Source organism: Macaca mulatta, chromosome 16 (assembly GCF_049350105.2).
Source record: "Macaca mulatta isolate MMU2019108-1 chromosome 16, T2T-MMU8v2.0, whole genome shotgun sequence".
Taxonomy (NCBI): Eukaryota; Metazoa; Chordata; class Mammalia; order Primates; family Cercopithecidae; genus Macaca; species Macaca mulatta.
Window position 1 is genome coordinate 59998769 of NC_133421.1, and position 69546 is coordinate 60068314.

The 69546-nt window shown below is 53.1% G+C and overlaps 2 protein-coding genes, 1 non-coding gene and 1 pseudogene across 3 annotated transcripts; 2 read left to right on the plus strand and 2 right to left on the minus strand.

Annotated features, from left to right (window-relative positions):
• Positions 1-11481: 11481 nt before the first annotated feature.
• DLX3 (distal-less homeobox 3) lies at positions 11482-16750 on the plus strand. The gene is made up of 3 exons (XM_001095325.3): positions 11482-12032; positions 13116-13306; positions 14881-16750. Exons 1-3 carry the CDS (start codon positions 11708-11710, stop codon positions 15226-15228), a joined length of 864 nt encoding a protein of 287 aa, XP_001095325.1. The 5' UTR covers positions 11482-11707; the 3' UTR covers positions 15229-16750.
• Positions 16751-32167: 15417 nt separating this feature from the next.
• DLX4 (distal-less homeobox 4) lies at positions 32168-37968 on the minus strand. Its single transcript, XM_028835787.2, has 3 exons — positions 37407-37968; positions 33845-34041; positions 32168-33416 (listed from the first exon to the last, which is right to left on the minus strand). The coding sequence occupies exons 1-3, from the start codon at positions 37687-37689 to the stop codon at positions 33174-33176; spliced, it is 723 nt and encodes a 240-aa protein (XP_028691620.2). The 5' UTR covers positions 37690-37968; the 3' UTR covers positions 32168-33173.
• Positions 37969-41043: 3075 nt separating this feature from the next.
• Positions 41044-41147, plus strand: LOC114673263 (U6 spliceosomal RNA). Its single transcript, XR_003723990.1, has one exon. It is a non-coding gene; the product is annotated as a U6 spliceosomal RNA (small nuclear RNA).
• Positions 41148-66134: 24987 nt separating this feature from the next.
• LOC703829 (mRNA turnover protein 4 homolog pseudogene) lies at positions 66135-66842 on the minus strand (annotated as a pseudogene).
• Between the last annotated feature and the right edge of the window lie 2704 nt (positions 66843-69546).

The following is a 69546-nucleotide window of genomic DNA, read 5'->3' on the forward strand; positions in this document are numbered from 1 at the left end:
TTCTGCTAATATGATGAATTATATTGATTGATGTTCAAATGTAAAATCAATCTTTTTTTTGAGACGGACTCTTGCTCTTGTTACCCAGTGCAATGGCACGATCTTGGCTCACTGCAGCTTCCACCTCCCAGGTTCAAGAAATCCTGCTACCTCAGCCACCCGAGTAGCTGTGATTATAGGCGCCCATCACCACGCCTGGCTAATTTTTTTGTATTTTTAGTAGAGATGGGGTTTACCATGCTGGTCAGGCTGGTCTCGAACTTCTGACCACAGGTGATCCACCTGCCTTGGCCTCCCAAAGTGCTGGGATTATAGGTATGAGCCACCACGCCCGGCCAAAATCAATCTTACATTCCTGGGAATGTAATGGTAATGGTGTGCCATCTTTTTTCTATATTGCTGCATTACTTTTTGTATATTTCTGGATTCAATTTGCTAATGTTTTGCTAATTATTTATTTATTTGTTATTTTTATTGTTTTTAATTTTTAGAGATAGGGTCTTGCTATGTTGCCTAAGCTGGATTTGAACTCCCAGGCTCAAAGGATCGTCCCACCACAGGCTCCTGGGTAGCTGGGACTATAGGCATGCCACCATACCTGGCTATTGCTAAGGACTTTGCATCTGTGTTCATGAAGACGTTGGTTTGGAGCTTTCATTTCTTGTAATGTATTTGTCTGGTTTTGGTATCAAGGTCATGCTTGCATTAAATTAGCTGGAAAGGTTTCAGCCTCTTCTATTTTCCAAAACAGCAGATAAATTTGGAACCACTTCTTTGAATGTTTGATAAAATTCACCAGTGGAGCCACTTATGCCTAGATTTTCCTTTATGGGAAAGTTTTAAATTACAAATTTAATGTGAGACATAGAGTTATTTAGGTTTTCTATTTCTTCTTGTTTTGTTTGTTTGTTTGTTTGTTTGTTTTTAGATGTAGTTTAACTCTTAATGCCCAGGCTGGAGTGTAATGGCATGATCTCGGCTCACTGCAACCTCTGCCTTCCAGGTTCAAGCGATTCTCCTGCCTCAGCCTCCTGAGTAGCTGGGATTACAGGCATGCGCCACCACGCCTGGCTAATTTTTTTGTATTTTTTTAGTTGAGACGGGGTTTCACTATGTTGGTCAGGCTCGTTTCGAACTCCTGACCTTGTGATCTGCCCGCCTTGGCCTCCCAAAGTGCTGGGATTACAGGCATGAGCCACTGCGCCCGGCCTCTTCTTGTGTTCTTTATATGTCCCCAGGGCCTGGCCTCATAGACATTCAATAAACATCAGCTGAGTGAACCGCAGGCACTGCGGGAGTTCCCTGGGGTTGGGGTCTCTCCACCCCAAGATAGGGGCCAGGAGGGCTACCAAGTCTGTTCAGCGTGAAGCCTTAGCCTCAGCCCTCTCCCCCAACCCTGGCCAGCCCAGCCCACTAGCGCTCCAATTATATTTTAAAGAGAATCTAAAATAAGAAAATATGTCTTTTATTTGCCCGCACATTTATTATTTCTGGTACTCATCTTTGTGTAGATGCCAGTTTCTTTTTTAGTATAATTTTCCTTCTGCCTGAAAAACTTTCAGCATTTCTTGTAGTGCAAGTCTGATGGTTATTAATTACATCATCTTTATTTCTCCTTCATTTTTGAGAATTGTTTTTATTTTTACTTTCAGCACTTTATTATTATTATTATTATTATTATTATTATTATTATTTTGAGATGGATGTTCACTCTTGTCACCCAGGCTGGAGTGCAGTGGCGTGATCTCAGCTCACTGCAACCTCTGCCTCCTAGGTTCAAGCCTCAGCCTCCCAAGTAGGTTGGATTACAGGTGCCCGCCACCACACCTGTCTAATTTTTGTATTTATAGTAGAGACGGGGTTTCACCACGTTGGCCAGGCTGATCTCGAACTCCTGACCTCAGATGACCTGCCCTCCTTGGCCTCTTAAAGTGCCGGGATTAGAGGCCTGAGCCACTGGGCCTGGCCAGAAATTTGCATATTGAGGGCAGGCACAGTGGTACATGCCTGTAATTTCAGTGCTTTTGGAGGTCAAGGTGGGAGGATCCCTTGAGGCCAGGAGTTTGAGACCAGCCTAAAAGATACCTTCTCTCTCTAAAAAAAAAATTTTTTAAGAAGTATATGGCAATCTTGTTGAACTCTCTTATGAATTCTAATCTGTTGTTGATTATATTGGGTTTTCTTGGAAGATTATTATATTTATCTACAAATAATGATGGTTTTATCTCTTCCCTTTTAAATTATACACTTATGTTTTTATTTATCTTGTAGTTTTGCCTATCTATGAGTTCTAATACTGTTAAATGGCAGCTGAGATAGTGATACTTTTCTCTTCCTCAATCTTAAAGAGCCCACATGTAAAATTTCCCCATTAAGCTTAGTGTTTCTGTGGGGGTTTGGTAAGTGCTTCTACCATTTCACCAAATTCCCTCCATTCCTACTTTGCTAGTCTCAAAAATTAGTTAATTAAGTCTCAATGTACAGATATTTAACTTTACCAAGTGCCTTTTAAAAAGCCAAAGGGGGCTGGGCCCAGTGGTTCACCTCTATAATACTGGCACTTCGGGAGGCCAAGGCAGAAAGATTGCTTGAGGACAGGAGCACAAGACCAGCCTGGGCAACATAGCAGGACCCTGTCTCTACACACACACACACACACACACACACACGCGCGCGCGCGCACACAAATTAGCCGGGTGTGGTGGTGCGTGCCTGTAGTCCCAGCTACTCAGGAGGCTGAGGTGGGAAGATTACTTGAGCCTGGAAGGTTCGAGCAGCAGTGAGCTATGATTACACCACTGTACTCCAGCCTGGGTGACACAGTGAGACCCTGTCCCATAAATAAACAGCTAAAATAAATTTACTGAAAGGATTTCCATGATGCATGCATTCAGTGTGTGGCTGGTGAAACAGGCTTGGGAATAAGCAGGAGGCAGGACAGCCTGGGTGCATGATGTCATGGCTCATGGAAAGTCCCATCAAGACACCACTACTGAACGAGTAGGTTCCATCTTTCTGAAATCTCTTTGCCTCGGTTTTTTAAAAGTTAAGAGACTATTTTTTAGAACAGTTTTAGGTTCACAGATAAATTGAACAGATAGTACAGTTTCCATCTACCCTCCTGCTTCACCCGACACAGTATCTCTTATTATTAACATCCTACATTAGTGTGATACATTTGTTACAACTGATGACTCAATACTGATACATAATTATTATTAATTAAGGCTCAACATGGTGGCTCAGGCTGGTAATTCCAGCACTTTGGGAGGCTAAGGCAGGTGGATCTCTTGAGGCTAGGAGTTTGAGACCAGCCTGGCCAATATGGTGAAACCCCATCTCTACCAAAAATACAAAAATTAGACAGGCATGGTGGTGCATGACTGCAATCCCAGCTACTTGGGAGGCTGAGGCAGAAGAATCGCTTGAGCTCGGGAGGTGGAGGTTGCAGTGAGCCGAGATCCCACTACTGCACTCCAGCGTGGGCTCCGTCTCAGGAAAAAAAAAAAAGGCTCTTTTTTCTTTGTCAAAGATCAATTCACTGTATTTGTGTAGGTCTACTTCTGGACTCCCGATTCTATTCCATTGATCTATTTCACTATTCTTTCACCAATACCACATTGCCTTTTTTTATTATTTTAATTTGTTAGAGATGGGGTTTCACCCTGTTGCCCAGACTGGTCTTGAACTCCTGAGCTCCCATTCTGGCCTCCCAAAGTGCTAGGATTCCAAGCGTGAGCCACTGCGCCTGGCCCAACATTGTGTCAGGCAGTGTCAGTCCTCAGACTTTGTTTTTCTTCTTCTTCAGTATTGTGTTGGCTATTTTGGGTCTTTTGCCTTTACCTATACATTTTAGAATCCATCTGTCAATATCCACAAAAGAACTTTCTGATATTTTGGTTGGGATTGCATTGAATGGATTGATCAACTTGGAAAGGACCGACATTTTAACAATCTTCCTCTACATGAATCCATGAGTCTCTCTCCATTTATTTAGATTTTTATTTGTCTCATCAGAGTTTTATGTACTCATATAGATCTTGTACATATTTTGTTAATCCTCCTCCCTTAGCCTCCTGAGTAGCTAAAACTACAGGTGTATGCCACCACACCTAGCTAATTTTTTTTACTTTTCGCAGAGATGGGGTCTCACTATGTTGACCAGGCTGGTCTCGAACTTCTGGGCTCAAGCAATTCTCTTGCCTCTGCCTCCCAAAGTGCTGAGATTACAAGCTTTGAGCCACCGCACCTTGCCAGAATTTTCTAAATAGATATCATGTTATATGTGAACAAAGGCAGTCTATTTCTTCCCTCCCTATCTCTCTCTCTCTCTCTCCCTCTGTGTGTGTGTGTGTGTGCATGCACACACATTTTTTTTTTCTTTTGAGACAGGATCTCACTCTGTCACCCAGGCTGGAGTGCAGTGGTGTGATCATGGCTCACTGTAGTCTCAAACTCCTGGGCGCAAGCCTCAAACTCCTGGGCACAAGCCATCCTTCCACCTCAGCCTCCTGAGTAGCTGGGGACTGCCCCTGTCTAATCTTTTTGATTTCCTTTTTTGTAGAGATGGGGTCTCACTGTGTTGCTCAGGCTGGTCTCCAAGTCCTGGGCTCAAGCAATCCTCCCACTTCAGCCTCCCAAAGTGCTGGGATTACAGGTATGAGCCACCACAGCCAGCTAATTTTTGTATTTTTATTTTTGTAAAGATGCAGTTCTGCCATGTTCTTGGCCTCCCAAGAACAATTCTTTTTACTCTGAGATGTTTCAAATGTATAGAAAAGTACAGAGGGTAGTATAAAAACCACCCACATGGCCAGTGCCCAGCTCCGTCAAATTACCTTCCGACTGCTAAACCTGCAAGCTGAATGCCTGCCCCATAGAGGTTAAGAGTCAGACTGCCTGGGCTCAAATCCTAAATCCACTTACTTAGCTTCCTGTGCCTCAGTTCCCTCCTCTGTCAAAAGACGGACATGAGAGTGCCCACCTCATAGAGTCGGGAGCAGTGAATGAACTCTTATATGTAGATGGCTTCGAGCAGTGCCTGGCACACAGTGAGTACTCAATGAAAGCCAGCTCTTATCAGTTCATCTTCTCTCTTGACTCAACGGAATAGATAATAATCTGCTATAAGGCCAACCCCTTTGGAGGAGTTCCAGATCCTTCGCCTCCCATCTATTCAGGGATGGCACTTGTGATTAACCCTTCTCTACTGGAGGCGACAACTGGCATCTAAACAGGCTGCTCCCATTTCAAACACTCACACACACCTTCCCAATATGCCAAATACCCTCTAGCTACTGCCCTCTGCCTCCCTCCTCCTTTCACAGCCATCAGGACAGAGTGGCTGTTGCGTGTTCTCTTCATTGCCGCCCATCCCACTGGCCCCTCAGCCAGCTGTGAACCACTTCCAGCTCCCCACTCCCCTTACCCGCTCTTCTGATATCATCAACCTCCTCCTTGAGACATTGCACAGCGGGTGCGTCTCAGTCCTCACCCTGCCCTGACTACAAATCCACAGCAAGATTTGACCTTGCTGACTGCTCTCTCCTCCTTGAACCCTCCCCCAGTTCTCCCCACACCCAACTCAGGGTACACTCTCTCTGCACTGCTTCCCACCTCCCTCTGACCCCTCTCTCACAGTTGCTGCCTGGACCTTTGCCCCATGTTCCCTCCTTCCTTTCCTGGACCATCTCACCCATGCCAATGGCTCCACTTATCGCAAGAAGCTGAGTACTCACAATTTACATCTCCAATCCCTGCTTCTTTACTGATTTTTCCGATCTATGTTGCTGACTATGGCTAGGACTGCTCTTCCTAGATGTCTCAAAGACACTCAAACTCAGCATGATCACAATTAAGCTGGTGGCACAACCACTTTGGAGAACTGCTTGGCAGCCTCTTCTAAAGCCAAACATGTGCCCACCTGGCGGCACACAATTCCACCCGCAGATACCCAACAACAGCATAGACGCAGGCACTGAAAGACATGTACAGGAATGCTCATAGCAGCACCGCTCATGATAATCCCAAACTGGAAACTACCCAAATGCCCATCAACAGTAGAACAGAAAAATAAATAATGATATATTCATATGAGAAAATATCTGCATTACAGCAATGAAAATGAACAATCTATAAATATAGCCAACGACATGTATAAATCTCACAATATAATGCTGAGCAAAAGAAGCCAAACAGAAAAGAATACAGCCCTCCCTTGTCCATGGGAGATTGGTTCTAAGACCTTCCTCGGATACCAAAATCTGTGGATGCTCAAGTCCCTGATATAAAATGGAGTAGTATTTGCAGATAACCTACGCACATCTTCCCACATACTTTAAATTATCTCTAGATTATTTATAATACCAAATAATATGTAACTATTATTATATAAGTAATTGTTATGCTATATTATTTAGGGAATAATGACAAGAAAAAAAATAGTCTATATGTGTCCAAGCACAGATGCAATTATTTTGCTGAATAATTTCGATCCAAGGTAGGGTGAATCCATGGATGCAGAACCCATGGATACGGAAGAGGGCTGACTGTATATGCTATACATTTCCATTTATACAAAAGTAAAAAACATGCAAACCTGATCTGTGGTGCTAGGAGCGGAGACAGTGTTTACTCTCAGGGAGTAGGAACTGGAAGGGAGGGTGAGGGGGCTTCTGAGGTTTGGATATTGTTTCCTAACCTGCTGCTCAGCCTGGGTGCTGGTTGCACAGCTATGTTTGATTCATACAAACCCTTTAATTAGGACTTGTGCACTTTTCTGCAGATATGTTAGACTCCAGTGGAAAAAAAACCTGACACATTCTTTTCCCCATCAAGCATCTCCTCTTTCTGGTGTTCTCTTTATTTCAGAGAACGGCCCCAACTTTCCACCCAGTTACCCCAGTCAGAAGCGCAGGGGTCATTCCCCCACTTCCCTTCTCTCTGCCATTCATATCCAGTCCATTCCCCAGCCCTGTCCCTCTGATCTCCTCAGTGGCTCTCAAATCTACCCACTGCTCTCCACTTCCACCCACTTCTCTTCTCTCTGGCATTAGCCAGCACTGACTCTTCCTTAACCCAGACTCGATTCCCTTTGCTTGAGCTTCTGCAGTAGCCTCATATCTGGGCCCCTCGCCCCCAATCTTATAATTTCTGATTCGTCTCCACACAGCAGCCAGAGGGATCCTTCTAGAACGAAAACCCAATCATGACCCTCCCCTGGTTAAAATCTTCCAGCGGTTCCCTGCAGCCTCTAAGTAAAGCCCATTCTCCTACTTCAGGCTTCTAAGTGCTCTGAGTCCTGGGTCCCTGCTTCACCTTTAGGTACCCCCCAACCACCCCTACAAATGCTATGCTTCACCCTTGAGAGAAAAGAGTCCTAGAATTTACAATCATGGAGCCTCAGAGTTTGGATGGACTGCAGAGGCTATCTAAGAATCCACTTTTTGATTTACATATAAGAAACCCAAAAGAAAGCGCCACTGGTTGGACAAAGGTGGGTGGAAGGAGGGGGAAGTGGCAGTTTCCAGGGGCCGGGAACCGTCTCCTTTCCCTCATCCCTGTTTTTCCAAGCCAAGTCCCACACATCCTTCACTTCTCACTTCAGATATCCTCCTGCCCCCTGAAGGGTTCAGGCCCCCTGAGGCTGGCATGGCGGCAAGTGGTGTCCCATCACAGCACACATCACATGATGGCGAAGCTGTCGCTAAGTGTCCGCACCCCCTGCTGGAACGTGGGCTTCACCGAGAGGGTCCTGGTCTGTCTTGTTCATCACTACATCCCCAGCACCTAGCATGGACCAGATACATAGCAGAGACTCAGCAAAGATCTGTTGAATGAATGAAGGACTCTGGAAGGAAGTCCAGGCTGCAAAATGCTGGAAGCTTGGGGTGTATCTCCAAGGGAGTTAGTGAAAAGGTCGAGGAGCTCACCCTTGAGAGACAAGAGTCCTAGAATTTACAATCACGGAGCATCAGAGCTTGGACGGACCTCAGAGGCCATCTAAGAATCCAGTTTTTTACTTACAAATGAGAAAACCAAGGGAAAGAGCCACTGGCTGTTCAAAGGTGGGTGGGAAGAGGGAGAGGTGGCAGCCAAAGAGTAACACAAGGTGGTGATGAAAAGTGAATATTTAGTGCCAATAGGGCTCCTCAAGTAAGTAAATTCCTTCTGGGCACGATGGCCCTGCCCCTGCAGGTGACCCACTTCCGGGTCTTCCCAGTGGAGCTAAGCAGGCTCTTTCTCATAATCACCACTAGATGGCGCCACTCCCCAAGGCAATGGAGAAAGCGGGGTCAGCCCACCAGGGCTGGTCCCTCCCTAAGTTCCTCCCTGAGGCCTGACTCTCTCTGAGCCCCACTGCTGTGCCAGTGCCCAGGTGGCATGATGCCTGGGTTCCAGGGAATAGCTTGCTTCAACAGGGTACCTTTTCTCAGTGCTACAGACAGGTAGGCAATGGACTGTGACCTTGGCATTGGCCAGCACTGCCCTTTCTCCCTCCTATCATACTCCCAGAGGCCCCTGACACAGGCTGCCCCACGTCACCCCTCCACCAGAGGCAGGACTCGGCCAGGCTGACACCTGCTCGTCTTGTTGGCCTGGGCAAGGTGGGGTGGGTGCTCTGGTCCCACTGCATCCTCCGGCTACCTCGCCATCCTAAGCTAACAGGTGCCTGCCCAGCAGTTGGTGGCTCCAGTCCTGCCAGCCTGACGAGACCCTTGGGGCCTGCCCCTACCCTGCAGCCCAGTGCCTGCCCCATGCTTCCCACTGTCCTGACTCTGCCCAGCATGCCTGAGCCTCAGCCAGGGGTCCACGGGAGCAGTGCTAAGATGATTCAGCCCCTCTTCAGCATTAGGAAGCCTCATTTATTCGTTTAACAATGGGTCCTGGGTATCTGGAAGGTAGTGGTGAAGTGGATGGGCCCACTCTGGCATCTTGGAGTATGTCATGCAATGGGGGTAGGGGGAAGATGTGCTAACCTCACATTAGCAAACAGTTGTTTAATTGCTTATTTAAGTTCCTACTGTTGCAGTTTCTGTGAACTATGAACCATTTCGAGAGCTCTTCGAATTTCAGAGCAGAGTGGAGCTTAGAAATTATCCTAGTATAATCCACCACCACTGCCCTTTCAAGATTCCAGGATTCCAGAATTCAGCCTAGGGCTCATTCTCTTTACTCAGGAGCCAGGGCTTCTGTGAGGGCCTGGGGAGGGAGGGAGGGAGGTAGACTCCCAGCTCTAAGTCGCCTGCCACTTCTCCATCTCGGTTGATGAATGAATGAGCGGATGAACCCCTGAGAAGGGCTCACCCCATGCTGTCTGTCCTCTAGGGGAGCTGCAGTGAGCGAAAACAGAGGGCACAGTTTGTGGGGCGGGGCGGGGGGAGCTCCAAAGCAGGCCCTCAATGCCACCCCCGCTCCCATCCTGGGAGGGAGCCGGCCCGCCCAGTGCCCTTCCTGCCCCCAACGCCGCAGGCTTTCTTGGCGCCCTCTTGGCAGCAGAACAGAGGGCACCCGGAGCGGGTGGCAACTCGCCCCGCCACGGGCTCAGAGCGGCAGGCGCTGGGCGCTGGGGGGACGCGGAGATAGACAGACAGATAGCGCTCCCCTGGCCTGCCCCCGCCCCCGCCCCCACCTTTCCCACGCGGCGGCCTCCGGGAGTGGCCCAGACCAGGCGGGCACCCACCCCTGCCCCTCAGCCCGCGGACCGTGCCCTCTGTTTCTGCCAACTGCAACTCTCAACGCCCTTTGGATCGCCGGAAGCCTGCTGCGCGAGTCTGACTTTGGAAAGGGGCATACAGCCCCCTGTACACTGCTCTGCCGGGCAGGGTCTTCGGAGGAGACCCCTCCCCGGGGCTCGGCCAGGCGCTGGGCTGGGGAGCTGCAGAGCTCACAGGAACCACGAGGTGGCGCGCTAGCACTGCGTTCGCCCGGCGAGGCAGGGCGCGTGGACACGGGGTTGGGGGTAGCGAGCGGAGCAGGCTGGGAACTGAGATTTGGATTATCTCCCCCAGAGAAAGGCGAGGAGCAAAATGGGGTGTGGGAGGGAGGAATGAGCTAGACGTTGGGAACAGCTAGCATGACCTAGGGGGCCCAGTCTTGTGGGCTAGACAGGACTAAAACCTGGGGGTCCCCATGGAGGGGAGCCATTCTTCAGGGCTTTTCTGGTGGGGGAGGAGTTCAGTGGAGCAGTACAGCTCCCAGCTACTGGGGATGAGGACGGCACTGAGAGGTCTAGACACATCTGCCTAAACCATACATTCACACTAGGATGGCCCTCCACTCACGATGCCTGCACCACACACACACACACACACACACACACACACACACACTCCTGCAGGCATGTACATCTGTGGATACTGTGGAACACATGAAATCCTCACATCACACACCCCAGGTACACTCGTCCCATGCACCCGATCCCCAAAAGTGTCCCCAGTCCCCAGTGCTGTCCCATGATACACAGAATCTGCCCTCAGACTTATTGAAGCACACAGTCACAGAGACAGCCTGTGTCCACCCAACCTCGTGGGGACCCCAGGTCCCTCACTCCCTTCAGCAAGACCGGGCAATCTGTGAAACTGCACACACATAGCTTTGGAGATAGTTCTGGTATCACCGGACAGGCTGCACATTCCCATCAACCCCTAAATCCACACAGGCCTGCTTCCCCTTCTCCAATAGGATCCTCCTAGGGCTAAATTACGTCTTTCATAGGCTCAAGGCACTTTTGCCTGGTGGGCACCTTCCTCCATAAAAAGAAAATTTTTCAAATTACATTTTTGTAATTATGTAATACAATAATATAATAGCAATGACTGCATTGCTATTAAGATAATGTATTAATATCATATATTCAAACATTCTCTTCTACCTAAAAGGTGTTTTCCTTTTCTTCTGATTTGAAGAGAAACCATTTTCAGGGGCCCTGAGTCCTCACCACTTTGGGTACATTTGTGTGCCTGTCATTTGCACAGTGCGTGCACACGCGTGCACACACACACAACCATACTCCACCTTAGACCATCTCCTTCTACAAACACTCAATAGGCAAACTCCCCTCCTTCCCCACCTCACCTAAGCCCATCTCTCATCCTCCAGCCAGAGAAACAGGCTGACAGATCCTGGGGGCTCCGCAGAGCAACCCTTCCCCTCCACCTCCACGCCCCTCCTTCAGAGAACTTATCTGGGCTAGAGCTACAAGAGTAGCAAGGAGGGTGTGTGCGTGTGTGTGTGTGTGTGTGTGTATTTTGAGTAAAAACAAAGACTGGGGGAAAGAGAAGAGAGAGGAGGGAGGAGAGAAGGAAAAGGTGGGGGGGAGGGAGGGAGGGAGAGAGAGAGAGAGAGAGAGGAGAGCACAGGAGCGAGAGAGCAAGAGCGTGTTTTGCCTGGAAGGCAAGACTTGCAGCCAATCAGCGAGTAGGAGCCTCCCTCGGCGACTCCACTATTGAGTCTATAACCGGCTGGCCGGGCGGAGCTGGCAGCATTTGACTGTGGCTTGGGACGCGAGGAGAGGCGCGCAGCGACCGCCTGACGGCAGGCAATGGTGTAAGCGCCTCTCGGCCTCCCCCCTCCCCCAGACGCGGCCGGGTCCTCCCCTCGCCCTCTGGACACACACCCCTGCCTCGTCTCCTCCGCCTCTCCTGCGCTCCGGTCCGCTCCTGTCCTCCGCGGAGGCCAGCCTTGGGGAGGTGCAGTGCCCGCCAGGATGAGTGGCTCCTTCGATCGCAAGCTCAGCAGCATCCTCACCGACATCTCCAGCTCCCTTAGCTGCCATGCGGGCTCCAAGGACTCGCCTACCCTGCCCGAGTCTTCTGTCACTGACCTGGGCTACTACAGCGCTCCCCAGCACGATTACTACTCGGGCCAACCCTATGGCCAGACGGTGAACCCCTACACCTACCACCACCAATTCAATCTCAATGGGCTTGCAGGCACGGGTGCTTACTCGCCCAAGTCGGAATATACCTACGGAGCCTCCTACCGGCAATACGGGGCGTACAGGGAGCAGCCGCTGCCAGCCCAGGACCCAGGTGAGGGCCATGGGGTCGCGAGGACAGTGGGAGACACTGGAAGGTTCCCGAGGGAGGAAAAGGCATGGACTGGAAGCCAAAATCTAGGAAAACTTCTAAGAAAAGTACCGCCTGGAGTTAGAGAAGTTGGCGTAGATGACCCTCAGAGGGACCAGGCGACCTTTCAGCCCCGGGTCTGCGAGCATTTGGGGCGCGATGTGCGCGGTGCGCCGCGGTCCCGGATGAGGAGCGGGGTGAGCTGAGAGAGGAAGGGGAGGGCTGTGGGTTGTCAGGAAATCTCCGAATCGAGGTGATTTCGTGGGCATTTCAGCAGGCGATTCTCGATCAGGTCGCAGAGGGCTTGGGGGTAGGCGGCGGGGGCTGGAAACTCTAGGGGCTCTCCTTTGGATAAGGGATGGGGAGACTAGGAGACGTGAGGGGGCAATGAGAGGGACCCACGGAAGTTGTGGGAAAGCGGAGGGAAGCAGCAACTGAGAGGCAGAGAAGCTGAAAAAGGGAAAAGTGAGGCAGCAAGAGAGAAGTGTGGAAAGACAGTGAGAGAAAGGACAGAAGAAACAGGAAAGGAAGGAGAGAAGGAAGGGGAGAGGAAGGGGGACAGGGAAAGAAAGAAAGTCTGCACTATCCTTGCGACTTTTCTGAAAACCTAAAGCGATTCAAAAATGAAAAGTTTTTTAAAGGGCGGGGGGTGGGCGGGAAGGAGCGAGAGAAACAAGCAACGACGAGATGGGGCTGGGAAGGGGGCAGCCAGCAGCCGGTCGGCGAGGAGCCCCGAGGCTGGGAGGCGAGCCGGGAAGGCGTCGTGAGCGAAGCCGCGGCGGTCCTCGCGCAGGCGGCGGCTGGCGCCGGGGACAGTGCTCCGGAGGCCGGGCGCGGAACTGGGAGCGCCGCGTCGTGGGCCGTGGCCGGGTCCGGCTGTGTGGCCTCGGCTCCTTCCAGGGCCGCGGGCGGCGGAGCGGGCGGCCGGGAATCCCGCGGCGAGTAGGTGGGCGGAAGGGAGGGGCGTCCCGCCGGGCCCTGGAGGGTCGCTGGAGTCGCAGGCAGAGGCTGAGCCGCCCCCTTTCCCGCCCGGTGCGTTCCCCGCAGTGTCGGTGAAGGAGGAGCCGGAAGCAGAGGTGCGCATGGTGAATGGGAAGCCCAAGAAGGTCCGAAAGCCGCGTACGATCTACTCCAGCTACCAGCTGGCCGCCCTGCAGCGCCGCTTCCAGAAGGCCCAGTACCTGGCGCTGCCCGAGCGCGCCGAGCTGGCCGCGCAGCTGGGCCTCACGCAGACACAGGTTGGTGTTTGGCTGCCCAGGGCCGTGGGGGCGCGCGGGATCCCGTAGTTCCCCGGGCGCTGCCGAGCCTGGCTGTCCATTTAAGGGTCCTGCGGGATCCTGGAACTCTTGTCTGGGGGATGGGGGCCTGCGAGGTTCAACTTCGGTCGGAAGTTTCTGCGTTAGCACGTGTACAAGTGAGAATAGTTGTGAACCCGTGCAATTGTGTATGTCTGTCCCAGAGAGAGGTGCTCTCCTTCCCCTACTCCAGGACCTCCAGCTCCCAAGTCCCCCAGCAGCGCTGCTCACTGAGTAGGAGTCCACATCGTGTTTTCCCTCCAGGCTAGGCATGTGTGCAAACTGTGTGCATGTATGGGCGAGTGTGTGTTTGCACACGTGCTGTGTGGGTCTATGTGCACCAGAGGATGCTCACATAGGGAGTGTGATCCTGCCAGGGTCATTGTGCATAACGATGGGGGCACATGTGTGTGACTGCGCGCCCTGAATGCATTTGCGTTCTGAATGCATGTTCAGAAATATGTGCTTGCGTGAAAATACCACATTCCTGCTCAGCACCTGAATACTCAGGCCAAATTCCCTATCTGAAGGAGACGGGGACTCAAAAGTGAGTGTTCTACCCCCACCTCATCCAGTCCTTAAAGCCCCCAGCGGCCTGTCACTGCTCAGGGGAGGAGCAGTGGATGCCTGGCTCCCGCCAGGTGTTGACAGGCGGGCCTAGGTTGTGGCTGTGGCTGTGGCTGCGTGGGGCCCCATCCGCCGGGAATCTGGGTCACCTGGTGAGGAGCTGATTCATTGTTTGTACCAGTCATGGGGTAGGGAGTGGCAGGGGGAGGGGGAGATACCCCAGGGGAAATTTGGGGGAATCATGGCTCACCTGCTCCTGAGTCCCCAGGTCACCCCCATTATCTAACCTGAGCCCAGGAGGACTTCTCCACGCCTGTGTGTGTGAATGTGGGTGCTCATGTTGTGGGGTGCTTATCTGGGTGTATCTGTGTCTGCGTGTATTTTTATCGTCTGGTGTCTGTGTGTGAGGCTGTGAGTGGGAACATGGCTGGGTATGGAGATGTGTATGTGGGTGTGTTTGTCTCTGCGTATCTGTGCACCTCTGCTTATGGGTGTCTAATGTGAATGAAATGCTACAAACCGTCCATCTCCCACCTCAACGGCTTTTTATTGAGTGCTCACTATATACCAAGCTGCTCTAAGATTTTTATATGTCGTACCTTATTTGAGCCTCAGAGTGACCCTATGAGGCAGGTAATAGTGCTGTTCTCATCCCCATTTTGCAGACAAGAGGAAGGCAAGAACCAGAGAGGTTAAGTAACTTGCCCAAGGTCACGCTTAATAAGCGACAGAGCAGAATTTGGACCCAGGCAGCTGAATGTTGCTAGCCACCGTTCTACCCCAGATGGAAGAAACGATCGGTGTCCTGGGAGTCAGGAGGCCTGTTTTTTGCCTGATTCTTACGTGAAACTGGGTTCTGGCCTTGCTTTTTCTTGGCTGGGTTCTTCCTAGGGTGTTTTGTTTTAGCATTCTGAGAGGCTAACTAGCTACCCCTTTCTTCTCTGGCCCAGGTGAAAATCTGGTTCCAGAACCGCCGTTCCAAGTTCAAGAAACTCTACAAGAACGGGGAGGTGCCGCTGGAGCACAGTCCCAATAACAGTGATTCCATGGCCTGCAACTCACCACCATCACCCGCCCTCTGGGACACCTCCTCCCACTCGACTCCGGCCCCTGCCCGCAGTCAGCTGCCCCCGCCGCTCCCATACAGTGCCTCCCCCAGCTACCTGGACGACCCCACCAACTCCTGGTACCACGCACAGAACCTGAGTGGACCCCACTTACAGCAGCAGCCACCTCAGCCAGCCACCCTGCACCATGCCTCCCCCGGGCCCCCGCCCAACCCTGGGGCTGTGTACTGAGCACCCACCTGACCTGCACCCCTGACAAAGGACCCCAGGACCAGGCAGAAGGCGCCTCCGTCCTAGCCACTCAGGAATCATCGAGGAGCACAGGGAAAAGGAACTCCCTTTCCCCCTCCCTTGCCCCTTCCTCCAGGGACCCAAGCGCTTCCAGATGACATTTGCATGGACCAAGGATGCCCCCTGAACCTCCCTCCCTCTGCCTAGACACTGGGGTGCCCCTCCAGATGTGGGAGCATTCCACCCCAGTGGGGACAGCCGTTCCCCTACATGCTCCAGGAGCCTGGATTGGCGTTAAATGGCTCATCATTTTCCAGCTTCTTAAACTTAGTGCCTGTTCCCAGACTGGAGACCTTGGGATGGGGGAGAGTGTGGAGGCGGGTCCCGCCTGTGCTGGGGCACCTGGCACTGTGGATCTTATAACTTGCCAGGCCTAGTTCCTCCTGAGCCACTGGTGGTCTCCCCCTGCTTGAGCGGCCCCTCTGCCGAAAAGACAGTGGACATCATGACGAGGACTCCGGGTGGGGACCTGAACTGGTCCCCGCCCTGCACTTCTAGCCCTCATTTAAGATTTGAGGGTGAAACCAAAGAAAACCCCCTAAGTGAGGGAATCTTTTACTATTTGTGGCTTTAGAGGAAAGAACTAAAGGAGCCATCTCTCTCCCCTCTCCTCCGTTCTGAGAGGAGGGCTGGGTCTCAGACGTTTTTCCTAAGGACTTATTTCTTCCACGTCCAGGACTTTGCACAACTTTGGTTTTAAAAGCTGTTGAAAAATAGGAAAACAAAGGGCATTGTTCACAGATAGGGCCAAGTCTCCCCTTGCAAAGGTGCCTCTGTTCTGTCCCTGCCCCCACCTCGCCTCCTCTACTCCTCCAGTAAGTTGGCAGTTTTGGTGCCAAACCCCAAATCTCCAAAGAGACACACCAGGGAAGACAAACCCCCAAACACCTCCTTTCCGGTGGCCTTGGAAACAGATTGCTCCGAGCTGGAGAATGTCGGGTGAGGTGCATGGGAGAGGAGGGGAGAGTTAGAACTTGTGCCTTTAGGAGTAAGGGGTAACTGCCTGGAGGGCTGGTGGCACTGCCCCTCCCTGACCCAGACATCCCATCAAAGCTAACTTTCCTCCACCCCTGATGCAGTAAAACATCGAAAAAAAAAGGAGAGGTAGAAGACTGTAGCTATATATATAAATATATAGTAAGTATTTTTTTTTAAGAGCAACAGAGAGAAGCAGCCTCCTCCCTGCTGCGGTTTCCTATTTATGTGGCCATGTTCCTCCTGGACGGATCTCCCTGTGTGTTTCAAGCTGAGAGATGTGGGCTCCGGCTGGATTTGGGTTTTGTGGGAGGTGCAGGGGCCAAGAGAGACATGGTAGGTCTCCAAGAGTCCCACCGGGCGGGGGCAGGGAGAAGCAAAGCCAGCTCCCACCCTTCCCAGCCTTCTCATTTCTGCTTTCTTACTGGACTCATCTTTATATATAATGTTAATAAAAAAGACGAAAATAACCACTGAGCTCTTTGAACTGGAGGCTGTTGGCAGCTCTTGTGGGGAGGGTCTGAGAGTTGGGGAAGGTGTCCAGTGGGGAGGCACTTCTGAGCTCTGAGGGAGACGGGGCCCCCAGGAAACCACTGCTAAGGTGCTGGGCTGGGCCTGGCCCCTGGTGGCAGGTGCTCCTAAAACCATGGCTGTCCCCCATCTGGGCAGGTCTTTGGGGAGGCTCCCAGCAGCAGCTTCCCTGACTCCTCTGCTTGGCAGCTGGGTGCTCAGAATCAGACAGCTCCCTCTGCACCGCCGCCGGGTCACCTCAGGGCTGCTCTTTGATCTGGAGATCACATGCAGACATGCTTGCACATGTGTGTAACCCCCTGCCTCCACGCCCAGGCACTCCTGGCCCCTCACCCTCCTGTCTGTCCCTTTCAGCTCGGGGTGAGGGTGGGGCCTCAGTCAGGGGGACACCACTGCTCCCTCAGCTGGGAGTGACCTAGCATTGTGATCTAGGCTTGGTGATGGGGGAGGGGTTTGTGTTTACCTTCTCAAGGAGGGCTCAGGCCCTGACTCAGAGCCTCCTCACTGCTGCCACCCTCCTCTTCTAGGTGCCCACCTCCAAGGCTTTGGAGACGGAGAGCTGGAGGTGGCAGAATGAACAGAGGTGTTGAGAGTGACACATCTTGGCACAGACGGGAGACAGCGTGAATGCAGGCACACGCTTGTGAAGCTACCTCTCTCTCACATGCATGCATCGAGACACACAATGACATCTCCCCATCGTCACACACACATGGGCTCCCACTTGAGACAAACGTGTCGTCTGCAGACACATCCACAGACGCAAACACACACCTGAGACATGTTGGCGTCACACGAGGTACAAAGCCAAAGCCATAACACTCCAAGAGATGCGGGCTGCCAACACACAGGTGCACAGACACACATCACTCAAGTCACCCTAGCATCAGACACATATACACACACATACACACGCACACATAGAAGCAGAGCAGCTCCCTGTGATGGAAAAAGTCAGACAGAAAATCAGCAGCATGGCCCGGCATGGCATCTCACACCTATAATCCTAGCACCTTGAGAGGCCAAGGTGGGCGGATCATTTCGGCCTAGGAGCTCGAGACTAGTCTGGACAACAAGGTGAAACCCTGTCTCTACAAAAAACACAAAAATTAGCCGGGTATGGTGGCATGCACCTGTAGTTCCAGCTACTCGGGAGGCAGAGGTGGGAGGATTGCTTAAGCATGGGAGGTGGAGGCTGCAGTGAGAAGTGATCACACCACTGCACTCCAGCCTGGGCGACAGAGCAAGACCCTGAAAAAAAAAAAAAAGAAAGAAAGAAGAAGGAAAGAAAGAGAGAAAGAAGAAGAAAAGAAAACATTACCGAGGTGACCCAGCTCAAATAGGAACCTGTGTCAAGGCCCTCAGTTACCCCATCTGTCAAATGGTGATAACCAGATCCCCACCCTGTTGGCCTCTGGGGCTGTTTTGAGGCACACAGCAGACTAAGGATGAGGCAGAAGGAGCGGGTCTCAAGCTCACGGAAGGGATTTGTTGGATGCTCGCAGCCACACAGATGAGGGGTCCTCCAGCAGGGCTCCAGAGCTAAGGAGACGCACCCTCATCCAGTCCCCTCACTCTCAGAAGGTAGGCTCTTCCCTCCCCCATGCCCGCAGTAGGCGGAAGGGAGGAGGACCTCCAGCCCACGGACGCCAGCCGGGCTGGCAAGGGTTAAGGTGGCAGCTGCCAGGCAGGGCTGAGCTGAGCAGTTTGGTTTGAGGGCTGCGTGCAGGCGGGAGCAACGAGGCGGCAGCCGGGCAGACTTGCTGGAGACACTGCATTTTATTAGGGCTGGGCTGCCAGCAAAGGGAGGGAGAGAGAAGGAAAGGGCAGAGAGAGAGGAAGGAAGGAGGGAGGCAGGGCGGGCAGGCGGGCGGCTCTGGGATGAAAGGATGTTGTAAGCTCCCTAATTCCTCCCTGCTCATCCCGGCTCTGTCAGGCTGGATTAACTGCCCAGGTGACCTGCTGCGGGGGTCAGCCCCACCCCGACCTCCCCTTCCTTCTCTCCTCATCTCTAGGCCAGGCAGGTCACCCTCTTCATCAGCCCTGGTGGGGGCCCCCACAGGCACAGGGGCTGGGGATGGAGGCCCTGGCAGGGTACCAGGGTAAGGCTGCTGAGCCCATCTTCTACCAGGTGCTTCTTGACTACACCCATGGCCTCGTGACAACCTTTGTGAGGCAGGGAAGAAGCAGGGCGGGCTAGGGAACCCCAGCCTGCCCTGAGGGTCACTGTTCTCCAAAACTTAGACACAGCTGGCATTCGCTAAACTCCTGCTCTGTGCCAAGCACTTTGCATGTGACCTGTCACAGCTTGGGAGGTAGGTGGCATAGTACCCATTTTTCAGGTGGGAAAACGGAGGCAAGAGAAATGGAGTCTCTGCTGAGGTCACATAACGTCTTACTTGCCAATGCTAGAATTTGAACCCTAGGTCTGGAGAATGGGTGCTCTTAATGGTGGGCTTTTCAGAATCTCTGGGCATCCCAGTGCAGAGTGTCTGAAAGCTGGAGCCACCGCAGCCCCACCCATCCCAGCTGGCCAGTCCTCCTCCCTGAGTTCTTCCCTGGGAGGAGAAACGGAGAGCGGAGGGCTGGTCCTGGGAAAGCTTAATGTTGCAGTCAGGAATGTGTGTGCTGAAGTCAGCTGACCTGGATTTGAATCCTGCCTCCAGTACTTTATTGGTTGTGTGACCTTGGGCAAGTCACTTAACCTTTCTAAGCCTCAGTTTCCTCATCTGTAATGTAGGGATAATGCTACCTACCCAGCAGCGTTGTTGAGAGGATTAAATGAGAGAATGTGAGTAAAATACTTTACAAGGTCCCCAGCAGATGGTGAGTACTACTCAGTTAATGGAAGCGGCTGCTGCTAATGCTGACCAGGGAGATGAGGCTTGCTCCCCAACCTGCCTCCTGCCCCATCCATCACTCCACACCCCCAATTCAGACCCAGCCTACTGGCTGCACTTGCTACATTGGCCGACCCACCCATCTGTAGGTGCACTCATAAAAGGAATAAATCAACCAATTATTTATTCAGCACCTGCTATATCTCAGGCATGTTCCAGGAGGTGGTCTGACTGATGACCAAAGCCTGGAAAAGGAAGGCACAGACCCTGTGCTAGAGCTCCAGGGCCAGAGGCAGACCCACTCGGGAGGGGCCTGAAGCTGGGCACACCTGACATAATCCAGGGAGGACAGGACGGACTGTCAGAGGAAAGGGCAAGGCAGTTGGTGGTGAGTGGGAGGGAAGCCTGGAAAGACTGCATAGAGGAGGAGGCATTTGAAGGAAGCCTTGAAAGAAGATGGAAGCATGATAGGCAAAGATGGGGGGGCAATTCTGGGAACATATTCCCCCTCCAGGACTCCATGGGGTCAAGAGGAGTGAGGCTTGTGAAGCCTGATCGCAGCTGCCTTATGAATCACGCTGGGGCCAGTGCAGGGAGGGAAACCGCAGACCCAGAGGGTCCCCAGATCCATCCTGGGTGTCAAGCTAAGAGAAGGGTAAGGGTGTTGCCATTCCCAGACCCTCAGGTTTGCTGGAAGATGCCCCAGCACCTTGAGCTTGGGGTAAGGAAGCTCCTGCGCCTCTTTTGTGAGGAGGTAGCTTCTGCTTTTCTCACTTAGGGAAGTGGATGAGAAGGATGGTCTCTCTTTCCCTGAGGACCCTTCCCTTGAGGGGGTCCCAGATACTAGGGGACCTGAGAGACCCCACCCAATTCAGCCTCCATATTCCACACCCTTCAGCACCACACCACCCCTATTGCTTATTACCTAGTCCAGCAGAGCCACTGGGGTAATGTGAGCAAAGTGGTGAAGATTCTAGACAGCTGACAAAGGCCCCTGACACTCAGCCTCCCAGCCCCTGACTTCCAAGACCCTAGATGAGGGCTCTAGGTGGCTACGTTGGTTGAGTTCCATCAACTAAGCCTGGAGGGGATTGGAGGAAAAGGGGAGAATGGAGGGGGAAGAAGAAGGGGAAGCAGCCAGCACCCTGGCCTCTGTTTTTCCAGCTTTAATTGCAGTGTTAATCACCTTAATAAGCTGTTTACCAACTACCCAACAGCCTGAGACTTGGAGACTTCGAAGGCAAAAAGTGCTTCGGACATGAGTTTCCGAGGCCCCAGGTGGGAGGAGGATGATGTTGATGGGGTCCTAGTGGGACTGGGGACAGAGGGAGCAGGTTGGGGGATTGCGGGAGAAGGCCGGGGCCAGGAAGTCAGGGAAGGGCAGCCTCAAGCTCTTCCAAGGGGCCCAGCAACCTCTCCACCAGAAGCCCTTGAGGCCTCTTCCTCAGGGAAGCCTTCCCCCATCTCCAACATGGGTCCCCAGCCCCTGCCTTTCTCTTTTGTCACTGGGCTGTGCTTGTCACCACTAACTCAGTGACTCTCTGCAGGCTCCATCCTAGCTCTGTGGAGGCAGAGCCTGCATGGCGCCTTCCTTATTGCTTTGTCCCTAGCTCATAGCATGGGCATGAACCACGTGGAGTATTTTTGTTCCCCCTGGGGAGGGTTGCTGGGCTGGAAGGCAAAGGACCTGGAAATGCCTTTTTATACCAAGGTCCCTAGGGGCAGAACTAGGGAAGAATCTGAACTGGGGGCATCAGGAATGAAGTCAGGGACTGGGGCATGTTCTCCTGGACACCCCCCACCCTCACCTCATGCCTAGCACAGGCTGGAATAGCAGGATGCTCAGTCAACACAGAATGCATGAATGATGACATGAAATGATCGATCTTGGGACCCCTCTCCTAGTCCCTCTCTCAGCATCAGGGGAGGGGCTGTGAGGGTGAGGGGGACATGATAACTGCCCCTCCCCAGGCTGATGGGGGTTAAATGAGATGACAAGAGGAGAGCCCAGCACCCAATTGCTACTCCTGAGCAACTGCAGGAGTTGACAGTGATCGCACTCTCACTAGGCATTCTCCTCTAATCATCAGGAAGCAGGCCCAGAGAGGCCGTGTGACTTGCCCAAGATCACACAGCAGGTGAGTGTTCTTAGTGCTCAGGCCCCTCTCTCTACGCCAGGCTACATCTGGACAGGCACTGCTGAGTGGGCTCTCAAACCCTTGCAGAACCAAGAGAGGCCCCTGGATCACAAGCAGGTGGTCCCAATGATCTGACGTCCCTGAATGCTTTTCTTCAATTGGCCCATTTGGTTGGGGAATCTAGCAGGCTTTTTGGGGGTGGGACAGAGTATGGACCAGGCCTATTAAGCTCCAGGAGTGTCCTGGGAAGCTCAGAGGCCCAGGAAGCATTAAGGAAGGGCCAGGAGTCTCCTGGCTACCTCTGCCTAAGATGAGGAGTCAGAGGAGGGGCTTAGGGGTCGGGCAGCCAGGATAGGCACTTTGGAAGGAGACAAACCTGGGGATGGGGACAGAGGGTGGGGCCTCGAGGCCTAAATTCCTGGGTTGTCTCCTGGGGCAAATCAGAGCAGGATTGGAAGTGTCTGCTGAGTCAGCAGGGAACAGAGACTCCACACCCTGGAGGATTAGCTGGAGCGGGGGAGGGGTGTCCCCTACCCCAGGCAGTTCACCTAGCACCTGGCAGCAGCGCGTCCTTCCCTGCACACTGAGGGTGCCTGGCCACGTCATGCAATGTGTGTGGCACTGTCCCACACCCACCCCCCAGGTCAGTCAGGCCTGCCCTGAGCTCAGGAACCACTGATGGTGAGTGGGGGAGGATGATGTGCCTTCAGTGAGGGGAGGGTGGGCAACTGAAGAAGTCAGAAGGCCAGAGGGAGCAGGAGGGGGGCTGGAAAGGAAGGCAAGCAGAAGACAGTTGCTCCCAAGAGCAGAGAGATCCTCCCAAGATCTGGGCAGGGATGGTGCTAACGGAAGACCTACTGTGTGCTAAGCCCTATGCCAGGAGCTTCCACAGGCAGTGTCTCATTTCTTCCTCACAGCTACCTGCCAAGGTCAGTGGCATTATTATGCCATTTTGTTGGTGAGATCAATGAGACTGTGTAACCTCAGGTCAGTCACTTGCCCTCTCTGAGCCTGACTTTCCCTCATCAATGTAATGGAACTAATCATATCTCTCTTGCAGGGCTGCTGAGGAAATTAAATGAGATAACACATATAAAAGGCTTAACACAATGATGGGAGCTCAACAAACTGTACTGTCAGGTTTTTGTCTTGTTTTGTTTTTTGGAGATGGAGTTTCACTCTTGTCACCCAGGCTAGAGTGCAGTGGTGCCATCTTGGCTCACTGCAACCTCTGCCTCTGGGATTCAAGGGATTCTCATGCCTCAGCTTCCCGATTAGCTGGGATTACAGGTGCCCACCACCACGCCTGGCTAATTTTTGTATTTTTAGTAGAGATGGGGTTTCACCATGTTGGCCAGACTAGTCTTGAACTCCTGACCTCAAGTGATCTGCCCGCCTTGGCCTCCCAAAGTGCTGGGATTACAGGCATGAGCCACCGTGCCCGGCCTGTACTGTCAGTTTTAGATTAAATCAGCCATGAGCAGGTAGGACACTCCTCAGTGTCCCTCCTCAGTTGGCCCAGGGAGTTCTATGTACCCTCCATGAGTCCGAAGTTGACCCTTTCTTCTCTGTCAGGGGAGGTCACCTACAAAATTCCTCCCTCTACTGGAAAAGTGCTTCTTGATCTCATGGTTCAGATAATAGAAGGATGATCACCCAGGAAACCACCATGTGCCTAGAACCAGCAGAAGGGATGATGACAGGGGTTTATGTATCTCAGTTACTGATCAGTTAAAGATCTGGCCTCCACGTCTATATGCTTAAGATTTTGTTTTGCGTTTCCATTTTAAAAGGAATATTTTTCCTTATTTATTGCTATACTAAAGATCAGCTACTGATGTCTTATATTTAGCTCATATCTAGCCACTATGCCCAAATTCTCTTAATTCTGGACAATTTTTTCCCCTGGAGTTTCTTGAGTTTTCTAAGTATACAATCAAATATCAGTAAAAAGAGATTTTTGTTTGTTTTTTCTTTTTTTGAGACAGAGTCTCACTCTGTTGACCAGGCTGGAGTGCAGTGACACAGTCTCGGCTTGCCATAACCTCTGCCTCCCAGGTTCAAGTGATTCTCCAGCCTCAGCCTCCCAAGTAGCTGGCATGACAGGCACGCGCCACCACACCTGGCTAATTTTTGCATTTTTAGTAGAGACGAGGTTTCACCATGTTGGCTAGGCTGTGAACTCCTGACCTCAAGTGATCCACCCGCCTTGGCCTCCCAAAGTGTTGGGATTACAGGCGTGAACCACCGCACCCAGCCGGAGATAGTTTTATTTCTGCTTTTTTGCGTAGTCAGAGGAAATCTGGGGTTACAGGAGGGGGCAATCTTTCATGAATGAAGAAGTCAGGGGCCTTGTCTGCCTCTGCATTAGCTCTGACTCAGGCAGGCACTCTATGGACTTCCCTCTTCAGTTGCCTTCCCACCTGAGGTGTTCAGAGGGACCAGGGAGCACAGTCAGACATCCTCACTCTTTAGCCAGCCTCCTGCACAACCTCCTCTACTAGTCACAAAGCAGCTTCCGTCCAGCCCATCACCCACACTACAGGGTGGCTGAGGAAGATAGCCCACTCCATGGCTTTACTCACAGGTGGCTCCAACCCAAAAAGAGGCTTGGTGGGAATAGAGACTTCCTTAGACCACTTGGCCACCCTGACACCTGGGAATAGGGACTTCCAAGCAGAGAAGAGCAATAGAGGAACTGGTACTTGGGCAAGATTCCTTGTGGACAGAGAGTGTTTTCCTTACTTGTCAGTCAGAGATACTAATAATTATGAATCCTTGCTGAATACTTACTGTATTATTGTGACTTTTTTTTTTTTTTGAGATGTAGTCTCGCTCTGTCGCCCAGGCTGGCGTGCAGTGGCGCGATCTTGGCTCACTGTAATCTCTGCCTCCCGGGTTCAAGCGATTCTCCTGCCTGAGCACCCCAAGTAGCTGGGATTATAGGCGTGCGCCACCACACCCAGCCAATTTTTTTGTATTTTTAGTAGAGACGGGGTTTCACCATGTTGGCCAGGCTGGTCTTGAATTCCTGACCTCAAGTGATCTGCCTGCCTCAGCCTCCCAAAGTGCTGGGATTACAGACATGAGCCACCGTGCCTGGCTGACTTTTGTGTTTCAACTCCTATAGTCCCCACAAAAACTCTAAGAAGCACATGCTCTCATCTTCATTTTCCAGGTAAGAAAGGTGCAGTATAGAGAAGTTAAGAAACTTGCCCAAGGCCATCGAATTGGACTTGAATCAGGAATCTGGCTCTTCATTGTTTTGCGTTCCTGGGGGTAGAACTAGACTATTCTCCATTATATGGCAAACTGGTGGGTCAGAGAAGTCAGGGGGATGGAAAGAGAGACACTTCCAGCACCATTGGTCTAGCCAGGGTGAAGGAATAAGCCACTATCTCTCCTAGCATACCTGGCATTTTTCACAAATTACTAGGGGTGCACTCTCCTTGTCTCCATGACCTTTGGAGGCATCATTTGATCATTGGCCCTACTGCATAGGTGAGGAAATAAAGACCCAGAGATGTGAAGTGACTTGCCCAAAGCCCTCTCAATTGAGTGCCTGCATCTCAGAGTGCAAATCCTTGAAGACTTTATAAGGGCTCTATGGAGGAGGAGGTAAATCTTATTTCAAGGGGGTTGGGAGAATAACAATTATCGCTTGGATAGGGCTGCCAAGGGGCTGGGAATGGGAGGGATCCAAAGTCAGAGATGAGTCCCAAGACAGAATTCAAGGTTTAGAAAGGCAGGTAGGGCCGGGCACGGTGGCTCAAGCCTGTAGTCCCAGCACTTTGGGAGGCCGAGACGGGCGGATCACGAGGTCAGGAGATCGAGACCATCCTGGCTAACACGGTGAAACCCCGTCTCTACTAAAAAAATACAAAAAACTAGCCGGGCGCGGTGGCAGGCGCCTGTAGTCCCAACTGCTCGGGAGGCTGAGGCAGGAGAATGGCGTAAACCCGGGAGGCGGAGCTTGCAGTGAGCTGACATCCGGCCACTGCACTCCAGCCTGGGCGGTAGAGCGAGACTCCGTCTCAAAAAAAAAAAAAAAAAAAGAAAGGCAGGTAGAAGGGTTTGAGGAGCTAAGGCAAAGACCTGGGTCACAAGGGGTGGAAGAAGCCTGCATTGGTGGATCCAGCTGATCCCCCTGGGCTTGGGGAATGTGACAGGAGCTGGGCAGAGGCATGTCAGGAGCCTCCTGCAGTCTGGCTTCCCCCAGGATCTGTTGGAGCAAAGAATTCCCGGCGGCTCCAGGGCTGGGAGGAGGAGCTTGCAGCAGGCCCCAGCTTGCAGAGACAGAGAAAGCAGCTCCTGGGTTCAGCCGGAGAGGAGTGGTCTCGTGGCTCTCTGGCAGGCAAGGCGGGCAGTGGAAAGGACATGGCCTGGCAAGTGCCATGTGGCCCCATCCCCTCTTAGGCCTCTACCCAACCCCATGTGCTGAGCCTCTCCACCTCAAAGAGAGTGGGAGCATCAGGGTTAAGGGAGGGGTGAGCAGGCAGAGAAAGAAGCCAGGGCGCCCTGGAGTCCCTAGTCCGAGAGGGGAGGCCCATGCAGCTCTCTCTGGCAACCTCCAGCCTGAAGAAGGAGTACAAGTCTGAATGGGTCAGGCTAAGGTGCAAACCAGGACAGAGAAGATAATCATGGCATGGGCTTGTAGGTGGAGGAGATGCCCAGGGAACCTCTTGATGGAAGTGGGATAATCCAGATGTGTGCTCCAACCTCATGATGTGGCCTCTATGTTACATCAGCTGGAGGTGGAGAGGGTGAGAGAGTGGGGGCCACAGGCTTGAGTTAAATCTCATGTGGCGGCAAAATGATCTTCCTTAGGCTTAACCCCGAGCAACTAAACTCTGAAAGGAATGGTTCATACAGAGCTGAGAGGAATCTCTTCCACAGAGAGTGGCACCCTCCCCTGGAAATGAAGTCATCTCTCCGTTTTTGGGCCAGAGAGGCCGAAGGCCTGGCACTGTGAGACACTGAATCAGAAAGCTTGATGTTTGGAGGAAGCTTGGGGCCGACTCCTTTCCCCTTCCTGAGCTGGCCAGACATGCCCCCTACGGCGCCAGTGGGGCTGAGTACCTCAGCATCATCAAACTGGGGGGCTGGGAAGAGCCAGCTATAGGATGCATCCCATCTGCGGCACAGGGGAGCTTAGTCTAATGGTAGAGACAGGGTCTGCCTTACAAAGCCCCAGACTAGAGTGGAAAGTGGTGGTAGACACACATTAGCCCACTCTGGTCCCTGCACCCAGAACTTAGCAAGAGAAATTATCTGAGTTGCAGAGAGGGTATGTAACTTGCCCAAGGTCACACAGCAATTAGTATCAGGTACAGATCTTTGGTTCGCAGAGCTGTGCCTTCCTCACCACTCTGTGATCCCAAGCCCCTTCCTGCTTCCCTGGATGGGAGTCAATGTCAGGGAAAGGGGGCAGAGGGATCAGTGGAGACTTCTGAGGGAAAGGCCACTTAAGCCCCCTTAAATAGCCTCTGGGTTCCTGTGGCAGAGCTGGACTCCAAGACATGTCTGGGAGCCATGAGTTGTACCAGGAAGGGCTGGGGACAGAAGCTCTTCTTGCTAGAGCTTAGGAAAAGAAGTAGGCAAAGCTTCAGGGAACACAAACAATCAACTCAGAATAAAATTATCAGATCTCTGTGGCTGTTCAGCCTCTCTCCTCAACCACTCACCAGGGAAATGTTCCCAGAAAATAGATGCAGAGCTAGGAAAGGGAGAGAGAAAGGGAAGGGGCAGGAGAAGAAAGAGATAGAGAAAAAGAGACTGCCCCCCGCCTACACACATGTGCTTGCACACAAGGAAGCTAGTCTGTATATTTCTGGGCATGCACGTCTGTTTCTGCCTATGGTCAAGTCGCTGGGCATTTCCCTTTCGGTGCTTCGCTGTGCTGTGCTTTTCTCTGTGAGTATATAAGCTGCGAGGGCATCTCTCTGTGTATGTCCATGTACAACCATGGGAATGCTTCATGTACACATGTGTCTACGTGTGGCTCTGCCCACTCCCTGCACCCCATTTTGTGTGTCCGCCTGCCTGTGTGCATAATCTTCTGTGGGTTCACGTGTGCACATGCGCTGTCTGTGTGCCTGGCTCCCTGGCTGGTCTTGTCTCCAAGCATTTCTCTGGGGCCTTTGCATTCTGAGGTTAGGAGTAGAAGGGCCTTTTATTTCCACCCCCACCACCAAATTTTCTTTTTTTCTTTGAGACCGAGTCTGGCTCTGTTGCCAGGCTACAGTACAGTGGTGCAATCTTGGCTCACCGTAACCTCTGCCTCCCGGGTTCAAGTGATTCTCCTGCCTTAGCCTCCCGAGTAGCTGGGACTACAGGTTGCCCGCCACCATGCCTGGCTAATTTTTGTATTTTTAGTAGAGACAGGGTTTCATCATGTTGGCCAGGATGGTCTCCAACTCTTGACTCATGATCTGCCCACCTCGGCCTCCCGAAGTGCTGGGATTACAGGCGTGAGCCACCGCACCCGCCCGGCCCTATTCCCCCTTTTTAAGCAATCTGCACACCCAGGAAATGGGGAAGCGGAAGTATGGTGAAGAGGCCACTTGTCGCTCTCAAAGTGTTTTCATCTTGGAAGGAGAGACAGCAGTCACCCAAGGAGTCACTGATAGAACTTCTCCTGGCTCCCCAGGTCCAACAGCCATGCTGCTCAGAGAAGGGGCAGGGGCACGAGGTGGGGTGGGGTGAGGTGAGGAGAAACAAGAGCTGAAGGAACTCTTCCTCTTTACCCCACCTTGAAATGAGCAGGGAAGATATGAAAGAGAAACACTTTGGGGTCGGTGACTTTTTCTTTTCAACCATCATTATTAAAACATTACTCACCTCCTGGAATGGGGCTCCCAGGTCAAGGGGAACCCTAGTCTCTTGAAAGCCAGCTCCTTCATGGGCGGGCTTGAAACGATCTTTGCAGAGGCCTGAAGCCCATCCCCACACCTCGTTTTAACCCCCTGCTTCCCAGCTTCTACCTCTAGTTCCCTCTCAGCTCCATCATGGCCCCCTCCTGCCTCCTCCTGGCCAAGTGAGGCCTGGGAAGGAAAGGGTTATCCCGGGGGCAGTGGGGATGGGAAACACCTGTAGGATGCCTTTTGGAAGGAAGAAGCCTTGTACATTCAATTGAGAGGAGCTTTGCCATCACTATAATGGGAGGAATTGGGATTAGACACCAGGCAGAAACTAGACAGACTTTGAGCAGGGGAGGAGAGAAATGAGAGTCCCGTCAGCTTCTTGGTGGAAGCAGAAAATCACTGTCCACCTTCTCAGACTTTTCCTCTCTCTACCCACGTCCCTTATAAATTCTGGGGAGGTCCTTGATCTCCAAGGCCCCCGTCTACACAGGCCTCAGCTACCGGGATAACATTCCATTGACTCTCTGGATACAATCCCAGAAGCAAGTCCAGGCATCCAAACTCAAATGAGGTTTGGAGCTGAGTAATCAGCTGCTATGGCTTTGCAGACATTTTGTCGGGGAACAACCAGCTCCCCACCCCCACCTCAGATTTTGGGGTGGAGGAGGGGCGGCCATCACTGGGTGTCTTCCCCCTCAACCACCACCACATTCTCCCTCTTCCCACCTGCAAGTAATTTGGCCAATGGGAGGGCAGTTAAGATTGCAGTGTGGAATCCCTCAAGATCTGTGTGTATTTGGTGAGGAGGGGGCTACCTCCCTTCCCCTCAGACCCCATGTGCCCTTTTCCTCTTCACAGCAGCAAATTACTTGTAATTATCTCACATTGAAAGCCTTCAGGAGCCGGTCCCAAAATTGCTTTAATTGAATTAATTAAATCTCATTTTGCTGGGAGAAAACATGGAGGCATGACTTAAAATAGTATATGGGGAGAGGGAAGGTGAGTGGCCCAGAAAGGAGGGGAAGCCCGAGTCAGCTTTCCCGTAGCTGAGACCCTTGTAGTACCCTGGCCATTCTCTGGACACACTTTCCCGTCTTCCAGTTGCAGCTGACTTCAGACGCACTGTGCTGCGTCTTCTGCATTCAGGACCTTGCCCGCATCCAGCTCTCGGATGGTGGTGACCAGCGATGTTTTGAGTTCTCCAGCCTCAATCCTCCTCTGCCCTCCTAGGAGGCAGTTCTCCCAGGGGCAGAGGTGAATGGATGGCAGTAGGAATTCCCCCTCGCTGAAACCCCTCCCCTCTCGTCCCCCGATAATAACAGCAGTTGTAAATGCCATTTATTAAGTGCTTACTATGTTCCAGGCACCATGTCAAGCATGTTACAAGCACTATCTCATTTTGTCATCACAGTCACTCTGCAAATCAAGTCCTATTAGTATTCACATCTTGGGTGGGGGTGGGAGATGGGAATAAGCAGGGCTCAGAGAGAGGTTAAGTAACTTACCAAAACTCACACTGCTAGAAGGTGACAGAGCTGGGACTCTCTGTAGCTTAAAGCCTCTGTTCTTAACCATCCAGTCTTGGTCCCCCTCCCTTACTGACCCAATTTTCCCAGTGGGGCTCCCCCAGGGGAAGGAACCATGGGGTTCTCCTTCTACAACCCTGATGGCCTGAGGGAAGGGAACGGGCACCTCCTCCACCGGGGACTCCAGGCCCATAGCCACCCAGGAGCTCAGGGAAACTGCACCAGCTCCCAAATGGAAAAGAGATTCCCATTTCTCCTGAAAGGATGGATAGAAGGAAGGGGGCGGGGGGGGGGCAGGGGGGGTGGGGGTGGCGGGGGGGTGGCGGGGGGAGGGGGACGCTGTCAGCTCAGCTGGCCTCTAGCTGAGAGAGTAATTACACTCCTTCTGCTACTTAACTTTACAACCTGGGCTGTTGTTTTAACAATGTGACTTGTGTTGGGCTGTCCAATTAATCTCGCCTTTGGAGGCTTTCCTAGATGGGGCGGTAGATCTTATCTTGGGTCTGTGGAAAGAGGAGTGTGCAACCTGCAGTGGGCGGGAACAGCTGCCCGGAGGGCCTGTGGCCTCAGAGGAGACCAAGAGAAGAGAACTGGGGCTGGGGTGAGAGAGCCAGTGGAGCCTGGGGCTTGGCGCAAGGGAAGGCATTGGAGGAAGTGGAAGATATTTGTCCTCCTGGCACTCCCATTCCTCACCACTCCTGGATCTTGGCTTTGGTCTACCCGTGCCATGTGCCATCCCCAAGAGAATCCTCTGGGTGTGTTTTGTGGAATAAGGGTGGTCACTGACCCAGAACAGGGTGAGGAATAGGGGCTGAGGAGGAACTGACTGTAGGCATCAGGAGCTGGGGGATTTCATACCCCTCTGCCCTACATATGACTCCAATGTGGGCTTCTCTCTGGCCTGCAGAGGTTGGCTGGAAGTGTCTGAGTGGGCTTTTCAGACTGGGGCAGGCACCCAGTTTGCAGTGTCTGGGAACAGGTCTAGGCAGTAAGAGGGAAGCTCAACTTGGAAGATTTTTGCCTGGATTTGGAGGCCCCTCCCCCAGCCCCTCAGGCCATGCTGGGCTGGATTCCCTGAATTATTCTGCCACCCTTGTCCTCAGCTCCTCTCCCAAGGCGCTCCTTATCCTGCTGATCCTGGTGGAAGTGGGGGTGGTGCTATGTGTTCCAGTGGGGTGTGGTGGCCAGGAGTCTGTCAGGTCCTGCTGCTCCCCAGGCCGCCTGCCCTTCTCGCCCAGCACTGAGCCCCCTGGCCCAGCCTGAATTGGAGGCCCTTGACAATACCCACACCTCCATCTGCGTTTTCCTTTGCCTGGAACTCACCACACCAGCGTCTGGTCATTCGTTTGCCTCGGTCACCATGGTATCCCAAGGATCTATGGGTCCACCTGCACCCCTTCTGGGCTGGGAGGAAACCAGCTCCAGATGGGTTTTCTCTGGAGGACAAGCAGTTAGAGGAGAAAAAGGAATGGGACAGAGGCTGTACCCCTAACCCAGAGCCCAGGGTCTCCACATGTTTGTTGGATGGAAGAGAATTCCAGTTCCTTTTGGTGTTTTCCTTCTCAGACCTGCCCCTCCTCCTTCCCCAAGGTGAGCTGAGGCCATCCTGCCCCCAAGCAGCACACTTCTCCAGGTAGGACTGGACCGGATCCGTGGGTGTGCCCTCTCTCAAGGTGAACAGGGCCTCTCCCTGGGCTAAAGGTGGGGCCTAGGGACTGTAAGGTGCCTGGCTCCCTCTAGAACTGGAGAGCGTCTGCTGGGCAGTCGCACTCAGACCCTGCATGAGCATCTCCTGGGTTCACACGGGAGCATATTAAATTGTGGACGTTGTTAGAACATTCCAAAGCCAGAATCACAAAGTTAGTTAGTGGCCAAGACAAATCTAGAATCCAGTGCCTCTGATGCCTGTAATTCCATGGTAGAAGAGTCAGATGGACCAGAAGAGATGCGTGACCAGGCCCTACCCATAAGAAGTCAGGAAACAAACACATCTCACACCCAGAACGCAAAGTTTTGTACAAACTTTAATCTCTGGAAGCTGGTGGTGTGAAGCTCAAGCTCCAATTCGTTCTAAATCTGCACAGTTTCTTTGAACAGAGACAGCTGCAAGGAGCTGAATCAATGGGCCTACCCACCTATTTGGGGGTGTCTATACCCGTACTAATCCAGAGAGCCAGTTGGTCCCCATTTCCCCCCAAGTGTTACCAGGTTTCCAAAAGTGTGTGCCTGTGGGTTCATTAGGGACTAGGGATGGGGAATAGGAGGGAGCTGCTCAATAAATACCTATTGAATTATATGTATAATTGGTTCCATTATCTATTCAAAAAGGGGAGACGGGGGTGGGGGGGTGGGAAAGAGGGGTTTTTTTTTTTTGGAGGAGAGTATAAATTACCCATAGGTCCACAAATTCCACATTTCTCTGCATCTCTTCTACCTTCCTGGATGGTAAGTAGGTAAATCAGTTATGGGGGTAACGGGCTGATCTCCAGGGAAAAATTGCTGGGTGGGTGGGAGCTAATGGTGGTCCACTTCTGCTTTTGCTCACAAATGGGTTAGGCAAGGCACAAGGCACACAAAGAAAAAAAAATACTTAATGTTTCTTATTGGTTTTGCACCCAGGCTGTAGTGGGGATTCAGTCCTTTTCAAGAAGGCAGGGGGAGGGGAAAGAGGGAGAGGGAAGAAGGAGTGGGGGAGTGGCAAGACCAAGGGTCCTGGGGACAGTCTCAACTCCAGCCAATGGCTCTCTCTCTCCAGAGCCTTTGTCCAGCTGGAGGGAAGGTGTCCAGTCCATGGTAGTGGTGGGGACAATGACTATGGCTGAGGTCCTTGATTTAGATGTTTGGGTTAGGGGTACAGCCTCTGTCCCATTCCTTTTTCTCCTCTAACTGCTTGTCCTCCAGAGAAAACCCATCTGGAGCTGGTTTCCTCCCAGCCCAGAAGGGGTGCAGGTGGACTCCCTGGGTCCTGGACTTTGCAGGAGGGCTGGGGGCCTGGCCCGCCCTTCCCCAGATTCACATCATCTGAGGCGAAGCCAGGACATCTGAGGAGTGATGCTGATACCAGGCTCCAAAGCTGTTGCCATAGCCACTGGTGGGCAGAGTCCCTGCCTTGGGTAGATCCCAGAGGGAGGGGAGGGGGGGGGAGCAGGGAGACACAGAGAAGGTCCTCCCAGGGAAGTCCCCTTCCTGCCCCCCAGAGTTCTGCTTCAGGAGCTTCTTATACTTGGAGCGTTTGTTCTGAAACCAGATCTTTACCTTTGGGGAGAAAAGGGGAAAGAATGAAAGATCAGGAGGAAGGTATGTGAAAAGTTTCGAGAAAGGGAAAGGGATCCAGGTGTAGGTGCAGTCCTGGGAGACCAGCAGAGGCTGGGAACATTTGCTCCAGTCCCCCACAGCCCCAGAAGTCTCCTGAGTTCCTGCCTCTGAGCTAGTATCCATGTCTCCCTGTCTGCCCTACCCTCCTCTTCCTGACCCCCTCCACCCCACCCGCACCTACATGCACACCTTTCAACACATTCCCCCCAAGGCTTACTAACAGCCAGCTATGAACATTCCCTGGAGAACTGTGACAACAGGGCCACAGCACCACGCCATCAGTCATTCACAGCTGGGGCTGGGGGATGAGTTCCCAGAGAACACGTGTGGGGAAGGTGAAAGCTGGGGAAGGATGACACTGGCCCCACCTGGGTCTGGGTGAGGCCGAGCTGCGCTGCCAGCTGGGCCCTCTCGGGCAGCGCCAGGTACTGCGTGTGCTGGAAACGCTGGTTTAGGTGCTGCAGCTGCAGGCTGGAGTAGATGGTCCTCGGTTTGCGGAGCTTTTTGGCTGGAGCCTGAGGGCGCCGCTCCGAGGGTTCCGGGGACGGCCGCGGCTTCTCTGAGTCTGGTGGGCAGCACAAAACGGTGTAGGGGGCGAGGAGGGAGCGAGGGGGTAGGATGGGCAGTTTCATAGGCTTATTGGCATCTCGTCTGCAAGCCGTCGGCGGCAATTATCAAAAAGCGCAGCCACCAGGATCGCCCCCTTGGCCCCTGCCTTCTACTTTCCGCGTGGAGCGATTCAACCCCCACGTTCACCGCGCCAGGTGATACAAGGGGCAGTTCTGCTCCCAGGGAGCTCCCACTCCTATGGGTTCTGTGACCCTAGGAAGAAAGCGCCGAGGGCCACAGCCAGGGTACCGCGGAGCCTGCGGTGGGAGGTCGGAGTTCAGCCCCGGGCGGTGGCGCCAGCTTGGGGTAGGGCGGGGCAGAAAGGCTAGGTCCTGGGCTGAGCCGAGGCCTAGAGATGACAGAGGAAGGACACAGCAGGCGGAGGGAACTCAAGAGCAATGCTCAGAGGCTTGAGATGGTGTCCGCGTGGCAGCCTCCGGCTGCGGCCAGCGGGGTGGGTGAGAGGCCCGGCTGAAAGGACCTTGAATCCCAGCCTCGCAGCGCGGATAGAGACCCCAGGTTTGCCCTGGCCTCGCCTACTGTAACGGGCTGCCCCTCTGCTCAGGCGCACCCAGCAGGAAAAGTGACCATCACTGCCCCGCCACACCGTGGCCGGCTGGGTTTCCAGGGACCCCCAGAAGCCGGATCTGCGTGGGGCAGCCCCTTCCTTCGTTGGGCGGCGCACACAGAGCGGTTCCGGCGGCAGGGAAGGTGACCCGGGTCCCGAGAGCGCGCAGCGCAGCCCGGCAGGGCCACTCCTGGATCGCGCTGCGGTGCCGCCGCGGGGGATCTGGTCAGCTCTGGCCCTCCTAGCTCTCCAGGAATCTCGGCCGTGGGACAGCCCGGCCCTAGAATGCTGAGGGGCAGGGGAGGGCTGGGCCGAGGGGTTTCCGTTCTTCGAGCCGGCCACCCTAACCTGCGGGGCTCTACGGGGACGCTGGAGAGGTCCCAGGCGATCGGAGGAGTAGGGCGGATGAAGCAGCCGCAATGCCCGGGGGCTTAGGGCAGCGTTCGCCGCATTCCCTGCAGGTCTGCCAGCCGACCTGAGCCGAGAGAGAGCGGCTTGTGTCCGCCCGCGTCCCCCCACCTTCTTCCCCTAGTCGGGCTCACCCTCCACACGTCAGTGTACCCGCCCTCGGCCAGCCGCGGTCACCAGCTGCCGTCACCTCCCCCGCATCCCTCACCCGTGGCCTCGGGCGCTGCGGGCTTCTGAGATCCTCCCTCCTCGACCCTGCCTCAACCAATTCCCAGAAAAACCGTTGAGTTTCCGCTCCCGCCCGCGCCTGTCCTGCCTCCCCTGCCTCGACCCCACTGCTGGCAGCTCTGGGCTGGCAGCCCAGAGCCCACCCGCGCCTCTCTGGCTGCGTGGACTGTGCAATTCGAGCGGCGACGCAGAGAGTCTCTGAGGCCAACCCAGTTGCTGAATTCGCACAGCCCTCCGCGCCCCATCTCTCCCAGCAGACCCCCTCCAAGTTCCTTCCCTGACAGCTGTCTTTCCCTACCCCAGTTCCAGCAAGTCACGACTGGATCTGCCCGGGTCGCGATCATGGAGTCCCAAGGCCTCTCTCCAGGCCCGCTGCTCCCGACGACTCAACGGGGTGGTGGCGCCGCTCATTTGGAGCCAAACCCCTTCCCAAGGCAGGAGTGGGCATAGAGTGGAAGTAAAAGGAGGACCCCAAGCTCTCGATCACACGCCCTCCACTCCAGAGCGCCCGAACCCACCAGTTCCAGTAGAGAAATGCTAGAAATGTACTCTAAGGAAATCTGGGTGTGTGTGGTTTTTCGTTGGATGGGGGAAAGTCCTTAAAGAAAATGAACTCTCCACTCTGTTGTCCTTAGATCAAACAAAGGGAAGGCAAGGGATGTGTCAGACAAGACTGACAACACCAACCCTACTGCCAGCAATTCTCCTGAGGACAAGGTCGTGGTATTCCCACCCTAGTCCCCAAATGCATAACACAAACACATCTTATTAGCATACACTAAAGGACAGTCAAGGGGATTCATTTGTAAAAACTAGAACTACTCCTCCCTGCAACTGCCGCTACTCCAACCATACCCCGCAGCCCAGGAGAGACAGCCACAGTTCTGTCACTGAAGGCAGTTAACTTTTGGAGGGTTGGAGGAAGATCCCTAAAATCGATGCTCCTGGCCGCATGCTTTGCCCATCTATAGGTCAAAAAAGTTGAGCTCCCAAATCCTAGGGTCACTTCTGGCTCTGATGGTTTGTGAGCATGTCAGAGCCACAGGAGAAGGGAGGAAGATGTCTTGGTCCTGAGCTGACTCCAGTGAAGTCAGTGACCTAGTGGATATGCCTCCTTGGAAGAGACTGCCAAAGACAATTGCAGGGGGAGGGGGTGGGCAATTAGATGGAGGCAGATAGTCCAGGGACCTGGAGGCTAAGCTGGAGCCAGTGCAGATGGGATAGTGGACAATGCCATACCCACATTGTATGTCAGCTCAGCTGCAAGACCCAGGATCCCAAAGATGGGCCAGGTTCTCCACTTCATTGAGGCCTTCCAGTGAGCACTTTCTCAGGAGCTCAGAGTTGCTCCAGGCAACGGGAACTGTGGCCTTACCTACCCCAAAGTCAAAGAGTGGAGATGACAGCGATGGCCTCTCCTTTGACTGGAAGGCTGAGGTAGTCAGGGAAAGATGAGGGACTTTCTGGCCAACTTTTGGCTACCTTCTCGGAACAATGGATGGAGGGATCCTAGTTCCAGATTCTGCCAGGCCAGCTTCCAGTCAAGGTCAGGCCTGGTCTGAGGAGAGCAGGTAAGGCCAGGGAAGGGAGAGGACAGAGCCCAGAATAAGCCTCGATGTCTACAGCCCTCTCACTAGGATTTGATTTGTTTTTCAGGGTTTGGCTTGATCACTGCTTTCTGAGACTAACCCAGAGAGGGGCGACATGGGGCAGGAAGGGAGTGCAGGATGGGTTGTGGCGGGGGGGACCGGGGGGATTTCTGACCAAAGGACTAGGCCCCCATCCCCACATCTGGAGTGCTTCAGTTTTCCGTTACTAGTAGGTATGCACAGCCCCGCTGCTCCAGGTTGGGGGTGGGAGGGAGCCCTTTCCCCATCTTTACACAACTGCAAATCGAAACCAGGTCGGTTTTGAAAGGAGACCTAGATCAACTCTCCCCCGCCCCTCCCCCCGTGTCTCCCGCCCCATCCCTTCACCCTCCCCCCCACCCCCACTTCCCAGGGAATCCAAGTAGGGTTTGAATCCCGCTAGCTGCGTCCAACCAGGCGAGGGAGAAGTTTAGGGGCACACAGGAGCCGAACCCCAGAGGTGGGAAGAGCCGCCACGGCCGAACTTACCTGCCTCGCGTTCCTGAGGGTGCTCTGCGGGGCCGCAGAGGGGCTGAGAGAGTGCCGCGGGTTGTTGGCAGGGCAGGTAGGAGTCTCCGGGGTTCGCTGGCTCGGTGTAGGGGTAGGACAGGAGGTGGCCATACGGCCTGGAGTAGGACAAATTGGGGGAGGCTGCGGTTGTAGGGGACAGGCCAAGAGGGTAGGCAGCCGCTACCGACGGGACGGGGGCGAGATCTGGGAAGACAGCTTTGGAGGCGTCCCGGCCGGGGAGGGGGCAGGGCAAAGAGGTCATTGTGTCCAGGGCCCCGGCAGAAGGGCCATGGCCCGGCACGTAGTCCGCTCCCTCTGCCAACTCTCTTTTCCAAGCCTCCGGCGTTGGGCCGGACTGGCCCCCCAGCTGGCAGCCCCCACACTTAAGATCCCAGAGAAAGTGTCTCTCTGAGCCTCTTTCAGCGGAGAACGCGCGCCTGGGAAAGGGGTTCCGGGGGGGTGCCCCCCCATGGCTTTCCCCTCCCCCCTAAATCCATGGGGGCCCCCTCCTCTCCTTCGGGTTCGGTTCCCGGGACCCGACGGGGGCCCCGCCCTCTTAGACGTCCCGGATTGGCTACCGCCCGCGGTGACCTCACCGAGACTTGGAGCCGGGCCCCGCCTCCCGGGACAGCCCGCGGTAGAGAAGTGTGAAATAGGAGGGGGGCGGTGCGCACTCTCCAGGCCGGTCTAGCTAGAGGTCTTCTCCGAGAGGTGCTGGGGTTGCAGGGCGATTGGTGCAGTCCAGGAACCTCGGTTATAATGGCAGAAATGCTAGAGAGGTGGCGAGTCTGGATGCCCAAGGGACAGGGAGCTGCGCGGTGGGCAGAGGCCCTGCGGCCGCGGAGACTCAGGGAATCTGCATTCGCAGTCTCCCGATTTCGGGGTCTACACGTCGATTCTGGTCCAGCCGCAGTGGACCTGCAGGGGAGTCAAGTGCAGACCGCCAGCGCCAGCCGCTTAGTCAGTGCGTCGGAATGCGCCGCTGCTGAGCGCCGGCAGTTTGTTGGTAAATAGACGCCGGGGCTGGGAGGGTGCCGCCCGGCGCCCAGCCTGCCCCGTACGCGTGTGGCGCGCACGCCCCCGCGGGGCGCCCTGGGCCTGGCACGCCGAGACCGCCGCTGCTGCACCCCACAGTCCCCCGTGCTGGCTTCCGCTTCCGGCAGGGGCCCGGGTTTGGTTGCGACACCGCAGCTCCTCGCAGGCCCCCGAAGCTGAAGAAGGGATCCGCCCTCTGGGCTTTAGCCTCTGTGGTACCCCGCCTTTGCTGGCGCAGCGGGAGGCTGAAGTGTTGCTTGAACCCGGACGAAATCTGGGAGTGGGAGATGAGTCCAGTTGGATGGCTCCTGGGCGGGCACAGGAAATACTGCAGGCCAGTCTCCCTGGTGCATTTTCCAGGCTGTGTTCAGGACTTGCTTCTAAACATTAGTATCCATGGCCTTGATGGATACGTGTCCATGTATACAAGCATTTATTGACACGTGTACACAGCTACACAGGCACTCCATTCAAATACAACATATATACTCACATATACCAACATAGAGGTGCCTACACTGATGTTCACACTAGCATTTGTCTATAAAAAGAGAGGTTCATTTATAGATCTGCAAACAGTTTAGGCTGTGATATGCATACATCTACATACCTAAAGATGAATGAGCACTATCTCTGAATAAAAACACTATCTAGTACTTGTCTCTTACATAGATTCACAAGTATACAAGTCAAATCACTGGTGTGCATACTCGAAAATATAGAAGATCCAAGCACATAACATTTATACTTGTGTTCCTACCCTATGAGAGATACCTGTCCACACACATCTAAGATGCCTTATGTTGTTAGGGGAGAAACCGTTCCATCCCTAAACCGCCAGTCTTCACAAATTCCCCCACATACCCAAACACCTGTTCCCACTTTATGCAACTTGGCAGGCATATTCATGCTCTCCTTGTTAGGGTTCAGAGTGAAGGTAGCAGTCGTAGAATTGGGAGATGGAAGAGGATGGTGATAAGAAAAAGAGGAGATCAGGCAAGGTGGCTCAGGCCGGAAATCCCAGCATTTGGGGAGGCCGAAGGCAGGCAGATTGGTTGAACTCAGAAGTTCGAGACCAGCCTGGGCAACACAGTGAGACTTATCTCTACAAAAAGTACAAAAATAAGCTGGTCATGGTGGTATATGCCTGTAGTCCCAGCTACTCAGGAGACTGAGGCAGGAGGATCACTTGAGCCCTGGAGGTCAACTCAGCATGAGTCGAGATTGTGCCACTTCACTCCAGCCTGACTGACAAGTGAGACTCTAAGTCGAAAAAGAAGGAGAAGGAGGAGGAGGAGGAGGAGGAGGAGGAGGAGGAGGAGGAGGAGGAGGAGGAGGAGGAGGAGGTGGTGGCAGCTTGGAAGAATAGGAGAAAACACTGGTTGGGGAATGGCTGAGCCCAGGCCTCCTTAAAGAGGCAAAATCAATCAAATGGGTGTGCAGGGGTGGTTGGAGCTCACTGTCAGGCGTCCTGCAAGGAGGAAGAGCAAGTCTATTTCAAACTAGACTCCCCAGTGGAATAGACAGAGGTGAGTTTTTCCAAGGAGAGACTCCTCTAGCACCTGGCTTGGAGCTCTTCATCTTGAAGTCTTGGAGCAGGGACGAAGGGGCTCTTGAAGGGAAGCTTCCTCCTCTGGGCAGCTGGAGAACCCACTCCCATCTCATCCAACAGGGTGTGGAGGGTTGCTCCGTAGAGAAATGCTTATTCTATGTGGGACTATCTTTCTTCCTTTCTTCCTCAATTCTAGCCATGCCACCATCTCCTTAGAGCTGGAGCTGTGAACCTGTGAGGATATATATCCTTCTAAACCTTCCATTCTACCATCACCATTTTCATCTACAGGGATGGAGGCAGCCTTACAGCAGTGCTAAGGAGAGGTTTCAGGGATGGCATCAAAGGTGTGCATCAAAGGAAGAGAATGTTTTTTTGGGTGGGGTTGGCTGTGAGGGAGGGTTTCCCAAAGGAAGTGCTTTTGAGCTGGAATTGACAGGATGAGTGGAAAGACATTTCCTCTTAGAACCATATGCACAGGATTCTTTCTTATAAGACCTAGGAAAGAAGGGCAGGCATGGGTTTTCTGGCAGGGCTCTGCCACAGTTGGCTTTGGGCATCCTCCAAAACCAGGAGGTCCTCAGTGCATACTTGTCTTAAGTTCTAAGCTCTCAGGGCATCTCTGAACTCAGAGGATCTTCACCCCTATGCAGCCACAGGACATACTCTGCAGCCCTTTAGAATTTATCAAGCACTCATAACATCCAAGTCCTGTGCATCTACACACACACACACACACACACACACACACACACACACGCTCGAACCCCAGGTACTATTATCCCCATTTTACAAATGAGGAAACATCTCCTTCCATTATCACCTGTTTCTTCAAGGCTCGCTTCTCCTATATTCCAGAGGGTGTGGGGCTGGGGCACCTGCTTGGAATAACCTGGAGTCTCCTCAGAAGCAGGCTTCCCAAGGAGGGATCCTCTCCAATAGGACTCTCATCTCATCAACCTCAGGAAAGGTGGACATGGTGAGGATGTGGGCTGGGAAGCGCAGTAATCTCGTATTGGATTAGATGGGAGAGAGGATGCTTGCTTAGGAAAAAAGTTGGACCAGTACAGAGACGATTAGCATGGCCTTTGCACCATGATGACACGCAAATTTATGAAGCAATTCCATATTTTACCAAAAATTTTTAAAGAGGGAGGGCTGGCTTGAGACGCTTGAGGCTTGGGTTCTGATCCAGTTCAGCCATGAAGTTGCTGGTTGGGATAGTTTGCATCAGTCATTTGCCTTCTCTGAGACTGGTTTACCCAGAAGGGATATAAGAACTGAGCTGGACTAAGAACTCCAAGCCTTTGTCATTTGCTTTACGACAAATTGCAAAAACTAAAATCCAAAACCATAAGAAGACCAAGAAGAAGAAGGGGAGAGGAGGAGGGATGGAAAGAAGGAATACCTCAGGCCCCTGGGTCGTCACAAAGGCCAGAAGTGGCTCTCCCAAGTCTCCCTCACAGACCTTCTCGCTTAGCGCAAGTGGCCCGCTCGGAAAACTCCAGCACCCTGGCGATGCCGATGCCGTGGGGGGCAGACCTCGGCGTCCAGAGTTGGGGGGAGGGCATACGGCGCCGCGGGGGTCTAGGGATTGGGCCCAGGCGCGGGGATTGGACCTGATCCGCTAGGTGGACGGTAGTTTGCTTACTCTTCTCGGGTCGCCGGGCAAAGGCCATCGCAACTGCTCCGGTAATAATTCCTTGCGCAGCGTAAGCACCCACGGCGGTGGGATGCACTCCTTGTTTGATCACCCCGAGTTCCGACTTTCCCGGTAGCGGGAATTCCCTCAGAACCAGCCCCATCCCTGGCGGTCTATCACGGGCACCCCTAACACTTGGTGAGTGCGCAGAGCTCTCGGCACAGTCGCTGGGCTCGATACGGTGCCTACCGCACGCCCCAGGAGCAGAGGTCTATGTCTGCCCCTGCAGCCGGACGCCGAGGTCTGTAACCCCGAGCCAGCACTCAGAGCTCACCTGCGCGGCTCTGCCCAGGGAAACAGAGATTCGACCGCGACCAAGTCCTCCGCACTCCGCGGCCCTTCCGGGATTATCCGTGCCCTTTCTCCTCCATCCCACCCACCGGCCCCAAAACGAACTTTTTGTATAGTGTTGTCGTTCGCAGTGGATTTTAAGTTTTATTTGGAAGGACCTTTCTTTCTTAGTAACTCAGGTTGGAGAAACTGAATAATTCGGTTTGGCGGCAGGAGGAAAGGAATCACATCTTCGCTCCAGCCTCCCTGAGCTCGGCCCCGCGCGCTGTGGATAGAACCTCCGCATTCAGCGAGGCCCGGAGAAGGGCAGTCTAAAGAGACCTGCATCTTCCTCTCCGATTTGACTTTTCCTGAAATTTGGAATGATTGCGCCTCTTTTTCTCTTTCTGATCGAGCATTTAGTGCTAGCGCAAGGCGGGCAGCCAACTGGTTACTGAGCCCACCGCCAGCCCGGCCGTGTGCTTCCATTTGCGCTCACCTCCGTGCTCCCCTGAGCGTTTTCTCAGGGATTGGAGTTCCCGCCTCATTTTCCAAATAACCCTGGAGAAGCTCCCGGGGGAAGAGAAGGGGAGAGGCCTTAGGGTCAGCACCACTTCGACCCCAGCACTGCAGTGGGGCTCCCCACGCCCGTCACCCGCTCCGCCATAGGCGACGCTCTCCGGAGTCGTCTTTGCATTACTTGCAAATTTCAGCCTCTGCTCGGGAAAAGTCTTGTACTTGAGATTAGCTGAGATGTTTTATGCACACACTAAACATGTTAAAAACAAAACTAGGAACAATTCTTGGACCTGGACATTCCCCCGCCACACACACACACACACACACACACACACACACACACACACGGGGTGGGGGGACGGAGAGAGAGAGAGAACGGTTAACAAAAGATGGGGCGGTTTTGAGGGTGTCTTGGAAGCAGGTTGTGCCGCTGCGGAGCCACACGACGCTGAACTTCGCTGGGTGCGGGAGCAGAAAACATCCCGGGATTGGGGACGCGTGGGCTGGGGGACGCGTAAGTTCCAGGCTTGGTGATGCGGAGCTCTGAAGTTTTCCCTCGGGTGTCCCAGCCCCGGACTCGGTGGACCGAAAGGAGGTGACCGCACCAGGAGCTGGACTGACAGACCGCCGGCTGGCCTGCCAGGGCGCCCTGGGGAAACATAGTGATCCGGCGAGAGGCCCTGAGGCCAACCCCGCTGCAACGAATTTGCCGGGCCCCCAACGAAGGCAGCTCCGCCGGGATTTTCAGACCTTCCCAGACTTAGGCATGGAAAGTTGGTGTTTCGCCGACGTCTTCATCGCCTGGTGCCGAGTGAAAGCCTGAGGTGGGAGTAGTGGGAGTTGGAAGGTTCCTTTAGTGGCAACATCGAAGACAATGCGTGCACGGGCGCACACAATATAACACAGCGCGCACGCGCGCGCACACACACATCACAAACGCATAGATGCACAGATGCACAGACAGGTACTTCCGCAACCCAATGGCCTCAGCATATACTCCATAGGCAATCACACAGCCACATCACACATACACAACAAACACAGCACACGGCCACCACACGTACACACACAACCCCCCCACACACACACATGCACACTCACGCCTGCCCTCTGGACCCTTGGAGTTGATGGAGGGTCTACAAGGGTGGGGTTATTGGTTCAACTTTTTGACCAGTGACCCCAACCGAACCAGAGCCTTTGGAAGTCCACACTGCTTTTCTTTCATAACAAAAGGTCTGGTCTCTGAATCCTGATCAGGGCAGCTCAGCCTGGGAAGAGACAGCCTTACCTCTGCTGGTTTGGGCCTGGGAGAAGGAAGGAAGTACTGCCTTGAGGAGGAGAGCAGAGTGGCCGTGTGGGGGCACAGACATACCCATACCCCTTCCCTTCAATGTGAGAAAAATAATCACAACTACAAAAAACCTCAAACTCAGCCTTGCCCTCTGTGTACCCCTGTGTTGGGCTCTTGGGTCCCCAGGCCTGGTGTAGGGGGAGGGTAGACAGAGGTAAGGTGAAAGGTAACTCAGTCCCACCCCGACTCCTCCAGCCCCACCTCTCTCCCCAAACCTCCCCCTCACCTTGCTCAGCTATGGGGGTGGGGCAGGAGTGGTTGGCGGAGAGGAGGGTCCTGGACCCACTCTCAGCAGTTTACAGAGGGGGTGGTGCATCGCGCACCTCCTCCAGCCTGGCTTCCATCCTCGGCTGTCAATCACTCTCATTAATTCTCTTTGGAAAACGATCCCACACTGGAAGTTCACCAACTGCTGCCTGGAAAAGGCTGGGGGATGTGGTGAGGGGGAAGGAAAATGGGCAGAGAAGTGGGGAGGGTTTGCACTAGCTTTGTGGGGTGAGGGCGGTGCAAGCTGGTTGGGGAACCGAGCCCCAAAGACTTTCCATCTTCTCAAGTCAGTTTGCCTCTCCCTCCCCTGCACACCCCTCCCAGACTCTGAGCTGACTCTCACCTGTCCAGGTTGGACCTTGGGGAGAAACAGCTCTTTGCAGCCCAAATTCTGGCATGAGCCCCAAAACTAGTGAAGAAGGGGAGCTCAGTCCCACACTCCCAACCACCAGTCAACCCAATGGGGCACTGCTGCCTCTGGTGCTTTCCACAGGAAACGGGGGGGAGGGCAGAGTAGTAGACCTCGGTGTGTAGCCAAGAGGAAGCAGATGAAGGCTCTATTCTTGGAGACCCCTCTGAGGAAACTTGCAGAGCCTGTCCCAGGGCCTTTAGGGGAGAAGGGGAGCAGTGGCGACCTGAGGCCTTGTGCCTTGGGTAACACCATAATATTGATAATACTAGCAAACACTTAAGTGTTGTCTGTGCTCCAGGCACTTTGCTAAGCCCTTACATTTTATTGAATCATCACAAGAATTTTATGTGGTACATTCTCTCTCTATAAGAATATAAGACATACTCTGGCCAGGCACGGTGGCTCATGCCTGTAATCCCAGCACTTTGGGAGGCCGAGGCGTGTGGATCACGAGGTCAGGAGTTCAAGACCAGCCTGGCCAACATAGTGAAACCCCGTCTCTACTAAAAAAAATACAAAAATTAGCCGGGCATGGTGGCATGTGCCACAGTGATCTCAGCTCACTACAACCTCCGCCTCCCAGGTTCAAGTGATTCTCCTGCCTCAGCCTCCCAAGTAGCTGGGACTACAGGCACCTGCCATCACACCTGGCTAATTTTTGTATTTTTAGTAGAGATGGAGTTTCACCATGTCGGCCAGGGTGGTCTCAATCTCTTGACCTTGTGATTCATCCGCCTTGGCCTCCCAAAGTGCTGGAATTACAGGTGTGAACCATTGTGCCGGGTCACATGCATTTTCTTAGAAATCTTCACACAATCCTGCAAAGAGAGTCTTTTTTTTTTTTTTTTTTTTTTGATAGGGTCTCACTCTGTTGCCAAGGCTGGAGTGCAGTGGCAAAGACACGACTCACTGTAGCTTCAACCTCATGGGCTCAAGAGATCCTCCTGCCTCATCCTCCCAAGTAGCTGGGACTACAGGCATGTGCCGCCATGCCTGGCTAATTTTTAAATTTTCGTAGAGACAAAGTCTCGCTATGTTGCCCAGACTGGTCTCTAACTCCTATGCCCAATCAAGAATCCTACTCTTGTTTTTGTTGTTGTTGGTGGTGGTTTTGTTTGTTTGTTTGTTTGTTGAGGCAGAGTGTCACTCTGTTGCCTAGGCTGGAGTGCAGTGGCACAATCTCGGCTCACTGCAACCTCTGTCCCAGGTTCAAGTGATTTCTGGCTAAGTTTTGTGTTTTTAGTAGACACGGGGCTTCACCATGTTGGCCAGGCTGATCTCGAACTCCTGATCTCAAGTGATCCACCTGCCTCGGCCTCCCAAAGTGCTAGGATCACAGGCATGAGCCACCAGGCCCGGCCACGAGAATCCTATTCTTATCCCCATTTTACAAATGAGGAGACTGAGGCACAGAAAAGGTGTGTGCAAGGCCTGCATCCACTTGGCTGAAAGGCAAGAAAATGAGGAAAGAACTGAGACTGAGAGTCAGGAGGATCCATACTGTGGAGGGTCTCAAACGCCAACCAAGAGCTTCAAATGGGGCCCATGGGCAGTGGAGAAGACCAGATGGCAGTGGAGAGGCTTCCCAGGAGCATTTGGGTACCAGGGTGGGTTGGGAAGGGAAGGTCAGGTGGTCGAGAGAGCCCAGTTAGGAGGCTGTTGCAATAGGTCAAGTATGAAGTGAGAAGGGAAGGTTTAAGGGGGTGGTGGCAAAGGCAATGGAAAGGAAGGGAAGCATGAGAAGAGTGGCTCAAAGACAAACCCTACTGGGCCAGGTAACTGTACCAGAGAGGGTAGAAGCAAAAATGACTGTGAAGTTCCTGGCGTGGGCAACCAGAGGAGCTGGTGCCTGGTTCACAGATTCAGGCATTTGATGGTGGGGATGAACCACGGACCAAGATCCTGGGTTAGATGTTCCAGCAAGCAGCCAGCCACACTGACTAGTTTGCCCCTGCACAGATGTCTTTCCCAGTCCTGCCTGTGTGCACAGGTGAAATTTACATGTATGCAGATGCATGCAAATAAGAGTAATCTCATCTGGGCCCTGAGCCAGAAGCCAGTGAGGCAGGCCCTCTCCCACCTCCAGGGAGAAGGAGGAGGACCGCCCCAGCCCTGACTCACTTGCTGACATGCCGCCTGGAATGCCACCTCCCCAGCTGCCTTCCTCCAACTTGGGGAACTCGCTCCTGGAATCACCATGAAGCTCAAGCCCAGAAGATGGCAAGCAGTAAAGACTTGGGGCTGGGGTTGAGGACTTTCTAAATCAAAGTAATGAGGTATTTTGAGTCCTCCTGGCAAATCAGCAAGGGGCAGGGGACAGGAGGAGGCAGGGCAAATGCCTAGGGAATATGACATTTTCCCTACAACATATATGGCCTTCCCCAAAGCACGTGGACATCTATAACTACAGTGGGGCCTCATAATAACTTGTGAAGTAGGTGGTTATTTGCCCCGTTTTACAGATGAAGACACTGAGGCCCATGTCTTAAAGTGCCTTGCTAGGGAAAACCTCACTCATGTATACAGAGCAGGATTTTCAATCCAGGCCTCTGACTCAGTGCCTTTTGCACTACTTTACAGTTTGGTGCTGGGCTGAGGGAATGGGCAGCTAACTCTGGAGTCTGGGGTTCAGTTTGGAGAAACTGTTGACCCTCAGGCATCCAGTTACAAGAAAGAAATCTCTAGTCTTCTCAGTCCTTAAGGACTTCAGCAAATAAGTGAACTCTTGTCTCTAGACCTAAGGCCATACCTCTCAAGTGGGGTGATAGCCCATGCACCCCACTTCTGGCTTCTTCAGCGTTCTCTTTTTAAAATATCAACTAGATACAGAGTCTGTGTAGGGTGCCATGGGAGACTAGTCCCACCCAATAGCAAATTTAGCAATTTGTGTATATTAAAATTATGAAAAAAAAAAAATAGGCCAGGCACGGTGGCTCACACCTGTAGTCCCAGCACTTTGGGAGGCCAAGGCGGGTGGACCACCTAAGGTCAGGAGTTTGATACCAGCCTGGTCAATATAGGGAAACCTTGTCTCTACTAAAACACAAAAATTAGCTGGGCATGCTGGTGCATGCCTGTAATCTTGTCCACTTAGGAGGCTGAGGCAGGAGAATCACTTGAATCTGGAAGGCAGAGGTTGCAGTGAGCTGAGATTGCACCACTACTCTCCAGCCTGGGTGACAGAGTGAGACTCCGTCTCAAAAAAAAAAAAAAATAGATATGATAGATATGAGTGTATTGCTCTGCATCCAGGCTGAAATGCAGTGGTGTGGTCATAGCTCACTGCTTCACTGCTGCCTCAACCTCCCAAGCTCAAGCAATCCTCCCACTTCAGCCTCCCAAGTAGCTGGGACTATAGGCGCATGCCACCACGCCCAGCAATTTTTTTTTTTTTTTTTGGGATGGAGTCTTGCTCTTGTCACCCAGGCTAGAGTGCAGTGGCGCAATCTTGGCTCACTGCAACCTCTGCCTCCCAGGTTCAAGCAAGTCTCTGCCTCAGCCTCCCGAGTAGCTGGGATTACAGGCTCCTGCCACCACTCCCGGCTAATTTTTATATTTTTAGTAGTTTCACCATCTTGGCCAGGCTGGTCTTGAACTCCTGACCTTGTGATCCACTTGCCTCGGCCTCCCAAAGTGCTGGGATTACAGGTGTGAACTACCGCGCCTGGGCCAGCAATTTTTAAAAAAATTTTTGTAAAGATGGGGTCTCAGAATGTTGCCCAGTCTGGTCTCAAACTCCTAAGCTCAAGTGATCCTCCTGCCTTGGCCTCCAAAAGTGCTGGGACTACAGACATGAGCCAGTACATCTGGCCCAGATCTGAATTCTAATTCCACCTACATCACCTACTGACTTGGGCAAATAAAACTTCCCTGTGTCTCAGTTTCCCCATCTGTGAAATGGACATCATAATAAGCCCAGCCTCACAGGGTTGTGAAGATTCAGTAAATAACTCTAAGTGACCATGCATAGCAGACATTTCACACACATTAACTCCCTTTCCTTTTGTTGGTTCCTTTGGCTCACCCACAAGGGATATGCGTATCTCCACCATTCAATCCACTTGGGGGGGAAGGGTGAGGTGCCACACCCAATTTGATTAAAAAGCTTTTGCCCCCAAGGATTTGGTGACAGTGGGAGGTGTCACTGCCAGGACACAAAACTCCTGCAGGGCAGAGTTCCTTAGCTCCTCATCCTCACAGCACCTGGCACTGTGCCTTGCATGCTGAGGTGCTCAGGGCAGACTTTACTCTCCAGCTAATCCTGAAGACACCCTCAGCTTCTAAGCACAGGGACGCTTGTGAGAATCAGTCCTCCCGGTGGCATATGGAGTACTTTCACACTCAGGATCTCAGCTAATCCTTACCACCCAGTCAGGTGGGGCAAGTATTGCTGTCCCCATTTCACAGATGAAGAAACCAATGCTCAGAGCAGCTCAGGGCCTTACCCAACATTGCACAACCAGTATGTGACACAGCTGGGATTGGAACCCCAGCCTCCTGACTCTGGGATTCTCTGGGTTTTTCCAGAGCAGTCCAGCTCTCTCTGAATGGGTGGGTGAAGGAGGAGAGGGGACAGAAACTGGACGTTGCATGGACCTGAGGGGATCTCTGTGCTATGTGCGGGGCTGGGGCTGGCCGTGGTCAGAGCAAAGCCCCAGTCCCTGCAGCAGGGTAGTACAATGACAAGAGTCAAGACTGAAAGAGCAGTGAGGCAATTGACCCTATGGAAAGCCAGCAGTGGGGATGTGAGACTTGTCTGCAAAAGTGTGAAGGGCTTCAGACTAATTCTGCGTGATGTTTGAGGCCAAATGGAAGCTGCTGCAATATTGATTTATGCTCAATATAAGGAAGACATTTTTAATAACTAGAGTTTTCAAAAGTAGCATATTCTCCACTTCTATCTTAGGTACCAATTCCTTCTACCTTAAACGGAGTGGTGATTTCACATCTTGTTTCCTCTGTTGGAATAAGACATTCTGGGGGCAAGTTCATCTCCCATTGAGCTTTGCTTCCTCCAATATGTGTGTGTATATCATCTGTCCTCAGTAAGTGTTTGTGAGCCCCTATCACTGAAGGTGTTCAAGCAGAGGCTTGCTGTGGAATCTCAGGGAACGCTGTGAGATGGGGGCTGAGAGCCTGGACCCAGTAGGTTTCAATCTAGTTCTGTTGCTTACGGGCTGGGGGGCCTGGCATAGGTGGCTCACAACTTCTGAGTCTCATTTTTCTCATCTGTAATGTGGAGTTAATACCACTCACTCCATAAAATTGCTGTGAGGACCATGAGGCACTCTCTGTGACTAGCAGGGTGCCCAGCACAAGGACAGCCAAGAAAGCAGCTTTTAGGATGATACACGCAGCTGAGGGGCTGTGTCATAGACTAAAGAAATGGGCTAGGGGACCAGACGCGGTGGCTCATGCCTGTAATCTCAGCACTTTGAGAGGCTGTGGTGGGCAGATCACCTAAGGTCGGGAGTTCGAGACCAGTCTGACCAACATGGAGAAACTCCATCTCTATTAAAAATACAAAATTAGCCGGGCATGGTGGTGCATGCCTGTAATCCCAGCTACTCGAGAGGCTGAGGCAGGAGAATCGCTTCACCTGGGAGGTGGAGGTTGTGGTGATCTGAGATCGCGCCATTGCACTCCAGCCTGGGCAACAAGAGTGAAACTCCGTCTCAAAAAAAAAAAAAAAAAAAAAAGGGCTAGGGACCCACTAATGACCCTCCAGTTCTGACATATGAGCCTATTCCATAAGTACCAGGAAAGAAGCTAAACAGAAACCAAGAAGCCGATTGACTCAACATAGGAAACTGAGTGAAAAATAAACAGCCGTCGTTCAAGTCCCTCAGTACTTGAGACTCTCCCATGGACTTCTCCTATTTTTGACCCTGCCCCCACTTACATAAGCCCTCCAGGCCTGGGCTTGGGATCAGGGACTCTCCTGGTTCCTGGGCATCATTAGCCCTGGAAAAGGTACCAGGAGTCCCAAGTACCCCGCCCTGCCCTGGAAGCCTAGCCTCAGCCAAGAACAGGACTCAAAAGTTCAGATTTGGCCATCACCTGCTCTAACCACAAGCCCTTAACTAGCCCAAGCCTCTAAACCAGAAAGATGACGTGTCACCTCCTGGAGGGTGGCAGTGGCTCCTGAGTGCCAAGTGCCCGGGGCTGGGAGGGGCCTCCAGCAGGGCTGCTCCTCAAAGTTTCATGGCCCTTCTTAGAGATGGAAAGCACCTCAGAGGCCCAGAGCCAGTGGGTGTCAAATTCTAGAATCAAGAAGGTCTGGGTGGGCCGGGTGTGGTAGCTTATGCTTGTAATCCCAGCACTTTGGGAGACTGAGACAGGAGGATCGCTTGAAGCCAGGAGTTCCAGACCAGAGTGGGCAACACAGTGACACCTCATCTCTACCAAAAAAATTAAAACTATTTTACAAATATATAAAATATTTATTAAATTTATTTTTAAAATCAAGAAGCTCAGCAGAGAGCAGTGGCTCACACCTGCAATACTAGCACTTTGCGAGGCTGAGGCGGGCGGATCACGAGGTCAGGAGTTCGAGACCAGTCTACATGGTGAAACCCTGTCTCTACTAAAAATACAAAAATTAGCTTGGCGTGGTGGCGCATGTCTGTAGTCCCAGCTACTTAGGAGGCTGAGGAAGGAGAATTGCTTGAACCCAGGAGGTGGAGGTTGCAGTGAGCCAAGATCGTGCCATTGCACTCCAGCCTGGGTAACAGAGCGAGGCTCCGTCTCAAAAAAACAAAAAGAAAGAAAGAAGCTCTGGGTGGGCCTGGAGACCTGCATAATAATGAGCACTAATGGTGAGAAGCTGATTTGGCCCAGCACCCCTAGTGTTAACACATGAAGAAGAGGGGTAAGACTGACCCATAAGGACACGCTGGAACAGGACAAAAGCCCCGCACTCCGGACCCTAGCACAGAGTGTTTTCAACCCAGCGGCCTCTTAAGACTCACCCACCAGAGAAGGAGAGGCCAAGTTCACCGGGATGTTTTCCTGAGTCTATGCCCCATGCCCCCATTAGAGGTTGTATCGATCACATGAGAACAATTCAGCCTCCTGGAACTGGCCTCTGAACAAAATGAGATTGGGGTACTGGTCCTGTGGGGGACCACCTGAAGGCTGGGGTGTGAAAACAAGTAGGCATTTGGGGCTAGATCTATGGAGGGTCACCCAGGCATGTGTTTGGAAATAGCCATTACACTGGTGGAAAATTTTTGGTCTGATTTAGAATAATCTCTTATTCACTAGCACCTAGCACAGTACCTGGCACACAGAGCCAGACGGTGCACTGAGTACACGGACGATGCAAAATGGGGGTTAGACTCAGCCATCTCCAAGGCAAAGGGTGCGGGATCTCAGCAGAGCCTGGAGAACACCAAATAGTGGATGCCTAGAATGCAGGATGGCCAGGGAGGTGCAGCCAAGAGGAGAGAGGGAGTTGGGCAGGGAGCTGGGAATCATATTATACCCCTGTCCCCACCCCAGGGTCAATTGCCATTGAGTCTCAGCCCCAGAGGTTCCATGAACAGAAGGGGTTTGGGTGATTGAGTAATCGTGTGGATGTTGTTTGTGACCATGACCACGTGACACGTGTGTAACTGTGTATGTGATGGGTTGTAACTGAGACTGCATGTGTGTGACTCTGTGGCTTGGGTGTGGCCCTGTGCATTGTATGGGAGCTATGTGCTTGTGGCTGCATGTGACTGTGTGGTTGTGTGTGTGACTATGTGCATAGAAATGGGCGTTGCCTCTGCAATGCGTGCGACTCTCAAAAACTGGTTCTGAGAGTGGCTGGGAGTTGGGAGTGTGGATGCGGCAGTCTGTGTAGCTGTGTATTGCTCTGCATGATGTGGGTGCAGCTCTGCGTGGAGACAGCAGTCACGGATGGATGTGACTGTATGGGACTCTGATACTGTCTCCAGGTGGGCCTGGGAGAATCTGGCTGGGCTCTCTTCTGTGTGACTGTATCTACGCAACCGCCTTGTGGGTTACTGGCTTTGCATGTTGTGTACGTAGCTGGGTGTCGCACCCTCCTGTGTGTGTCACTGTATGCTCCTCCGAGGGACTCGGTTGTGTCACTATGTGTGACTGTGACTGCGTGTGTGACCCAGCATCCCTCTCAAACCACCTTCCTTGGGTGACTTTGATGTGGTTGAGTTTCTAGGGGCCATAAGGACGCCTGCCTCACTCTGGAAGACTTCAAAAGATGGCAACTCTTTTCCCCCAGCAGGGGAAAAAACCCATGTTCCCCTCCCTCTTCCCACTCCCCCTGCCTGGAGGAGAAGCCTGTTTGTTTTCCTATTTTTACTGCCGAGGATGAGTTCATGGCCGCAGCTGACTCACCAGTCTTTCCGAAAGACTTGGGGAAGGAAATAGGGGTTGCTTGGTTGGGACCTCTGCCCAGGAGCCCAGAACGCTCAGAACAGAGGCGAGGAAGATATGTGGGTCCACTGTGGGTTGTGCGAGCACCTCAAGCCGCTCATGCACCCTGAGCTTGGAAGGTCAAGGAGACTTCTTTAGAGGTCACTGTGTAGCCTCCAGCCTCCTACGCCAAAAGACAGGCCTCTGTCCTTATCTAAAAGCTCTCCCCTCCCATCAGTCCAGTTGAAAAGTAAGGCTGAGCCAAGGCCAATTGAAACGTAGGCTGGGGCTCTGGAGGTACATTTGACAGGTCCCAGATCCATATCCCTGCAGGTGGTTCAGTAAGTAGCAAGGATGCCTGGGCTTAACAACACTGTTTGCGCGCCCCCTATGGGCAGAGCCTGCGCCGGCAGAAGGAGGTACAGCTAGAGGAAGGAGGCTTGCACAGTTTGACGCAGGGGAGATGCAGTCCTCGTCCCCAGGGACTCTTAGCTTCATGAGAGACTCTTAGCCTTAACCCCCCCTACCCCATACACAGACTGACACAAAGAATCCAGAGGATTCAAACTATATTTTCCTAGGCTTGGAAAAGAGTCATGTCCAAACCTGAGGAAGAATTAAAGAGCGCTTCTGGCAGGGCTTCGGGGACTTTGGTGCAGGCTAGGAGGGAGAGTACATCCTGGAGGGTGGGTGACTGGGAGGACCCAGGATGGAACAATTTCTTGGGAGATATATAGGAGGTGAGGAGAGATGGGAAGGCCACAGTGGCATAATCCTTGTGTGAGATGGCAAGGGAGGGCTTGGGCTGGGCCTGGTTCACAGTGCGCAGGAACTCTGCCTAAGCAGAGTCTGTGGATGGAAGTCCCCTTTGGTATCTACCTAGTGTCCCTCCAGCTGCAGCCGGCCTATAGTTTCCCATGTCTGGTTGCCCAGGAGGGAGCTGTGAGGCTGGGGCTTCTCCCCCTTTCCCCTACTGTACCCTGGGGAGCAAGACACCCCAACTGTGCTCCCAACCAGCTTGCCTGGCCTGCCAGCCCTCCTGCCCCCCACCCCATGTCCACCCTGAAGAAGCCCCTGCCAGGCTCTCACCCAGCCAGTGGCTGGAGCCATAAAAACTTCCCTCCACCCCCGCCGTCCTGGCTCACTGCCTGGGAGGCTCCTTCCAGCTCCTGTGACAGATCCTACTCATCAGATCCTACCCTTTCGTCTGCCTGAAACTCCCTGACTTTGAATTTGGGGTGTTTGGGCCACCTTCCTGGAGGAATTGAGAAGAGCTTCAAACTAAGAAGTTAGGAGGCTGGGCCTTGGGGAACTCACTGGGCAGGGCACCTAGCCTCAGTTTCCCCATCTGCAAAATGGAGCTAATGGTGTTTGCCCTACTGGGTTTCTAGGGTGGGTGGGGAAGGCTCCAGTGAGCTCATGGGCGTGAAGGCCCTGGTGAGTTGTAAATAGTCCAGTACTCGTGGGAGGAAGGAGGGAGGGGAGCCATGTTATTCCAGCTGGGCCTGGCTGTCTGCGTGGAGGGCTTGGTCAGCGGGGGTCTAGGGGAACTGTGAGGATCTCTGTGCCAAGTGCGGGAAACAGAAGAATTTGAGGCTGGCACCCCACTGAGAGCTGGGTGTAGATAAGGCCCTGCAGGGGTTGCATCTGGAGGCGACAGCAGCAGGGTCTATGACATGAAGGCTTGGGGCAAGTCACTTGGACAAGTGGTTCCGAAAAAGCTGCTTTTTGGAAGAAGGGTGGTGAGAAACCTGAGGCCACCAGGTGACATCACTCTCAGCCTCTCTGACATCCTTGCCTCTGCAGGGAGGGGATGCAGAGGACATCTTTTCTTTTCTAGGGACAGAGGGCTGTCCCTAGGCCCTGGGGAGAGGAGGTTGGGCTCCTGGTATGGACTCAGGAAATTAGCTGCAGCTTTTTCTGATAGGCAAATTCGGAAGTCCTAGTCAGCTCACCAGGAGGGGCATCTGGCTGCATTTTCCTTCAGCCTGTCAGAGAGGCAGTTCCAGAGCCCTCTGCCTTCTTCTTCAAGTGGGCAAACCAGTGCCTTCCCGCACATACCCCTCACCCCTTCCAGTGCATCTGCCCACTCTCTCCCTCCACACACTCACCCTGGTTTTCCCCTTGGAGCCTTTGAACAGGTTGCTCCCCCTCTGAAATGCCCTTCCCCAGACCACACCCCGCCCCCAGCCTCAGATCAAATCCTGCCCCTGCCAATTTCTAGCCACGTGACCCTGGGCAAGTCACCGCATCTCTTTGAACCTCAGTCTTCCCATCTGTAAAATGGAGCTAATACTACCTCCTACACTATAAGAATGAGGAGATAACACATGAAGTGCTGAGTCCAGTTCCTGTCACAGGGAGAGGCTCAACACCTCTTCACCCCTTCTAGAATCCCTTCCAACACCTGCTTGCCACTTACTGATTTGCCTTATTTATTGCTTCATAATAAACCAAAAGACAGGTATTCATTGAGTACTCACTATGTATTTAACACTGTGGCAAGTTCTAGGGAGATCCAAGGTGGGGTTCTTTGCCCACCTGGAAACAGCTACCAGCCTAGATGGGCAGACAACATCTGTAACGATGGAATATCCAACCGCTCGGACAGCACAGCTGTCACACTGGGCTGAGTGAGTAGCAGGCTCCCAGAGGAGCCAGAGAATGGGCAAGGGAGGTGTGGCTTGGGGAGGGCTTCCTCGAGAAGGGGGCCTTGGTTTGCAAGTAGGATAGGCAGAGGCGACAAGAAGGGCAGTGTGGACAGAAGGTATGGCAGAGGCATGACCATGGTCATGGGGACACAGGAGTAAAGAGAGAGTGTGGGAAGTTTTCGGGGTGATGACTGGATGGAAAAGGCCAGGCCACACACTGGAGATCCTTGAGAGCCAGGCAGAGGAATTTAGATCAGACATGGTACAAAACAGGGAGCCACAGCAGGTTCTTGGGCAGGGGGAGGAGTACAGGTTGAAAGGGAAGGGATGAGCTTCTCATTTATTTTTTTTATTTTTTATTTCTTTTTTTTTTTTATTTTTTTTTTTTTTGAGACGGAGTCTCGCTGTGTCGCCCAGGCTGGAGTGCAGTGGCCGGATCTCAGCTCACTGCAAGCTCTGCCTCCCGGGTTTTTTGTTTTTTTTTTTTTTTTGAGACGGAGTCTCACTCTGTCACCCAGGCTGGAGTGCAGTGGCGCGATCTCGGCTCACTGCAAGCTCCGCCTCCCGGGTTCCCGCCATTCTCCCGCCTCAGCCTCCGAGTAGCTGGGACTACAGGCGCCCGCCACCGCGCCCGGCTAGTTTTTTGTATTTTTAGTAGAGACGGGGTTTCACCGTGTTAGCCAAGATGGTCTCGATCTCCTGACCTCGTGATCCACCCGCCTCGGCCTCCCAAAGTGCTGGGATTACAGGCTTGAGCCACCGCGCCCGGCCACCTCCCGGGTTTTTACGCCATTCTCCTGCCTCAGCCTCCCGAGTAGCCGGGACTACAGGCGCCCGCCACCTCGCCTGGCTAGTTTTTTGTATTTTTTAGTAGAGACGGGGTTTCACCGTGTTAGCCAGGATGGTCTCGAACTCCTGACCTCGTGATCCGCCCGTCTCGGCCTCCCAAAGTGCTGGGATTACAGGCTTGAGCCACCGCGCCCGGCCGAGCTTCTCATTTATTAATATCAGTTGTATTTCAGAATTTTTCTAAGTGCTTATTATATGTTTTCCCATATAATCTCCAAGCAACCTGGTAAAATATATCTGTTTATCTCCGTTTTAGAGATAGAGAAACAAACAGAGAAGTTAAGTAACTTCCCCAAGGTCACAGAGTAAGTAGAAAGTGAGATAACTGAAGCCTGTCTAACTCCAGAGTCCACTTCCAACACAACCCAGATTCCCTTACAGAGGATGTGGGTCAGAATTTGGCAGGACCCTTCTTCCCCGCTCCGCCCCCACTGACCCCTTGGTAGAATTTGTTTCAGAGACTGGAGGAGTCTTGGACTGATGGAGGTAAAACTGCCTCAGACCTGGCAGGTGACCTTTGCCCTTTCCAGCTGCTTTATACGAAGGAGAGGCCCAGGATGACCGGGAAGCCTGTTCCCCGGTCACTGCACAGGGAAGGGTCTGTGCGGCAGTGTGTAAGCGAGGGGGTTAGGCAGAGGTGACTCTGGGCTTTGGGGCCTGCCTGCCTGGGAGGAGCAGGAGCTTGTTGACGGAGCCAGAGGAGCCAGAGCAAGCTGCAGGAAGAATGAGGCATTGGGTTTGGAACGCGCCGAGCCTGACGCAGTGGGCCAAGCAGAGCTGCCCCCGGCTTCAGAAACCCAGGCTTAAAGCTGAGTAGACAGGTCTGACCCCGAGGACTTTCCAAGCACTGCTTTCTGTCCCTTCCAGACTGGGGACGCCCAAGAATGGGCCTGTGGTGCCTCCTTCCTCGGCCCCACTAGCACCCAGAGTTGTGTCTTCAGACTGGGGTGGGGAATTCAAGGATGGTACTGCCTGGCAGCCTCCCTTCCCACCCTCCCTCCCACCTTCCTCCCCCTCCTCCCTCAGCCCATGGTACCTTTGAGGCCTGAAAGCCCCTTTCCCTGCATCCTGTAAGGACTGCTTCCCCGTCCTTGCTCGTACCCACCCCACCAGTCCCTGGGGTGTCTGTGTGTGTTTCTGTCCCTCCGAAGGGCACTTGTTCATTCAACAGATGTCTCTGGAGCAACAACTGCGCCAGCCTGTGCCAGGCACTGAGGACGAGGATACAGCCACACCCTCATGGAGCTTACATCCCAGTGGGGGAGACAGACAGTAACCAAGTGATTCAAACAAGCCCATTTCAATCAGTGACAAGTGCTGGGAGGAAGAATGAGGCCAGGGTTGTAGAGAGGGAAGGGACAGGGGCATCCGGAGAGACACAGGGCACTGTTTCAGATGGGGTCATCTAGGAAGGCCTCTAGAAGAAGTCTCTTGAGTTTTGAAGAACAAGAATAAGAAAAAGTGTAGGGAAAAGTATTCTAGGTGGAAGAAACGGCCAGTACAAAAGCCCTGAGGTGGCCGGGCGCGGTGGCTCACTCCTGTAACCCCAGCACTTTGGGAGGCCGAGGCAGGAGGATCACGAGGTCAGGAGTTTGAGACCAGCCTGGCCAACATGGTGAAACCCCGCCTCTACTAAAAATACAAAAATTAGCCAGGCATGGTAAGTGGGCACCTGTAATCCCAGCTACTCAGGAGGCTGAGGCAGGAGAATTGCTTGAACCCGGGAGGCGCGGGTTGCACTGAGCCGAGATCTTGCCACTGCACTCCAGCCTGGGAGACAGAGCAAAACTACAGCTTTGGGGTGGGGCGGGGCGGGGAAGCCCCGAGGCTGGGTGAGCCTGGATTGTGTGAGAATCAGTAGCCTAGAGAGGAATGGACGAGGGGAAAGGCCAGAGATGAGGCTGAGGTGGACAGGGTCCTGACGGGTTAGGGTCTTGTTATCCTGAGCGAGAAAGGAGGCCGTTGGCAGGTTGGAAGCAGGAGAGGACACGTCCTGATTTATGTTTCTAAAGCTCCCTTTAGCTGAGGGCATGTGGGCTCAGCCTGAGATCAGGCAGGGGCACCTCTCGCCCTGTGCCTCCAGGACCTCCATCCCCCCAGCCCTCAGACTCCGCTGCAAACCTAGACCCAGGCTCTGGGAAACGTTCCATAGGAGTCGCCTTCGTTTATTTTCTCCTAATGAGAAAGGTTCTGGGGGTGACTTAGCCACTACCTTGAGGTGCCTATCATGGAAGAACTGCCTTGTTTGCCTTTTGGGGATCCCCTTGTCCCTAGCGTCTGTGTCAGGGACTCTGTGAGGAGGGTGGGCAGGGATGGGGGTGGTGGAGCGCGGGGCCTGGCAGGTGACCTTTGCCCTCTGCTCTCCCCTTCAATCCTGATGGAGCCCCGGCGACCCCAGTGGGGTTTGGGGGTAGTGGCCTCCAACTGGGTGGGGCCTGTGGAATCTGGCGGCCTCCTAGGGCTGACCCTGGGGATGGACGCCCAGCAGCAGCCCCAGGAAGGTTCTGAGTCAGATCCGGAGGGCAGCCTGGGGCGGCCCAGCTGAGGTCACGGTCTAGTGGCTGGAGGTGCTGACCCGAGTCCTCCACCCCCAGCTGGTGTTTGTCTAGAGGCCCTCCAGCAAGTGCCAGGCGCCTTCCTGGCCTCCCCATAGCACTCCTGGGATGAAAGACGCTCAGAGCCGAGACAGGGTGTGGCTGGGCTATAGTCTCCAACCTTCCTGTGTTCCTGTCTGAGGGGAAACATGACCCTGCTCTCAGGGAGCCTCCAGTCTGAGGGGAGAGGCAGGATCCTGGCCTCACAGAGCCTCTAGTCTGAGGGGAGAGGCAGGATTCTGGCCTCACAGAGCCCCCAGTCTGAGGGGAGAGGTAGGATCCTGGCCTCACAGAGCCCCCAGTCTGAGGGGAGAGGCAGGATCCTGGCCTCACAGAGCCCCCAGTCTGAGGGGAGAGGCAGGATCCTGGCCTCACAGAGCCCCCAGTCTGAGGGGAGAGGCAGGATCCTGTTCTCACAGAGTCCCTAACCTGAGGTGAGAGGCAGGATCTGGGCCTCAAGAACGCCCCGCAGTCTGAGAGGAGAGGCAGGGTCCTGGCCTCACAGAGCTTCTAGTCTGAGGGAAGACCAAGACATGTAAAGAGTGCGAAGTGGAGACCAAAAGGAAACTCTCCACTTGGATCAAGGCTGGAGAGGAGAATGGCTAAGGGCGGAGGCATGGGAGGAGATGGCAACGCTGAGTGGAGTGGCCCCCAAGGAGATCCCCCTCAGGCTCTGAGACGCTTTGTGGTCACAGGGTTCTTTGTGTCTTGCATGTCCCCGTCCTCTGTGTAACCATAGGTAAGGGGCTGGGTCCAGGGGTAGCCACAGACTCTGACAGCCACTTTCATCCCCTGGCGGTCCTCCCCGGGAGAGGAGTGCTGTGCCCTAGACGCTGAGGGCAGGCACCGTCCTAACAGGAGGACGCCCCTGGTGCCCACCTGAGTCAGCTCACTCCTGGCTCCTTCATCTGGAAGCTCAGCCTCTGAGGCGCTGAAACCCACAGTGCCCCGAGGCAGAGAGGTGTGTGAGGGTCAGGGTAGCAGGCTAGCTGGGGAGGGGAGGTGCCGCCTCCTACTCTCCACCAGGCCTTCCCCTCGACAGGGCAGCCTTGGTCTGCGCGTACAGCAGGCTCCCTCCCTGGTGCTTGCTGGCTGTCAGAGCTTGTTTGGCACCTGGCCTCTCACCCCAGTGTCTCCTCCCCTTCACCTTCCTCCCCAGGAAGAGCAGCCAGAGGCCTGAGACAGAAGGAGACCCAGGCGCTAGAGTTGGGCTGGGGTAAGGCTGAATCCTTAAGCCTGGAAGGAGAAGCGAGTGCTCCTGGACACAGCCTCATGCTGGGAAGTTTCCTGCCTGAGGTGCGGACATCAAGGAGCCCCTAGTAGGAAACACAGGACTGAGGCTCAGACTCAGAACACAGAAAGGTGGGGTCTAGATTCAGGGCCATGAAGATCAGAAGGTCCTGGGGAGAGATGTGGGCAGTACATGAGGGGAGAGTGGTTTTATAACCATCCCAGCCATCCAAGGTGGCACTGGCTGCCTTGGGAAAAAGTGAGCTGCTATCAACTGAGACATTCACATAGAGGCTGCAAAGGTTCCTCGTCCTCTCACTGAATATTCACTGAGCACCTTCTGTAGGTGGCCCAATCCAAGTAGCAAGTGAGGGGGCCACTATCGAACTACATGGCCTTTTTTTTTTTTTTTTTTTTTTTTTTTTTTTTTTTTTGAGACAGAGTCTTGCTCTGTTGCCCAGGCTGGAGTGCAGTGGTGCAATCTCCACTCACTGCAACCACTCCACCTCCCGAGTTTAAGTGATTCTCCTGCCTCAGCCTCCTGAGTAGCTGGGATTACAGGCATCCGCCACCACACCCGGCTACTTTTTTGTATTTTCAGTAGAGACGGGGTTTTGCCACGTTGGCCAGGCTGGTCTGGAACTCCCGACCTCAGGTGATCCTCCCGCCTCAGCCTCCCAAAGTGCTGGGATTACAGGCATGAGCCACCGTGCGCGTGGGCCACATGGCAATTTAAAGTCTCTTCCGCGTCCTGATATCCAAGACAGAGTTAATCCAGGCAGGGTTCTTGGAGAAGGCAGAAGAGAGGAAGAGAAAAGGCTTCTATGAGGGGCTGGAATGGGGCAGACCTGAGGCTCCCGAGCTGGCTGAAGCCTTGGGCAAGCTGCTGCTAGACACCAGCCCCCACCCCAGAGGGCGTAGAGGCTTAGGTCCTGGGGGTGCGGGATGGCAAAGGGAGCCAGACAGCTTCTTAGAAAGTGGCAGGCAGGTGAGCGAGCTCCCCAGTGATAATTAAGGAACAAAGGTGCCGAGGTGCAGGGAGCCTGCGCAGGCCTCTGGGGCAGGCGGGCTAATGGGAGCCTGAGGAGAGGTAATAACCAGCGGCCGAGCAGAGCAGACAGCCCGGCGTCTCAACGCCCACGAGCCGCCCCCTCGCCCTCCTGCGCCAGAAAAATGACTGCAGCACCCAGCTGGGGTAAAAACATGGATGCTGACTGCGAGCTGCTCCCAGCTTTCCGATGAGGTTGCTGCGGGATGTGGGTTTGCAGGAGCAGGGGTCTAGGGGAGCTGAGGAGCCTGGAGGTGGAGGGAGGTGGGTCAGGGTGAGGTCAGGGATTCTCCCGGGATTCTGAAGGTGCATGGGTGCCTGGGAGGAGATGCCTTGCCCAGAGGTAAAGGCAGCACTGTTCTTCCAACTGTGTTCTGGTGACTCACCTCCCCACGTAATAGAGGTAGCCACTGAGTCAAGAGTTCTGCACTTGGACTCCTGGGGTCTGGCTGTGTTTTGCATTGTACTGTGACTCTGGGCAAGGAAACAAGAAGGATCATGCCCGATAGCTAGGATGGCTCCGGGAGCTGGTGTATGGGAAAGGCCCTGGCTCACAGCAACCCCCAAAACTGGTGTCCCCAGACTGGTCAGAAATCAGAACCTTACAGGGGCTGGGCACTGTGGCTCATGCCTGTAATCTGAGCACTTTGGGAGGCCAAGGCGGGAAGATCGCTTGAGCCCTGGAGTTCAAGACCAGCCTGGGCAACACGACAAAACCCTGTCTCTACAAAAAAATAATTTTAAATGAGCCCAGCATGGTGGAGCATGCCTGTGGTCCTAGCCACTTAGGAGGCTGAGATGGGAGGATTGGTTAAACCCAGCAGGTCAAGGCTGCAGTGAGCCATGTTCACGCTACTGCACTCCAGCCTGGGCAACAGAGTGAGATCCTGTCTCAAAAGAAAAAAAAGAGAGAACATCACAGGGAGCCACACGCCAGGCCAGTCCTCCACTGAAGCTGCAACAACAAATTCCCTCACAAAGCCTCACTCAGCCCTTGGACGTCCCCAATCCCATCTCCTACACACACATACCCACATACACACACCTGTGTGTCACACCTGGGACAGCAAAATCCCACAGGGTCATGAGTATCTTGAATGTTTACTTCCCAGCTACACCCCCAAATAGAGGCCCACAAAGTCACCCGAACACCAAGTCACCCCTTGGTGTGCACTCCTGCTAACCACACCAGACCCCGCTGATGAAGGAGCAGTGAACTCAGTCGATACTCATAGACACCCAGATGTGCACACACACCCAGACACTCCCGCATGTGCCTAAAACTTTGGAAATGGGCTTGAAATATCACTGAGTTCAACTCCTGCTTCAAGACTAGAGACCATTCAATGCTCTCACAACTGAGAGTTGTCTAGTCTTCGGAGGTTTCTGCTTGCATGCACGTTGTACGTGTGTTCACAACCACACACCCCCACTGATGCATTTGGCTAATCTAGTAATTGGTCTCCTCCCTTCCATGTCCCCCCTTACCCTAATCTGATCCAGCATAGTGCTGTCTGATTCATCTTTCCAAGACTCAGCCTTCCATGTGTCTCTCTGCTGCTCCAACACCCAACATGGCTCCCTATTGCCCTCTAAGATAAAGTTCAAGTGCTTAATGCCACCATTCCTCCCTCCAGTCTTTTAGTGACTCCCCCAACTTTATAGGACCCAAGTAACCTTATTGAGGATATTCGTGCTATCCCCCAATCCAGTCCTTGAATCCCCTTCACAAGTTGTCAAGCCTTCCTTTGAGGTTCTGGTGATAAGAACTCGCTACCTCCTGAGCTAGCCCATTTTATTTCATTACAGGCAGCTGCAGCTCTTAGAGCTTAATCTAGTGAAGGCCATCTAGCCTGGTTCAACTTCTGCTGCTTCCCGGGATGTTTTCTGTAACCTCTTGCCCCATGGTTCTGCCTTCAACATTCCCTGCCTTCATGCAAGCAGTTGTTTCGCGTCTGAGACCTCCTAGGGACAAGGTGCCTGAAATAGCACTGGTGCTGAGAAACTGGGTGTCTATCGATGGTACACATCTATATGCACATTCATGTCCAGATATGTGCAGTCCGTCCCCTTGCATTCTGGTTCACACAGTGTCAGAGATCATTTCAGAAAGCCCCACTGTGCCTGCTCTTTGCCATGATGTTTAGGGACCACGGGCCTGGGACAAAGGTGATCCGAATTCCCCATTTCCATTCTTAACTCCCGTCAGGAGAGCAAGCACAGCTGAGGGAGGGGTCAGAGGTCCCTTCTCTGCTCTCCTGTAGCCCCCAACCTGTCACAGCACCAATGAGTTTTGTGATATGATTGCAACCTCCACACTCCCACTTTCTGACCCCTCCCTGCATTATCTTCCTCCCTAGCACACATTCCTTTCTACAGGCTATGTCACCTGCTTATTTATTTTAGTTCCATTCTGTCTCTCTCTTCTCAAATGTGAGCTCCTTGAGGACAGAGATTTGGGCTGTTCTGTTCATATCTGGATCCCTAGTGCCTACAGTGGTGCTTGGCACACAAGGTTCACTGTCTGCAGGTTGAATGGAGGTGGTGGGTCTATTCTCCACCTACCCTGGACAGTGAGCTCTAGGAGGGCAGAGTCTACATCCCAGACCTCCCTGCCCAGTGCCCAGGACCTTGTGGGGGCACAATAGGTGCTGAAGTCCATGTTTGTGGGCTAAATGATCAGGGACTGTCAACAGGGTTTCTTTCTTTTCGTTAAAAAAAAAAAAAAAATTGAGACAGGGATCTCACTGTTTCCCAGGCTAGTCTCGAACTCCTGGCCCCAAGTGATTTTCCCATCTCAGCCTCCTGAGTAGTTGGGATTACAGGTGCGTGCCAGCATGCCCAACCCTGTGAGCAGCATTCCCGTCCGTTCCCAGCACATCGAGAGCCGCCTTTGGGCACAGCCGCGGGCAGGATGGGAGAGAGGACAGAGGCAGACAGGAGGATCCCCAGGCTCGCCCTCTGATGGGGTCTGCGCACACACCGACTCTTGGATGGACAGTTCCTCTGGCTGCAAAACTGCGGCCTTGAGGGGTGATCATGAAGGGAGGGTAGGCGTCATAACTGGTTTCCCAGGTGTCCCGGGAGACGGAGGAGGAGCTGATGGTGGGCTCAGAGGGGATAGAGATAGAGCAGGACTGCTCACCTTTGCACACCCCCAGCGGACCAGGGAGTCAGCCCCTTTCTGACTCTTGAATAGGGTACCTTGGGCTTCAATCACTCTCTCTGACCCCATTTCCTCCAGCTGAAAAATGGAGGAAATAATAGTACCTGCTTGTCAGCAGAGCCCAGAGTGGACCCTCAGATGTTCTCAAATATTGTGAGGATATCAATGATGATAATGATGAAAAAAATACATAGAATGAAACAGGGGACCTGGCCTCTCACTTCCCAGTCCCAACGGTTGTCTCAGACTCCTCCTGGCTTTGGGTTAAAGGAGACAGGATCCCATGGGCCTTAGGGATGCTGAAGGCTGGATGGGGAGTCAGGGATCCAGAGAGAGCAGATAGCCGGGCCTGTGGGAGGCAGAGCCCTTTCTTTCTTTCCAGAGAAAGAATGGCCTGCAGCTGAATCAGCCCCTCCTAGTCCCCTAGCCACCAGGCATTATGGGCCATGGCAGGGGCACAGAGGGTGGTGGCATCAGGGCAGGGCCAGCTACCATGGCGGGAGCTTGGGGTGGTCCATTGCTGTGGTTCCACCAGCTGTGGGCAGAGCATGTCCTTGTCCTGGATGGCCCAGGGACAGTTAAGGAAGCACCCGGGACAAGGAGTCAAGAGACCCAAACTCCAGCCCAGGGTCCACTTCCCGCTCACCCCAGGGCAAGCCATTCCCTGTGTCTGAGCCTCAGCTTCCTCCTCCGGCAAATGTGAGAACTGGATTAGGTGGTCTCTGATGCCACCCGACAGGTAGGCCATGGCTCTCTAGGGAAAGTGAGGTGAAGCCCCTCAGCACAGTGCCTGGCACATAGCAGGTACTTGGTAAATATCGGGGCTGCCACTCATTTGAAGTGTCCTCTGAGGATAGGAAGGGCAGGATTCCCTCCACTCTCCACCTGCCCCGGCTTCTGCCAACAAGAACAGCCTTCTCCAGGGCGACAGAGGCTATGAGTGAGGTATGGGTTGGCCTCCTAGGCTGGCCCTTGCGTCTTTTCAGCTCAGCCACTTCCATCCCACCCCCAACCTTGGCTGCCTCCAACATCTGGCTTTTCCCCTTCTTCCCACACCTCAGAGCCACCAGCTGAGCCTTGATTTTCTGCAAGAGGCCCCTGTTCACTTTCTGTCCTCCTCACTGAGCCCCTGGCTGCCAGTCACCACCCCGGCCCTCAGAGATGGCGGCTGGCAGGGGTGCCAGTGGGGGTTCCCACCAACCTCCTCTCAGACCTTGGTTCTCTGGGGCCTTCTCAGGTGGTTTCACCCCTGGGCAAAGCCCAAGTCCTCAGCTAGTTTTCCCTAGAATTTTGAGTTTCTTCCGTGCTCAAACCCTGCAGACTTCAGAGATATCAAAGCCTCATCATCCCAGCACTGAGCTCTGGGCCCCACACAGAGGCCCTGCCCGCTCCCTACTCCCAGAGCTCCCAAGTTCCTGCTCAAGAAAAGGTCCTGATCCATAAAGAGGCAGCCCACAAACCTCCCGTGTGGCAGAAGAACCTTTTTTTTTTTTTTTTTTTTTTTTTTTTTTGTCTCTAGGGAGGCACCCTGCAAAGTTTTATTCTTTGCAGGAAGTCAGTGCCCAGCGTGTTCTCGCTCTACAGCCAAATAAAACGCTGCTGTCTCTAGAGGGGTGGCAGCAGTCCTGCGTGGTCCAGTGAGACTCAGAAGGTTCCAGGAGACTTTCAGTCCTGAGTCCCTTTCAGTCATGGTCTTCTGAGTCTGACTCTTCTGCAGACTCGGATGCACCCTCTGGCAAGTCATCTCCCATCTGCTGGAACCTTCCCGACTGGGATTCCCACATGTATTTGATGGTCACCTTGAATTCAGCCATCTCATCCCCAAAACGCTTCAGGACGCAAGCCTGCTCCGTAGTCAGCACACCTCACAGTCGGACAGCAGGGTCACCACACCTCTCTTGAGGGCAGTGGGCAGGGCCAGCTGCATGAGCCGTGGCTCCATGGATTGGGGAACTGCTCCAGGGGCCCTGAGTCCAGGCTCACAGCGAAAGCTGCTTTGTTACCAGCTCGGGCGTAGTCCATTTCTGTGTATTTCGTAAACCATTCATTCACCTCCTCTGTGCGGTTGGTGAACAGGAGACCCACTTCACCCCTCAACCTTTTGCTGACGTGGTGCAGGTTGTCTTTGTTCTCATCTCTGACCCAAGGCCACCATCGTCACCTTGTTTTTGCCAAAGAACATCGGGCTGTGCTTCCAGGCGTTCCGGATGTCCTTCAGCTTGCTGTTCCTCACAATGGCCACAGAGAAGATGAAAAGGTACTCGTAGGTGTCCACACATTTCCAAAGCTCTTCTGTCAGGTTTTGTTTCAATTTCAAGCCTTTCTTGGCAGTTTCGGTTAAGGAGACTTTCTTGTCACGCTTGGATTTGGGCATCGCGCTGAATCCACGTGGAAGAACCACTTTTAATAGGTAACTTGCAAATACCATGGGACATCTGAAGGGGCAGTCTGCTGGAGCCGGGGAGGGCAGATCTGGGCTGAGACTGGAAGTATGAGCTGTCACTTGCCCATCATACAGTGACAAGGGAAGGAGATGTTGTCTGAGGTCTGGGAAAAGCACAGCAAAATATGTGTTCTGGGATTCCCCACCTTCCCACGGTCCAGGGCTGTGTGAAGACAGCAGGGAACTCTGGAGCCTCAGGCAGAGGAAGCCTTTGTGGGTCATGCCCTGGGGTCCAGCAGCAAATGAGCAATGAAGCAACCTGCCCCTAAACAGTGTGGGGTCCAGGACAAGAGTACAACTGGAGGGTCACCATCCAGCTAAACATCGCTAAACACATTCTTCCTACTTTGTTTGACAGTAAGCCTTCATAACAACAATTTTTTTTTTTTTTTTTTGAGACAGAGTCTTACTCTGTCGCCCAGGCTGGAGTGCGGTGGCGCAATCTCGGCTCACTGCAACCTCCACCTCCCGGGTTCAAGCAATTCTCCTGCTTCAGCTTCCCAAGTAGCTGGGATTACAGGCATGCACCAGCACACTTGGCTAATTCTTATATTTTTAGTAGAGATGGGGTTTCTCCATGTTGGCCAGGCTAGTCTCAAACTCCTGACTTCAAGTGATCCGCCTGCCTCGGCCTCCCAAAGTGCTGGGATTGTAGGCATGAGCTACTGCACCTGGCAAACGACAACATTTTTTCTTTGTTTTTTTTGAGATAGAGTCTCACTCTGTTACCCAGGCTGGAGTACAGTGCCATGATCTTTGTTCACTGCAACCTCCGACTCCCAGGTTCAAGCGATTCTCCTGCCTCAGCCTCCTGAATAGCTGGGATTACAGACACGCACCACCACGCCTGGCTAATTTTTGTATTTTTAGTAGAGACAGGGTTTCACCATGTTGGTCAGGCTGGTCTCGAACTCCTGACCTCGTGATTTGCTCACCTCGGCCTCTCAAAGTGCTGGGATTACAAGCGTGAGCCACCGCACTTGGCCAACAAAATTTTTAAAATTGCAGAAAGCCAGGATTTTTATACAGTTAAATATATATGTGACTTAAATATTCTAATTTATTAAAATAAAAGTCAGAATATAAATTCTAACCAATGAATATTGAAGTAGAAAATTAAGATTGTTTAATTGAATCTAATTTCTTTCTTTCTTAACTTTTTTTTTTGTCTCACTCTGTTGCCCAGGCTGGAGGGCAGTGGCACAAGGATAGCTCACTGCATCCTCAAGCTGCTGGGCTCAAGCGATCCTTCTGCCTCGGTCTCCTGAGTACTGGGGCTCAGTTGCACACCACCACTCATGTCTTTTTTTATTTATTTATTTTTTTTTTGTAGAGACGGGGCCTTGCTTTGTTGTTCAGGCTGGTTTCCAACTCCTGGCTTCAAGCAGTCCTCCCGCCTCTGCCTCACAAAGTGCTGGAATTACAGGCATGAGCCACCTCGTCCAGCCTGATTCTAAATTTTTTATTTAAAATTTTATAAATCTAAATATTATGATATATTTTGATAAAATATAATGCTTTGTAATTTCAGTGTTCACCGTCCATCAAATTACCAATGTAAAGAGTTACTATCAAGTTTCATGCATATTCCATCTAGACCTGCCTTTATACAAATAAGAATCATATAAAGGCCGGGCACGATAGCTCACCCCTGTAATCCCAGCACTTTGGGAGGCCAAGGCAGGTGGGTCATAAAGTCAGGAGTTTGAGACCAGCCTGGCCAACAGGGAGAAACCCTGTCTCCATAAAGACACAAAAAATTAACCTGGCTTGGTGGCACACGCCTGAAATCCCAGGTACTCGGGAAGCTGAGGCAGAAGAATCACTTGAACCCAGGAGGCAGAGGTTGCAGTGAGCCGAGATCGCACCATTGTACTGCAGCCTGGGCAACAGAGCAAGACTCCCTTATCAAAAAAAGAAAATTATATGAATTATTTAGTAGAGCAAAGTGTTCCTCATATGCAACGTGCATTCATTTGAATACTACACTGATTTATGAGTACCTCTGGTACTCACAAAGAAGAAATAAGGACAAGGATGCTCACCACTACAAGGAGATTTTATATAAGAATCCATTTAATTGTTCTTGAATGTTTTAAAAATATTAATAATCTAGTGCATGTACACTATTTGAAAGAAATAATCTAACAAGTATATCTATTTTTTCTTTCAGTTACTTCTGATTTTTTGTAATTAGGATGGAGCGGTGACTTCCAAGCTTCTTACACGGCAGACTGGGAACCGGAAGTTATGCTCCCCATTCATTTTTCATTTCACCCCGGCGCTTGCACAAAGTCCATCTCCGCCACTGGCTAGTGCAGACGCAGTTACTTTTTGTTTCAAACACTTAGAGCAAGAAGTCCACGACTGGGGCCCGATTGCTGTAATCACAGAAGTGTAGAGCGGAAGTTTGAAGCTGTGGGTTGCGCCACGCAGCACTTGGTACTGGAGCCTGCGTGACCTAGGCTGTCATGGGTTCTCCAACAAAGAAAGTGTCAGTGTCATATCCTTGTCATGAGGGGCCTGGGGCAGGGATTCCTCTTGCTGGCTCTGGAAGCAGTACTGCTTTGAAGGGTGTTGAGCAGAGAAGTGACATGTGAGACTCTTGTGTTAGAGACCACTGAGGCAGCAGATCAGAGGGCAGTGAGGAG

Excerpts from the sequence above, each read along its gene's own strand:
- DLX3 (XM_001095325.3), top strand. The coding sequence starts at position 11,708 with ATGAGTGGCTCCTTCGATCGCAAGCTCAGCAGCATCCTCACCGACATC. Across the intron at positions 12,033-13,115 it reads GCTGCCAGCCCAGGACCCAG|TGTCGGTGAAGGAGGAGCCG; the intron begins GTGAGGGCCATG and ends CGTTCCCCGCAG. Across the intron at positions 13,307-14,880 it reads TGGGCCTCACGCAGACACAG|GTGAAAATCTGGTTCCAGAA; the intron begins GTTGGTGTTTGG and ends TCTCTGGCCCAG.
- DLX4 (XM_028835787.2), bottom strand. The coding sequence starts at position 37,689 with ATGACCTCTTTGCCCTGCCCCCTCCCCGGCCGGGACGCCTCCAAAGCT. Across the intron at positions 34,042-37,406 it reads CCCTCAGGAACGCGAGGCAG|ACTCAGAGAAGCCGCGGCCG; the intron begins GTAAGTTCGGCC and ends GCTGCCCACCAG. Across the intron at positions 33,417-33,844 it reads TCGGCCTCACCCAGACCCAG|GTAAAGATCTGGTTTCAGAA; the intron begins GTGGGGCCAGTG and ends TTCTCCCCAAAG.